At 43.4% G+C, this 71,279-nt stretch overlaps 2 protein-coding genes across 10 annotated transcripts; one reads left to right on the top strand and one right to left on the bottom strand.

Moving 5' to 3' along the window:
* Nucleotides 1-13,884: 13,884 nt before the first annotated feature.
* On the top strand, nt 13,885-50,757 carry CD244 (CD244 molecule). 3 transcript variants are annotated; one of them, XM_067039528.1, is made up of 9 exons: nt 13,885-14,185; nt 33,692-34,030; nt 34,120-34,395; nt 36,049-36,156; nt 36,600-36,667; nt 38,778-38,831; nt 40,931-40,996; nt 42,452-42,508; nt 49,689-50,757. In XM_067039528.1, exons 1-9 carry the CDS (start codon nt 14,125-14,127, stop codon nt 49,719-49,721), a joined length of 1,062 nt encoding a protein of 353 aa, XP_066895629.1. In that variant the 5' UTR covers nt 13,885-14,124; the 3' UTR covers nt 49,722-50,757. The 3 variants fall into 3 exon arrangements, with proteins under 3 accessions (XP_066895629.1, XP_066895628.1, XP_066895630.1); XM_067039527.1 differs by lacking the exon at nt 49,689-50,757 and adding an exon at nt 43,560-46,225; XM_067039529.1 differs by lacking the exon at nt 49,689-50,757 and adding an exon at nt 43,671-44,908.
* Nucleotides 46,550-65,908, bottom strand: LY9 (lymphocyte antigen 9). Of its 7 annotated transcripts, none has more exons than XM_059067001.2 (10): nt 65,772-65,908; nt 61,717-62,043; nt 57,445-57,720; nt 56,584-56,922; nt 55,109-55,378; nt 53,919-54,026; nt 52,872-52,925; nt 49,585-49,907; nt 49,144-49,215; nt 46,550-47,024 (listed from the first exon to the last, which is right to left on the bottom strand). In XM_059067001.2, exons 1-10 carry the CDS (start codon nt 65,893-65,895, stop codon nt 46,956-46,958), a joined length of 1,962 nt encoding a protein of 653 aa, XP_058922984.1. In that variant the 5' UTR covers nt 65,896-65,908; the 3' UTR covers nt 46,550-46,955. The 7 variants fall into 7 exon arrangements, with proteins under 7 accessions (XP_058922984.1, XP_066895624.1, XP_066895616.1 ...); XM_067039513.1 differs by having other exon boundaries at nt 46,886-47,024; nt 49,585-49,865; nt 65,772-65,897; XM_067039520.1 differs by having other exon boundaries at nt 46,886-47,024; nt 61,717-61,956; nt 65,772-65,832.
* Between the last annotated feature and the right edge of the window lie 5,371 nt (nt 65,909-71,279).

Genomic DNA, 71,279 nt, shown 5'->3' with positions numbered 1-71,279 from the left:
GTCTCCATATGGCTGAACAATTCACCCAGCAGCACATTAAGCCTTATCATAGGCAATTCTCTCCTTTCCTTTTCTGCAATCCTGTCCTGGCCTCAGCTGCTTTTTAATTGTAGGATGCCTTTGCCTTTCTTTATATGTTAGGCTTGCAACAGAGTTGGGCTTCTGGTTCCACTCTCTTGGCATTTTAGGGGAGGAATACTCCCTTCTTTGTACATTATTTCTGCTCCTTTAGCACTAAGAACAAACCACAACCCATCACAGTGGGACCATGAGACAAAACTGTATGTACAGAAGCCAATAACTCCCCTTTATTTAAATAACAAGTTAGAAGACATAATGGAAGAAAAGATCCCATTTATCAATACAATAACAATAAAAAATAAAATATTTGGGGATAAATTTAACTAGTAATGTGTGAGATCTAGATGACGAAACTATAAACACCAAGATATTTTGAGGAGGAAAATGGTTCAGTCCTGGAATAAGTAGGGTGAAGGTGCCAACAAAGCATACTGACAGATGTTACATGGAGCCAACCATGTAACGTGGAGCCATGTTAGACCATGTAACATGGTCTGACATGGAGCCAGACCATGTCATGGTCTCCACAGTTAAAATAGCCAAGTCTTCTGAAACTGTTTCCTTTGATGATAACCCACTCAAGTGCACCTAACAATGATGATGCCATGTGGGAATTTTAGGAATTCTTTATATGCTCTAGATACAGACTTTTATTAATCATGTGTGTTACAAATTCTTTTCCCATTCTGTGCCTTGACTTTTCACTTTATGGGTTTTTGATAAGCAGAGGTTCTTAATTGTAATGAATTGCAATTTACTGTTCCTGTTCCTTTTGTGTCTTATTTAATAAATTTTTCCTTCTTTGTCATGAAGATACCTGTGGGGTATCTTTCACATAAAAATCTACAGTTGAGCGGTAATTGATTTTTTTCTTTATTGAAAGGTAGGAGTTGCTCAATTTTCTTTTCCATTTTGATTTCAAATTGTCCCAGCACACCTGTGATTGATTTGCTGTTATTTTCCCCACTTCTCTGCACTTTCCCGAGGGGTGGTTTGGTGCCCACTTGCTTTCTCCACTTATTTTCTCTCCACATCTTCATGTCCTTAGAGTGTCCTATCCATGGAAATCCAGACTGGGAGTAAGGGAATTTCACAAAACTGGGTTCTCCTTTGGGCTGTCAGGAAAACCATTTAAAATGGGTAAGAAAAAGAGACTCCAGCAAAGGCCCAGAAATCATCTCTCCAGTTTGGGAGTCTGCAGTGTGCTGAAGGTTCTCTGCAGCTCAGAGACATCCACTCTGATGCAGGGTAGATCCTGCTGCCAAGAACATCTTAGCACAGCTCTGTTACCTCCACTCCATTGAACCACTAACTTGAAGGAATTATTGCTCCTAAGAAAGTGACTCATGGACACTGACCCCTCTCCTGGCTATGAAGAAAACAACAGAAAAGATTCTGGTCATTGCCATTGAAAAAAATATAGCCAAGGTGCAGAAAGTGTCCTAGTGATCACTTTGATTTCCCTTTCTCTTTTCTAGGCATGAAACCCCAAAGGGAAAGGGATGGGAGACTTAATGACCAACCAAGAACAGCCCCTGAATTTTCCTTCCAAGGGTGGAGGAGCTTTCTCTTACTCTCTCCCTTCTTCCATCAGCTGCTTGGAATACAGGTTTTCCTGCTAAGTTGGGATCCTGTGGTTGTCTTGCAGAGTCTCTGGGGATTGCTGCTGAGTCCTTTAGGTGGAAAACCCGAGTTGCCTCTGCCCACATACTTTGCCCAATTGAGACGAGGATCTTGGTTTTCTCAGGCTAAGCAGAGAATCACAGACTTAGAACTTGTCATAAAGTTCATTTACTTCAATGGGAAAAATATAATGTTACAAAATTTAAAAATTTGCTAAATAAAGATTAAAAAGCAAAAGTTTAACATTATTATTATTTACTATAAATATATAATATTATAAATATTTAGAGCGCATATTTGTAGAGCACATTTTACTAAATATAAAAGTCTAGGGCTTCCCTGGTGGCCCTTGTGGTTGAGAGTTCGCCTCCTGATGCAGGGGACACGGGTTCATGCCCCGGTCCAGGAAGATCCCACATGCCGCGGAGCGGCTAGGCCCGTGAGCCATGGCCGCTGAGCCTGCGCATCTGGAGCCTGTGCTCCGCAACGGGAGAGGCCACAGCAGTGAGAGGCCCGCGTACCGCAAAAAAAAAAAAAAAAAAAAGTCAAAAACATCAATAAAAAAGGAAAAATTTCAGGCTTTGACATTTCAGGAAGCTTTGAAGACTATAGTCTCCCAGATATTTAAAAACAAAACAAAACAAAACCTCAAAAACAGCTTCTGTGAGAAAGGTAGAAAATAATCTTTGGTCCAGAAATGGGTGGACTTCAGCATTTTACTTGAAGGATTTACTTGGAGGCCTACATGCATCTCCAACAGAACCCACACTAAGCCTGCAAAGCTCTTGTTTCTAAGGAACAATAAGTGAAGCAAATACAGTATGAGTTCTATGACAATTCAGGCAACGCATAAAAAACCAAACGTAATGTCCCTTCGTGCAAGATATCAAGGTCTCCACTTCATCTCAAACAGCTGATGCCAGGGGCAGAATCTGGCTTACCTTGATGCAAGAGGCCACTGATACAAGACAAAGTGTGTTTTCTAAATGACTGCACAGTAAGAAAAAAAAAATCCAGGATTTTCAAGGTGGGGAAAAGTTATGAGACTCCCTCCACATTGACGAAATATCTGAGGTAAGAGCAATCAAAACTAATCACTATCCCTTCTCGCAACCTCAGGGAGCTGTAGAAAAGGTCAACTTGCTGCTCAACAGAGAAGGAAAGAGAAAAAAAAAATACACACATATATATGAGAAGATTAGTCTCAACATAGATTTACACCCCATTCACTGGATCAAAACAAATGATAAAACCATCATACTTATTTCCACAATATGCTCAAAAGTATGTACAGGCAACCAGAAACTATAAGTCTACATAGAAGGTTTGAAGAAAAATAAATGAATTGCTAGAAATGTAAGATATAGTTTTAAAAATTCAATTAACATCTATTATTAATATCATTTTACATGAAAGATATCTTAACAACAACAAAATAGAAAGGACATAATCACAGAGCAAATATAGTTCTTTACCTTGAATACATCTAATTGCATGGAAAATCCACATTTTTGTTCTTATATTTTTTATGATGTATGCCAACCCCTGGAAACTGTCATGACCTGCCACAATCTTTAGAGGGCAATTTGTGAATCTCTGATTTAGTAAAAACTCCTCTCATGATCAAAACTTTTGACATCATTCATACCCCAGATCAATGAGTTCTCTGAGAAAATATATTTACCTCCCTTTCTCAGGGACAGAATCAACCACTTCTTCCTATGTATTTTCATAATTCTGAGGCAAGCTTTTATTATGTAACTGATAACATTGCATTCAAATATTTATTTGCCTCTTTTAGCAATGATTAAGAGAGATGGTGATTTCCCATGTTTGCTAAGCTAATATTTTCTATTTTGAGAACATCAAGGAAATGAATCACTCAAAGGGTTTGGATGAATTAAAGCAAGAAATGAGTTCTCAGATTTCTAGTGTTACAAATTTTTTAAAAAACAACAACAAAAAATTGCAGGAATAGACTATAACCAGGCCTAAAACCGGTGTCTGCCACCAGGATGTTGTGACTACAAAACAAGCTTTCAGTACTCCTGTACACTGTGATATCTTGTAAGATTGAAATGTTAGTGTACTTACTGGGGTAAAGCCAGGATGAGTTTTTAAGCAAGGAATGGATATGGTGACATTTTTTAAGAGGAATGTAGTTTTATTCAATTTGAAATTTTAATGCAATGTGTTCCTCAAGATATATGTTAAGATACACATTCAGATTTCATATTTTTGAAAAACACTAAAATATTTTATTGTACCCCAAATATTGGGATTTTGGAACTTAAGAGTGCTGTATTTCAGAATGTCAGCATATGCCAAACCTGTACTGCAATCACAAACTCCCCACCAGGCCCAGGTTTTCAGGCTGCTCGAGGTCTTACCCAGCAGTTACACACTTTTCTGGTAGAGGTCACTGAATGCACATTTGTCCTCATATTCTCAATAGTCCTTTGTTAGAAACAGTATTCAGCAGAGGATAAACCCATATGTTGATGATCAAAGAATGAACATCTGGAAGATTACTAAATCCAAATGTAATTAAAAATGTATTGTTTTACTCCCCCAAATTTTACTAATCAAATTTTAGAAGTTTGATATATCATGTAGAAACAATATTGCTCAGCTCCCTCAGCTACTAGGTTGGGTCTGTGTCACTAGTTACTATATTGCACATGACATACCACATAACAAATACATGTTCTTGACTGAGGTAGATGGAGACAAAGATTTTGGGAGTGGTATTTGTGTGTGTGTGTATATATATATATATATAGTGTCTGCATATGTGTCTGTGTGTGTGTGTGTGTGTCCTGATTGAAGACGATTTATCAAGGAAATTTTTCCATACTGTTTGCCTGTTGAAGACCCAGAATCAGTTATTCCTTTTACTCCTGCCTGCAAAACAGACTACCTTTTCTCCCTGAGGTCCTGTCCTTTGTAATATAGAACCAAGGCAGCTGACATGCAGTGCTCACATTGTTTCCCAGAGGTCTTCCCTTAAAGCTCCAGTGCAGTAGGTACATCACATACCTCCTGAGATACCACAGGCAACACATGTAACATTTTCCCTACAACAGAACACAGAACTCCATCTTTTGACCTCCAAGATTAGTTTCTTCATCAGCTATAAGCATGCCACCAAGCCAGGGCTACATAGTTGAGTTATTTCCTGAGGCTGGGAAAAGAACAATGTTGACTTGTGCCCTGCCTGGTAAAGGCTTCAGCCTGAAAATAATCTTTTCTGCTTACATTCCTTGGCTAGAACAAGTCCCATGGCCCTTTTTAACTTCACAGATAAGAGGTTCAGTCTTCCATGTGCCTCTAAAAAGAAGTGAATTTAATCAGAGTGAACAACACTAATGATTACCTGAAGGTTTTCCTGATGAAGTGACATTAGTAATCATTTCCTTATGGCTGTAAGAAACATCAGAGATGCATGGGAGACAGGTCAATCCTCTCTCTGTATCTCGTTCCCTCTCTCTCCTTCCTTTCCTCCACTCTTCCCTCCCCTTTTCCTTTTTTTCTTAATGACTTAGACACTTATAAACCACTACCCAACCCCCAAACTGGAATGTTATGAATAACCTATACCTACTTATGTGCTCCTCTACATTGCCATTGTCTGAATTTGTGCTTATCATTCTGTTGTGTAGACTTACTTGGGCCAAGATTGTGGCCTGAGCTCTACTTCCTCTCATAAGCACAACAAAATTAAAACAGAGTAACTATTGATGAGAAAGATTGGAATCTAGCAGAAAAGATCTTCTACAACTAAAGATATATGGAAGGAATCTCAAGGAGATATGTAGGAGGGGTGGAGTCTTGATATATCAAGACTCATACCCTTGGGTGGATGACCCATAAATGGGAACATGATTACAATTGCAGAAGCTCTTCCCGAAGAGTGAGTGCTCTGAGCCCCACATCAGGCTCTCCAGACTGGGGGTCCTGCACTGGGACGATGAGCTCCCAGAACGTTTGACTTTGAAGGTCGGCAGGACTTACTTTTGGGAGAGCCAGAGGGCTGTGGGAAACAGAGACTCCACTCTTAAAGGGGGCACACAAGATCTCACACACTCCAGGACCCAGGGCAGAAGCAGTAATTTGAAAGGAGCTTATAGCTCATAGCCACCTGCTTATCTTGGGAAGCCTCCTGGAGAGGTAGGAGGTAACTGGAGCCCACTCTGGTGACACAGACATTGGTAGCAGCCATTTTTGGAAACTTGTTCTACTACCTGGGCACTGTTGCTGGCAAGTACCATTTTGTAATCCTCTGTCTAGCTTATTAGCACTGGAACCTGCCCCACCCACCAATACTGTGATGCCTCAGGCCACACAACTAATTGGTGGGGACACAGTCTCACCCCCCAGTAGGCAGACTGCCTTAAAACTCCCTGAGCTGACACCTTCCTTGTGACATGGCCTGTCCACCAGAGGGTCCAGGACCCTGCCCCCCACACCAGGGCATAGGCAGAAACCCTAGGACCCCCAGAGCCCTGCAGCCAGAAATTCCAGGATCTGGCTCTGCCTGCCAGTGGGCTGGCAGGCCAAACGACCAGTAAGACAGAAATACAGCCCCACACATTAAAAAAAAAAAAAAGGAACAACAAAAAAATATGTTACAATGAAGGAACAAGGTAAAAACCTACAAGACCAAATAAATGAAGACAAAATAGGCAGCCTACCTGAAAAAGAATTCAGAGTAATGATAGTAAAGATGATCCAAAATCTCAGAAACAGAACAGAGAAAATACAACAAACGTTTAACAAGGATCTAGAAGAACTAAATAGCAAACAAACAGTGATGAACAGCACAATAACGGAAATTAAAAATACTCTAGACAATAGCAGAATAACTGAGGCAGAAGAAAGGATAAGTGACCTGGAAGATAAAATGATGGAAATAACTGCCATGGAGCAGAATAAAGAAAAAAGAATGAAAGAATTGAGGTCTCAAAGACCTCTGGGACAACATTAAATGCACCAACATTCGAATTATAGGAGTCCAGGAGAAGAACAGAAAGAGAAAGGGTCTGAGAAAATATTTGAAGAGATTAGAGTTGAAAACTTCCCTAACATGGGAAAGGAAATAGTCAGTCAAGTCCAGGAAACACAGAGTCCCATACAGTATAAACCCAAAGAGAAACACACCGAGACACATATTAATCAAACTTTCAAATATTAAATACAAAGGAAAAAATATTAAAAGCAGCAAGGGAAAGCAACAAATAACATACAAGGGAATCCCCATAAGGTTAACAACTGATCTTTCAGCAGAAACTCTGTGAGCCAGAAAGGAGTGGCAGGACATATTTAAAGTGATGAAAGGGAAAAACCTACAACCAAGATTACTCTACCCAGAAAATATCTCATTCAGATTTGACGGAGAAGTCAAAAGATTTACAGACAAGTGAAACTATGAGAATTCAGCACCCCCAAACCACCTTTACAACAAATGCTGAAGGAACTTCCTTAAGTGGGAAACACAATAGAAGAAAAAGACCCACAAAAACAAACTCAAATCAATTGAGAAAATGGTAATAGGAACATACAGATCGATTATCACCTTGAATGTAAAACGATTAAATGCTCCAACCAAAAGACACAAACTGGCTGAATGGATACAAAAACAAGACTCTTATATATGCTGTCTACAAGAGACCCACTTCTGACCTAGGGACACATACAGACAGAAAGTGAGGGGATAGAAAAAGATATTCCATGCAAATGGAAATCACAAGAAAGCTGGAGCAGCAATACTCATATCAGATAAAATAAACTTTAAAATAAAGACTGTTACAAGAGATAAGGAAGGACACTCCATAATGATCAAGAGATCAATCCAATAAGAAAACATAACAATTATAAATATTTATGCACCCAACATAGGAGCACCTCAATACATAAGGCAGATGCTAACAGCCATAAAAGGAGAAACCAACAGTAACACAATAATAGTGGGGACTTTAACACCCCACTTACACCAATAGACAGATCATCCAGAGAGAAAATAAATAAGGAAACACAGGCTTCAAATGACACAATAGACCAGATAGACTTAATTGGTATTTTTAGGACATTCCACCCAAAAGCAGAAGAATACACTTTCTTCTCAAGTGCTCATGGAACGTTCTCCAGAATAGATCACATCTTGAGTCACAAATCAAGCCTTGGAAAATTTAAGAAAACTGAAATCATATCAAATATCTTTTCTGACCACAAAGCTATGAAATTAGAAATCAATTACAGGAAAAAAAAACAGTAAAAAACACAAATACATGGAAGCTTAACAGTGCACTGCTAAATGACCAAGAGATCCCTGAAGAAATCAAAAAAGAAATAAAAAAGACCTAGAAACAAATGACAACAAAAACACGATGATCCAAAAACCTATGGGAAGCAGCAAAAGCAGTTCTAAGAGGGAAGTTCATAGCAATTCAAGCTCACCTCAAGAAACAAGAAAAATCTCCAAAAAAAACAATCTAACTTTACACCTAAAGCAACTAGTAAATGAAGAACAAAGAAAACCCAAAGTTAGTAGAAGGAAAGAAATCATAAAGATCAGAGCAGAGATAAATGAAATAGAAACAAAGAAAACAATAGCAAAGATCAATAAAACTAAAAGTTCATTCTTTGAGAAGATAAACAAAATTGATAAACCTTTAGCCAGACTCATCAAGAAAAAAAGGGAGAGGACTTAACTCAATAAAATTAGAAATGAAAAAGGAGAGATTACAATTGACCCTGCAGAAATACAAAAGATCATATGAGACTACTATAAGCAACTTTATGCCAATAAATTGGACAACCTGGAAGAAATGGACAAATTCTTGGAAAAGTATGACTTTCCAAGGTTGAACCAGGAAGAATTAGAAAATATAAACCTACCAATCACAAGTAGTGAAATTGAAACTGTAATTAAAAACCTTCCAACAAACATCCAGTTCCAGATGGTTTCACAGGTGAATTCTATCAAACATTTAGAGAAGAGTTAACACCTATCTTTCTCAAACTCTTCCAAAGAACTGTGGAGGGAGGAACACTTCCAAACTCATTCTACGAGGTTACCATCACCCTGATAGCAAAACCAGACAAAGATATCACAAAAAAAGAAAATTATAGACCAATATCCCTGATGAACATAGATGTAAAAATCCTCAATAAAATACTAGCAAACAGAATTTAACAACGCATTAAAAGGATCATATGCTATGATCAAGTGGGACTTATCCCAGAGATGCAAGGATTTTTCAGTATATGCAAAACAATAAAATTTGATACTCCATATTAACAAATTGAAGGATAAAAACCATATGAGCATCTCAGTAGATGCAGAAAAAGCTTTTGACAAAATTTAGCACCCATTTATGATAAAAACTCTCCAGAAAATGGGCATAGAGGAAACCTACCTCAACATGATAAAGGCCATATACGACAAACCCACAGCAAACATCATTCTCAATAGTGAAAAACTGAAAGCATTTCCTCTAAGATCAGGAACAAGACAAGGATGTCCACTCTCACACACTATTATTCAACATAGTTTGGGAAGTTTTAGCCATGGCAATCAGAGAAGAAAAAGAACTAAAAGGAATACAAATTGGAAAAGAAGAACTGTCACTGTTTGCAGGTGATATGAAACTATACATAGAGAATCCTAAAGATGCTAGGATTCTAGAAACAAATGAAACCAGAAAACTACTAGTACAAATCAATGAATTTGGTAAGGTTGCAGGATACAAAATTAATGCACAGAAATTAATTTGCATTAATTTTGCGTTCCTATACACTAGGAATGTAGTGCATTAATTTTGTGTTCCTATATACTAACAATGAAAGATCAGAAAGAGAAATTAAGGAAACAATCCCATTTGCCATTCTCAACAAAAAGAATAAAATACCTAGGAATAAACCTACCTAAGGAGACAAAAGACCTGCACTCAGAAAACTATAAAACACTGATGAAGGCAATCAAGGATAACATAAACAGATGGAGATAAATACCATGCTCCTGGATTGGAAGAATCAATATTGTGAAAAATGACCATACTACACAAAGCAATCTACAGATTCAATTCACTATGTATCAAATTACCAATGGCATTTTTCACAGAACTAGAACAAGAAATTTTACAATTTGTATGGAAACAGAAAAGACCCTGAATAGCCAAAGCAATCTTAAGAAAGAAAAATGGAACTGGAGGAATAAGTCTTCCTGACTTCAGACTATACAACAAGTCTACAGTAATCAAGACAATATGGTACTGGCACAAAAACAGAAATATAGATCAATGGAACAGGATAGAAAGCCAAGAGATAAACCTATGCATTTATGGTCAACTAATCTATCACAAAGGAGGCAAGGATATACAATGGAGAAAAGACAGTCTCTTCAAAGTGTTGCTGGGAAAACTGGACAGCTACATGTAAAAGAATGAAATTAGAACACTCCCTAACACCATACACAAAAATAAACTCAAAATGGATTAAAGACCTAAATGTAAGACTGGACACTATAAAACTCTTAGAGGAAAACATAGGAAGAACACTCTATGACATAAATCACAGCAAGATCTTTTTTGACCCACCTCCTAGAGTAATGGAAATAAAACCAGCAAAACCCAGATGGGACCTAATGAAACTTAAAAGCTTTTACACAGCAAAGGAAACCATAAACAAGATGAAAAGACAACCCTCAGAATGGGAGAAAATATTTGCAAATGAAGCAACTGACAAAGGATTAATATCCAAAATTTATATACAACTCAGGCAGCTCAATAACAAAAAAACAAACAACCCAATCCAAAAATGGGCAGAAGAACTAGATAGACATTTCTCCAAAGAAGATATACAGATTGCCAACAAACACATGAAGGAATGCTCAACATCATTAATCATAAGAGAAATGCAAATCAAAACTACAATGAGATATCATCTCACACCGGTCAGATTGGCCATCATCAAAAACTCTAGAAACAATAAATGCTGGAGAGGGTGTGGAGAAAAGGGAACACTCTTGCACTGCTGGTGGGAATGTAAATTGATACAGCCACTATGGAGAACAGTATGGAGGTTCCTTAAACTACAACTAGAACTACCATATCACCCCACAATCCCACTACTGGGCATATACCCTGAGAAAACCATAATTCAAAAAGAGTCATGTACCAAAATGTTTATTGCAGCTCTATTTACGATAGCCAGGACATGGAAGCAACCTAAATGTCCATCAACAGATGAATGGATAAAGAAGATGTGGCACATATATACAATGGAATATTACTCAGCCATAAAAAGAAATGAAACTGAGTTATTTGTAATGTGGTGGATAGACCTGGAGTCTGTCATACAGAGTGAAGTAAGTCAGAAGGAGAAAAACAAATACCGTATGCTAACACATATATATGGAATCTAAGAAAAAAAAATGTCATGAAGAGATTAGTGGTAGGACGGGAATAAAACACAGACCTACTAGAGCATGGACTTGAGGATATGGGGAGGGGGAAGGGTAAGCTGTGACAATGTGAGAGAGTGGCAGGGACATATACACACTACCAAATGTAAATTAGATAGCTAGTGGGAAGCTGCAGCATAGCACAGGGAGTTCACCTCTGTGCTTGGGGACCACCTAGAGGGGTGGGATAGGGAGGGTGGGAGGGAGGGTGACGCAAGAGGGAAGAGATATGGGAACATATGTATATGTATAACTGATTCACTTTGTTGTAAAGGAGAAACTAACACACTATTGTAAAACAGTTATACTCAAATAAAGATGTTAAAAAAAAAAATCCCAGAAGGACTCAGAGGCAAAAAATATACAAATCAATTTTCACTGCAAAGTAAAGGAGCTGTTACAGTGGAGGATTACTGGACTGAAGGTCAATATTATGACATTGTATGAGTGTGTTTCATGTTTGGTAATTGCAATCATTGTTGCTTTTGTTGTGGTCATCCAAAAAAAAAAAAAAAAGAAGAAGTGGGTGGATTTGGGGACTCTTCAGTGTTGTAGCTGGGATATACTAGAATGACCTTGACTCCTTGAAACATGCTGAAAGTGTGATTTGAGAAAAAGAAGGATGAGAGGGTGGGGTTGATGAAACATTAATTCTTGGATGGTCACTGACCATTAAATATCCAAGACTTACAAAGACCTGGGGAATATGCATGGGAAATGGGAATACAGGAGTTTCTGAGTTTATGTGGACTTTGTAGCATCTTGGGTCTTCATACTAAAGTGGCTGGATTACACAGAAGGGCTCTGTGTACAAGGATCCTGCAGGGCAAGATATAAACTCCATGAAGGCAGGGACCATGATGACTTAGTTTACCAGTGTAACTCAGAGGGAAGGGAAATGCTTTCTCTAGGGAACTCATTCATTCTGTTAGCACTCAACAATCTATAACCAACTATTAAGAGCCAGGCACTGGGCCAGGCTCTGGAAACACTAAACTAAGGAGAGAAAAGACTTCATGTAGAAGAGCTCAAGGTCAGGCAGGGCAGTGTGTAGAACAAATAGCAGTTATCATGGGGTAGAGTATGGTAAGGACCACAAGACACAAAGTGGTACATCTGCTTCCAGTTCAGTTTCCAGGGGATGGTAGGTCATCTATGTGACTGGTGGGAAGAGGATGGAGCTGGTTCTGGGGTCAGGAGCGGTGAACCAGATTCCTAATTCATGTTGTCCATTAGTTGCTTTGAACAGATGGACCTTGTCCTCCATCTTTAACGGGAGGAAATTTACTCTTCCTTATTTTATCATGCCTTGAGCACCACTTCTTAAGGTCAAGGGCATGGCCAGATCAACTCTGAGGAAATTTCCCAGGGCTGAGGGCTGACCCTTGGGAGGAGAAAAATGAGAGAAGAGCTGATAACCATTAGATTAGCTGGAAAAATCTGTGTTGGTCTATGTTTAAGAAAACAAACAAAACCTTACCGTTGTCCAGAGTTTTTACACGCATCCTCTCAGGTACAGGGTTTTTTTTTTTGTTTTTTTTTGTGGTAAGCGGGCTCTCACTGTTGTGGCCTCTCCCGTTGGGGAGCACAGGCTCCGGACGTGCAGGCTCAGCGGCCATGGCTCACGGGCCCAGCTGCTCAGTGGCATGTGGGATCCTCCCGGACCGGGGCACAAACCCACGTCCCCTGCATCGGCAGGCGGACTCTCAACCACTGCGCCACCAGGGAAGCCCTCAGGTACAGTTTTTAATTTGATTCTGAAACTACCTTGTGAGGGATGGGAGTCAAGTATTGTTGAGCCCACAGGCTCAGAAAGTAATTTGGTCAGGATCACACAGGTTGTGTGTTGCTGAACTGGAACTCAAGTCTACATCTTTGACTCCAAATCCAGTGCTCCACCCGGAATATTACTTTTGCCTTTTTTGGCAGGCAAGGCTTTCAGTCTGCCTCCCCTCAGCCCACCACAGACAGGGTGACTGGAAACGGATCAAAAGATGGAAAAGAAGAAAGACTGACCTGAAGTGAACTGAAAGTATTTTCTGCTAAGGGGAAAGCAGAAGAAAGCGAAAGCCATAGAACTCTGGGGTGTGGTCTCAAAGCAATTGCATTCTGGGGAAGGTGGGATGCCTCCACCTCTCCCTGGCAGGGTGAAGAGGATCAGATGCTACCTGGCCTTTCTGGTAGGTGGAATCAAAGTGCATGCTGGGGGGAAGCAAACATGGGTCTACATCCTGTCTGGGTGAGAGAAGCTGAGAGAAGGAATAAAGAACTATTATGGGAAAGTAGAAAAAGAAGAAGGGAGGGAATTTAGAAGTACAGATAGGAAACTAGGGCAAAAGCACATTGTTAAGAAAAAAATTTAATTCGCATATGCTTAAACTTTGGTATCAACTTGCAGAGATTCCCCAGGCCTGTTAGATTTTTCTAGTGCCCCCTAATTGTCTTCTTCAACATTTCACCCACTCATCTAGGGTTCCACTTCTCAGTCCACATCCTTCCCAAACCCTCTCCCCTCCACCTTCACAATGTCTGTTGGGATGGAACAGGCTCTGATGATGGCTGTTTTGTCCCCGTGTAGGTTTCTCCATATTGCCAGTAGGATGCAGAGAACTGGAAAATTTCTTGGGCATATGTCCTTTAAACAAAGCAGCTGGGCTGGGGCGGAGCTTGGGACAAGATTTTGAAGCTGGTTTTGTGAGTCACTGTGAGCTCTGAGCACCCGCCCACTTGGCAAGTTTAGCTTGCGGCAACTATCAGACCAGGTCCAGGGACTGGGGCTTCCTCAGTGGCCTTGTTAGCGTTCAGCTAATGAGGACAGACTCAAGTTGAGGAAACTGTGGCTGGAGCGAGGCAGTTTTGCTCCCCGTCAGCCTCCTGCTGATGGGTGGCTGCTGAGCCTGTGCAGGGCAGAGCATCTGGTGGGAGAGGACCCGGCCTGACCCCTCTGTCTTGTGGGAATGTTGGGGCAAGCGCTTACCCTCACACTCCTCCTGCTCATCAAGGGGCATTGGGGCCAAGGTAAGGAGGCTCAGCCTGGCAGGGGTGGGGCTGGCATGGACTAGGGGCCGTGGCCTTCAGGGAGATCAGAGCCCAGAGCCTCTGGGTTGCACAGCTTACATGGTGACCCGGAACTGTGATGCTGAGCAGTTCCCCACAGCTCTGGACAGGCTGGGTCAGAGAGCAAAGGCTGGCAGTGGGTTGGGAGGTCCCTGAGAAGTGCCTCTGGCCAAGCAATCCAGGCCACCTCAGGCAAGGTGAGTCTTTTCCACTGGCTTCAGTTTTCCTCTCTGTCTAGTGGGGAGAAAGTATCCTCCCTGCTGGCTGTAAGAAGGACAAAGGAAATATCCTCTAATTTGGTGCGATTACCAGCAGAGAGGAGAAGTGGCCATGAGCTTGGATTTCTCCAAGGAAGTAGGGGTACTGGAGCTCAGAGACTGACAGATTATTCTCTGAGGCAGGAAAGCTGAGCCCTGGCAAGGGGGAGGGGAGAGGGGAAGTGTGAGGACAAGGCCAGAACAGAGGCTTTACCAGATGGCCTGGTCCCTCATCCTGCAGCTCTTCCAGCAGCCCAGAGGCCATGGGAGCCTGAGAATTATTAGGGAAATGTTGTTTGGGGGCACGGTGTGGAGAAGGGAAGAGAAAGAGACAGTATAAGGAAGCTCCATAGCAAACTGATAACTGTCAGCTGGGCCCCGAGCGAACTAATGTATGTGTGTGTGGGAAGCAGGCTCCCCCTCTTTTTCCAACCCTAAGTCTAGGATGCTCTGAGACTTGGAGCCTGCATTTTAGATCAGCGACTCTTTGAGGGGCATCATGAGTGGGGGGTTCAGTGAGAGGAGGGCACATTTTTGTGCAAAGGGAAGAAACAGAGGCACAAGAAACTATTTGTGCAGGGCCTGTTAGAAGCCATCCCTGGGTACTCAGTTCAATTACAGAGCCCCTGAGCACTCTGGTATCCTTCAAGAAGACACATTCTAGGCTCTGGCTTTTGTAACAAGTACAGGCGGAGTAGGGCAGGGAGTAATAAGGAACAGGGAGCAGAGAGAGAAGTCTGGAGGCTGGGGTTCATGCGTGTGGGCTGGGGGGACCCAAAGATGCAGGATCCTAGGTAAGAGAGCTAGGTTGGAACCTGGGCTAAGTAGTCTTGAAAGCTGAGGTAGGACCCACATGCTTTGATGCCTGGCTTTGGGGGTGGGAGGGACAGAAGGTTGAGACTGACTCAGATCATAAGCCCAAGTGGCAGGAGGATAATGCTCCCTCCATCCCCATTCCCAGGGCTGTGGTGCTTTCTTTGGGTGTGGCTATGACAAGACCCATTGGTGGGAGGTAGGGCAGAGCCTGGTGAGTGATTCTTTGAGCACAGGGAGGGATGGGCTTTGGTCTTAAGGAACTTCTCTCTCTTCTTGCTATACCCTGTGTCTGTGGGGCCAGCCTGATGTAAGCTGACTGAAACTGCTCTGTTTATTTAGTTCAATTTTTAAACTTCTTAACTGAAAATAATTTTGAAGTTTCAGGGAAGTTGCAAGAATAGCACAAAGAATTTTTGTATTTCCTTCACATAGATTCACCAGTTGTTAACATTTCATCACATTTGCCTTATTTCTCTTTCTCTCCAAATATAGGTATGTGTGTACAGCTGTATAGTAATAATTATTTTTGTGGAATATTCAAGAGTAAGTTGCAGACATCATGCCCCTTTACTCTTAACTATTTTAGCACACATCTTCTAAGGACAAGGATGTTCCCATATCATATCATATCATATCAGCACAGTTATCACATTTAGTGTATTTAACATAGATACAATCAAACATACAGTCCATATTTAAATATTACCAACAGTCCCCCGAATGTGCTATATGACATCTTTTTTTCCCAACCAGAATCCAATCAGGATCATGTATTGCATTCAGTTGTTATGTCTTTTTTGTCATCTTCAATCTACAATTATTCCTTTCTTTGTCTTTTATGACTTTGACATTTGTGGAGTACAAGTCAGTTGTTTTCTGGAGGGTTGCACAATCTGAGTTTGTCTAATGTTTTGTCATAAGACTTAGGTCATGCACTTTTGGCAGGAATACCACGAAAGTGATGGCATGTCTTTTTCAGTGCATCCCATCAGGTGGTACAATGACAGTGAAACATTTGTTCTAAGACTTGGTTTACTGAAGAATGCAATATGCATCACATATGTGTAAGAGGCTCATATCACTCTTGAGCATTGCAAAAGTCTTCCAAAGGCTTCTTACTTCACACAGAGTAAAAGCCACACATTTTACAATGGCCCACGTGATCTGGCCTCCCTGACCACTGCCCCTTCCTCTCTGGTCTTCTCACTGCATTTCAGCCACGCTGGCCTGCTGGTCCTCACGCATGTTCCACTTGGGGATTTTGCACTGTCTTCTCCACTTAGGATGCTGCTTTGCCCTCATTTGTCATGAGGCTTGCTTCCTCATTCTGCTCAAATACCACTTCTGCAGTGTTATCTTTCCCACTAAAAATGTCAACCCCTACATCCTGTAACTTCTTATCTCCCTCTTTGTTTATTTTTCTCTGTAGTGCTCATTTCCATTTTACATACCATATGTTTACTTATTTGTCTTATTTTCTATCTCTTAGGCTCTTCTTTACCTCATTAGAATGTAAGATCCTTGAGGCCAGGGCTTTTGTTTGTTTTGTTCACTGCTGTACCTTCAGCATCTAGAACAGTATCTGGCACAAGTAGACCCTCAATATGTATTTACTGAATGAATAAGTACTTTAAATAATCCATGGAATAAAGTGAGTTTATCTGCCTACAAGAAAGCTTCATTGGGAAAACTGTTTTAGATTTTAAAGCATGTAAATACTAACTACCTCTGTGGCCTTGAGGAAGGCCTTTTTAGAACTTGTCTGAAACTTCTTGTTTCTCAATTTTTCATACATAACATGTTTCTCAATTTTTCATACATAACATGAAGTTAACAGTGGTGCCTGCTTCCTGGGGGATGTGTGAGGATTAGATGAGATATAGTGTATAAGGTGTTTAGAGAAATGTTGAGTTATAACAAGTCCTCCAAAATGAATGCTCATGTTATTCAGCTCTTTGGAGGCAGGGCATATATTTCACTTGGTTTTGTAGTCAGAGTAAAGAAGAGAGACTGGGCTTCCCTGGTGGCGCAGTGGTTGAGAATCCGCCTGCCGATGCAGGGGACACGGGTTCGTGCCCCGGTCCGGGAAGATCCCACATGCCGCGGAGCGGCTGGGCCCGTGAGCCATGGCCGCTGAGCTTGCGCGTCCGGAGCCTGTGCTCTGCAACAGGAGAGGCCACAACAGTTAGGCCCGCATACCACAAAAAAAAAAAAAAAAAAAGAAGAGAGACTATTTAGTAATCCTTTGTTGACTTTAATTAATTGAATAGAAAGTGAGTTAGAGAATCTTGAGATAAGATGATAAAGTTTTAATGTGTGACCCTTTTCTGAGGGTTTCTCATTATCATAACCAGGATCTTAGAGAGACTTCAACATTTTTAAGTTAAAGAAACAGGTATTCAAGACATTTAATCACATGAGTACATCGTAATGTAAAGTAGTCTGTTTTCACAATAGCATCTCCCTCTCTATCCCCATTCCTTCCCTGGATATGTTTTGAGTAGCTCTGCACCAGGTGCTGGACAAGATATTTAGGATTCAGTAGTGATTAAGTACACAGCCGCTTTGTTCATGGAGCCTACACCATTTATATCCATCGGTACATAATTACAGCTGTGATTAACGCCCAACCAAGTGCCCAACACAGTAAGTGCTCAAAACATGTTAGTTGAGTGAGTAAATGAATTGTTTTCAGGCATCTTAGAGGAAGATTGGGATAATTTTGGGGTCAGATGGTTTGGGGACCAGGGACCTTCAAATCACTGCCCATAAGAGTGGACTTGGGCCCTAAAGTTCATTTTGGACCCTAAATTCAGGTTTTAGCTATGCATTCTGAAGAAACTACAAAGGACACACCAGAGGCTATAAATGCCCAGGGGCCACAAGTTCTGGGGTGAGATGTGCTGGACAAAAAAAAAGGGGCAGGGACAGCATCTCACAGATTAGCTCTGAAGGCTGCAGGCTGTTCCCGTAGGTTTTGTTGAAACTTTCACTTCTCAGGAAGGAGTCACTGATCACAACTGCTCTGACTGGGATCCAGACAAGTTCTAAAAAGGCTGGATTTATTTTTGTTCATCTTTTCCTTATTGTACTCCCCTTCAGACAAAGTGTGAATAGTGAAGTATCTGTCCACAGGAGAGAGATCAGGACTCAGAGAACTCAGGGCTGCAGCACCACTGGAGGGAACCAGTTCTATAGAAATCCCTCCAGAGATAGCTGGGCCATTGTCTTCATGATATGTGTCAGAAAAGTGTGCAAAATTATAAAAGTACATCTCAATGAGTTATTGTTAAGTGGAAACACCTGTGTGTTTACCACATGTTCCTTCCTTTCCTTACCTCCACCCTCTTCCACAAATACAACCACTCTTCTGACTTGTAACATCATTGGTTAGTTTTGCCTGTATATAAATGGAATCATAAAGTATATACTCCTGTATTTGGCTTCTTTTGCTCAACATCTGATGAGATTTATCTCTGCTATCACTTGCAGCTGGTCGTTTTTATGGCTGCATTTCATTGTATGACTACATAATAGTTTATTAATCTATTCTACCATTGATGAAACTTTGGGTTGTTTCAAGGTTTTTTTCCCTATTATAATCACGCTGCTAAGAGCCTTTAGGCCGAGCTGCTCAGCATGCGGGATCTTAGTTCCCTGACCAGGGATGGAGCTTGAGCCCCCTGCAGTGGAAGCTCAGAATTTAAACCACTGGACCACCAGGGAAGTCCTCTATGAGCCTTTTAGTGCATGCACGTCTGTTGGGTGTATCTCTGGGGGTAGAATCACTGGGTATGTAGATATACCTCTAGCAGTTGCTGCCAAACTGTTTTCCAAAGCGGTTGAACCAAGCAGTTCGTGAGAGTTCCAAGTTGTTTCAGGGCCACCAGCTTTGTGTTCTGAGGACCTGCAAATGGGAAATGAAAGTGCAGGGGTGTGGAGCCTGAAAGATGAAAGTCAAAGCCAAGAGAACCATGTCTGTTCTGGCTTCCCTGGTATACTGCACGAAATTCCTACACGAGAGTCATTTCTGGGAGCTGAATTTAATTAATTAATCAACTGAACACTTCATTAAACCCTCACTATGTTCCAAGAACTATGCAAGATTTTGTGGAGGAAACAAAGATGAAACACACATTGGTTCCATCCTTAAGAATCTTTCAGACAGTTAGAGGAAAATAGACCTGTACAATATCAACTCTAAGGGAAGACAGAAAATGCTAAATGCTAAGTGTCTCTGACAGGCAAGATACATTTAGAGCACAAAGGGTGCAAAGAAGATGGAGATTCCTTCTAGGTAGGGACTGGGGAAGTGGCCTTGAAGGATAAATAAGAGTTCAGGAGATAGGGGTAAGGTAGAAGGACAAGCTAAGCAGAGGGAACAGCCTAAACAGAAGTAGGGAAAACAGGTTTGAACGAGGAGACATGAGAAGCAAATGCACTTGTTATCTTGGAGAAAAACAGTATTATAAATGAGATGATTCAGTTAACTGATGCAAAGAGTGGGACATAGGCTAGGTAAGTTGACAGAGGTAAGGGGTTGCATTGTCTGAGAGATGAAATCAGTATGGTCAGGAGGAAGCCCCCCAGGGTGGGGCTAGGTGAAGAAGAAGAGAGGTGATGAATTGGGCGGTGGACCTGGAGGGGATTTTATCTACTTTATAATTTTGCCTTGACTAGGGCCGGTCCTGTCCCAGCACTTTTGGGATCTCACTGAGCTTTATCCACCCAGACCCCATCAGGAACCCCTTCTGTTGCCTTCACTCCAAGCCTGGTGGCATCACCTTGAGCTGAGAAAACCTCAACATCCTTTGTTGGCTAGGGGAAATTAAACTTTTTTGAAAGTTCTCTTTTCTCTCCCTGCCCCCTCTCCCAGGCTCTCAGGCCTCAACTTCCTTCCCATTTCACCCTTCCTCCGACCAGCAGGTCAAGGTCAGAGGAAGCTGAGCTGACAGTGGACACTGCGGGACTTTGGAGGCTGCAGCTCCTGCACCCAACTCTGGGGCTGAGTGGGACTCACTGCTGGGTCAGATAGTCTCCTTGACTGTCCTCTGTGCTGGCTTCCCTTTTCTTCCTGAGGAGGTGATGGAGTTAATCACTTGACCTCTGCCCTCCCTCTGCAGAGTTGTTTCACCCCATTCTTTCCTAACCACCGGAAGAGAGGCCTCAAAGCTTCTGAGTGGTAACAACAGAGGTAACAGCAGCCCTGGGGCCTGTTCTGACCACCGGAATCTGCTGTGGCCTCTCCGCTCTGAACAATCCACCACTTGTCGGGGCCTCCTCCACCTCTCACTAAGCATGTGAGAACTTGTGTTGAAGTTATCTTTTCATACTGCCATTTCTTGTCTCTCCATTTGGCATATGTGCCCCTCTGGGACAGGGACAGAGGTCTTTCTGCCTCAGTCACAATACCCAGTACATAGTACCTTGCCCACTTATCTTCTGCTGTACCCTCCCACTCCAACCTCACCTGACCACCATCCCTGTCTAGCCCTGCCTCACCCTGAATATCTTCCTTTTCCCCACACTGAGCTGTTGAGGGCTGCAGAAGAAAATTCAACAACAAAGAGCAACTACAGATTGAGAGCCTTCAATTTCAGCTGGGTCCTCAGTGTCCTGGGAATCCTTGTTTCTGATCCATAGCTTTCCCCTTTCTCCAAAGGGGTGATTCCAAACCTTCACCATCTCTTCAAGATCCTGTTCCATCATCATAGCTTTTATCAGCCTACAGTCTGCTTCTCCAAGTAAATGGAGACCCCAATAGGGATTCTGCCGGCCTCACCAACAATCCCTCAACATCAACTGACCTCATCTGTGCCCCTAAATGACCACATTCACCTCTGCTCTGCGTTAGGGAGCTTTCCTCCTTTCCTTGGTCTGTCCTTCCCCGTGTGCTCTGGACATCACGGCTTCATCTGGTAGGTCATCCAGGACCTGCCCAGTCCATGATATCTCTGATCTTTCTTCAACTGCTCCTTTTCTGTTGGCTCTCCACTCTTAGTTCATTATCCTCCCATTTAAAAATCTATGTTGGAATACCATCCAGATTTTCCCTACTGTGTCTTTCTTTCCCATGTGTCTCTTTTACTACTCATACAGAACACTTTACTTCTGATACCTCTGGTCTCCAAATGTGTGTGTGGTTCTTTCCCCACACCAAGCAACTCTCTGTGACACCAGCTGGGTGTCTTACAATTTGACTCAATTCTGACACCATCTGCCCGGAGACAGTGTTAGATTTCACAGGTTAAGGGCTCGTTCCCACAAGCTCACCTTCCTCTGCCATTTCAGACACTTGTCTCAAGCCCAGATTGTAGATCAGAGGTTCCAGTGATCCCCTCCCTCTTCTGATTCAATTCATTTGTTGGAGTGGCTCACAGAACAGTGGGAAACACTTACTTACATTTACCAGTTTATTAAAGCATATGATAAAGGATATAGATGAACAGCCAGATGAAGAGATAAATAGGGCAAGGTCTGGAAGGGAGCTTCTGTTCCCTTGGAGTTGGGGTTCACCAAACTGGTAGCTCCCCTAAACTCGTGCTATTGGGATTTTATAGGGGCTTCCTCATGTAGATGTGATCAGTTATTAACTATTAACTCCATTTCCAGCCTCTATCCCTCCTCCGAAGGATGGGGAATGGGGCTGAAATTTCCAAGCTTTTTTTTTTTTGTTGCGGTACGCGGGCCTCTCACTGTTGTGGCCCCTCCCTTCGCGGAGCACAGGCTCCAGACGCGCAGGCTCAGTGGCCATGGCTCACGGGCCCAGCCGCTCCGCAGCATGTGGGATCTTCCCGGACCGGGGCACGAACTCGTGTCCCCTGCATCGGCAGGCGGACTCTCAACCACTGCGCCACCAGGGAAGCCCTTCCAAGCTTTTAATCATGGCTTTTTTGTGATCAGCCCCTCCCACCCGGGAGTTCATCCAGAGTCATCTTAATAGAATAAAAGATGTTCCTGGTGCTCTCATTACTGAGGAATTTACAAAGGTTTTAGGAGCCCCATGTCAGGGATGGGGGTCAAAGACTAAATACTAAAGCAAGAGATGCTTTTCTTTCTTTCTTTTTTTTCTTTTTTTTTTTGTTATTCTCCTTTTTTTTTTTACAAACCTTTGTGTCGAGGGCTGACTTTCAATAGATCGCAGCGAGGGAGCTGCTCTGCTACGTACGAAACCCTGACCCAGAAGCAGGTCCTCTACGAATGGTTTAGCACCAGGTTCCCCACGAACGTGCGGTGCGTGACGGGCGAGGGGGCGGCCGCCTTTCCGGTCGCACCCCGTGTCCCAGGACGAAGGGCTCTCCGCACCGGACCCCAGTCCCGACGCGCGGCGGGGCCGCGCCCCAGGGGACGCGTGCGGCGGCCCGCCGGCGCGGATGGCGGGGGACCGGCTATCCGAGGCCAACCGAGGCTCCCGCGGCGCTGCCGTATTGTTCCGCCTGGGCGGGATTCTGACTTAGAGACGTTCAGTCATAATCTCACAGATAAGAGATGCTTTTATCACTGAGAAATTATAAGGATTTCAGGAACTCTGAGCCAGGAACTGGGGGGAGAGAATAATATATATATTTCCATTATCTCACAAAAACCAAACCAACAAACCAAAATAACACCTGGTGTTCTTCCTGTGGTACCTTCTTTCCTAGCTCCTTTTTAGTTGGAGACAAACCCTTCTTAAGTGTATAAACTAATACAATGTACATGAAAATGTAATAGAATAGTATAACTAAAAAATGACTACAATGGCAGTATAGCATCAGGAGTGTAGATCACACATTTGATTCCTTAATAATTTAATAGTTTAGTTAATAATCATTCCCTGTATACTCTATATTCAGTTTTCTTAAAATTAATTAATTAATTAATGGCTGTGTTTGGTCTTCTTTGCTGCTCGCGGGCTTTCTCTAGTTGCGGTGAGTTGTGGCTACTCTTCATTGCGGTGCGTGGGGTTCTCATTGTGGTGGCTTCTCTTGTTGCAGAGCATGGGCTCTAGGTGCGTAGGCTTCAGTAGTTGCGGCACGCGGGCTCAGTAGTCGTGGCGTGCAGGCTCTAGAGTACAGGCTCAGTAGTTGTGGTGCACGGGCTTAGTTGCTCTGCGGCATGTTGGATCTTCCCGGACCAGGGCTCGAATCCGTGTCCCCTGCATTGGCAGGCGGATTCTTAACCAGTATGCCACCAGGGAAGTACTATATTCAGTTTTGTCATGATGAAGGAGAACCAGAATGAGGGCTCTATGTTTTGATCTGATGGTAGTTATCCAGGAGTTTACTTTATAATTATTCATTATATTATGCATTTATATTTTAGGCACCCTTTAATATTTGTGCTACCTCTCAATTTTATAAAAGGTAAAAATAAAATAAAACCATCACAACTCCCTAAAAATTAAACTCATGTTCTATCACCTCACTCTCCAGACCTGCTGGAGAGACCTTTATTACCATCCTTAGCAGACCCATAAGCCAGAAGTATGGGTGTCTGTAACAATGCTGCTGTTCTGTCTGTGATGCCCTCTTCCATACTCCTTTCTCAATCTGCCTGGCAGGCCTGGGTGCCCCAGGCAGCGCCTAGGTCACCTCCTCTGGGAAGCCACTCCTAATGCCCCAGAGAAGAGTAGTGCATGCTTTCCTTATGCTTGTGTCACACCTTGGGCATACCCCCATAAAACATTTCACATCAAGTCTTAGTTGACTGTTTTAGGTCTATCTTCCTCTATAAGCACAGTAAAACAGAGATTGTAACTTTTCCTTTACATCTTTGCCCAGTGCCCTTAATAATCCCATTCTCCAAGATAGGAGTGATATTACAAATATCTACTTATAGATATGATATGAGCAACAGCAATCATAACAGATGCCAACTCTGAGCAACCTGGAAAGCTTTATTTGGTGTATTGGATGAACTTCTTCCCTGCCTTTGGGCCAGTAAGATGCACCCGTGCATGCACCAGTAACCTTGGCTGTTCACTGCTCCCATATTATACTTATATGCTTCTGCTTTGGTCCTGTTCTCTTCTTATGATTTGGCTTTCATTCCTTATTTAAAGTCCTGCCCAGCATTATAGATTTTGGTTTTGTGGCAAGCATTTCTGGCACCCATGCTGGAGTCCTTAAACTTGGCATTTCTTGTTGGTCTTGAAGTTGGCTCCTGTGGGATACTCAAGATCAATCTGTAGTCTCAGTCCTTTTGCTGCCTTAGGTGGGGTGGAGTTTTAGATACCCATTACTTAGCCCAGTGCCTGGCCCATGAAATATGTATCCATTGGTGTGGCTCCCTCTCTGCTGGGCCTTACACTTGACCCTTCATATGACTGACACTGCTATTGCCAGTTAACCAGTCTTGGGAGTTCCATATCTTCCTTTAGCACTTGCTTGTTATGTATGGGGGGCATTTCTATCTTTCTGTGTACCATTCTATTTGCAACTCTCCCCAACTCTCCTTGCCTGGGTTAATCTCTTGAGTGTAATTTGGTTGTTTTATCATCTCCCATTTATATAGTCTGTGAAGGTGATGTCCTGTTTCTAGGAAATTAAGACTTATGATATGTATGTATTTATTTGCAAATGTTGCCAACCACTAAGACCATCTTGCTTAGTTCTTCTATCTCTAATATTCTGCCTAAGGGCTGCACCTTCTGCTTGATTCCCTGTCCCCAGAGGAGCTGTGAAGTTGCAGTTTCCCCTACCCAGAATGTTTTCTCTGTAGCTCTTCGCCTGGCTGGATCCTTCATATCTTTCATTTCTTAGCTCAGATGTCACCTCCTCAGAGAGGTCTTTTCTGGCCATGAATCTACCAGTCACTCTGTTATATCACCTTTTAAAACTACCTTCATGGCACTTATGCTTCTCTGAAAGGATCTTGTTTCATTTTTCACTTATTTATGGTGCGTACCCCAACTGGAGTGTAAGCTTCATGAGAGCAGGGACCTTGTCTCTCTTGCTCACCCCTCTAGTCCAATGCCCTTGAGCAGTGGTTCTCAAGTGGGGACAATTTTGCCCCCCAGGGGACATTTGGAAATTTCTAAAAGCTTTTTTGTTTGTCATGAATGGGGCAGGGGTGCTGGCAGCTAGCGGGTAGAGGTCAGGGATGATGTTACACATCTTCACAATGCACAGGACAGCTCCTTCTTCCTCTGCAACAGGGAATTAACAGGCCCCAAATATCAAGTGTTGAGATTAAGATATCCTCCCTAGAGCAATACCTGACACACAGAGAGTATTCAATAAATAATTGTGGAATGTAGGAGTGAATAGTCTTCTCATTGCCTCAAAGGGGCTCACTGATTCTTATAGATGTACCTGGAATCTAGGTTTAGGACATCTTTGTCAATCTGTAAATTTGCCCAACCTATTTTCTAGTCTATTTTACCTGTGAGAATTCTGATCCACTGATTTCTGGTTGTCATTTGAGTAAGTATCAGGAAGAATTTTCTAATATTTTGCCAAAAGCTGAGTCCAGAAATCTCCTGTTTTTCCACTCTTGCTGTGGTAATGTTTCCACAGTGGCAACATCTTACTTTGCTCTTATCAAAGTACATTTTACTTAGTTTAATGATCAGAACAGCTTTCTGAGAGGTAGTAATTACTCCTTTTTTACATTTTGTATTTTTATCAAGATATAACTTACAGTAATGTACAAAAAGTTTAAGTGAATAGCTTGATGAACTTTTATATATGTATGTACTTGTAACCACCACCCATCTCAAGATGTAAAACATTTCTAGCACCCCAATAGTCTTCTTTGTGTCCCCTCCTACTTGATAATCTCCTCAGAGTTAACCAATATTCTAACCTCTTACCATAGATTTGTTTTATTCGGATTTTGAATTTCGTATAAGTAGAATCATTCACTATATACTTTTTGGTGTCTGGCTCCTTTATTAATAACCATGTCGATAAGATCCATCCACATTTTTGCTTGTAGAAGTAGTCTATTCTTCTTTTTTTAAAAAAATTATTTATTTATTTTTGGCTGCGTTGGGTCTTCGTTGCTGCGTGCGGGCTTTCTCTAGTTTGACGAGTGGGGGCTGCTCTTCATTGTGGTGCATGGGCTTCTCATTGTGGTGGCTTCTGTTGTGGAGCACCGACTCTAGGTGTGCAGGCTTCAGTAGTTGTGGCATGTGGGCTCTAGAGCGCAGACTCCATAGTTGTGGCACATGGGCTTAGTTACTCTGTGGCATGTGGGATCTTCCCAGACCACAGATCAAACCCATGTCCCCTGCATTGGCAGGCAGATTCTTAACCACTGTGCTATCAGGGAAGTCCCAGTTTATTCTTTTTCATTACCGTGTAACATTCCATTATATGAATATAACATGATTTATTTATTCATCTAATGATGACTGATATTTGGGTTGTTTCCCAATTTGAATTATTATGAATAAAGCCAATATGAATGTTCTTGTATATATTTTCTTGAGTATATACAAATTCTCCTGTGTCATAGGGCATATGTAACTTTAGTTTTAAAAGATATTGTCAGTTTTCCAAAGTGGCTGTACCAATTTACACTCCCATTAGCAATGAATCAGAGTCTCAGTTGTGCCTCATCCCTGTCAACACTTGGAATTTTCAGTCTTTTAAATTTTAGCCATTTTGGTAGGGTTATAGTAGAGTCTCATTGTTTTCTGATATCCAACAATGTGGGGGACCTTTTTGCTGCTTGTTGGTTAACTGGGTATCATTTATTTGCCAAGTGCCTGTCCTAGTCTTCTGCCTTTTTTTTTGCGGGGGGGAGAGTTGTCAGTTTATTTCTTACTGATTTTTAGGAATTCTTTATAGACAGGCATACCTCGTTTTATTGAGCCTCACTTTATTGCACTTTTCAGGTACTGAGTTTTTTACAAATTGAAGGTTTGTGGCAACCCTGTGTCACACAAGTCTATTAGCTCCATTTTTTTTCAACAGCAATTGCTCACTTTGTGTCTCTTTGTCACATTTTGGTAATTCTCTCAATATTTCAAACTTTTTCATTATTATTATATTTGTTATGATGATCTGTGATCAGTGATCTTTGATGTCACTATTGCAATTGTTTTGGGGTGCCACAAACTGCACCCATATAAGATGGTGAACTTAATCAATTGTTAAAATGACAACAAAAGATTCAGAATATTACATAAACTTAGTTGATGAAGCAGCAGCAGGGCTTGAAAGGATTGACTCCAATTTTGAAAGAAGTTCTACTGTGGTTAAAATGCTATCAAACATCATTGCCTGCTACAGAGAAATCATTTGTTAAAGGAAGAGTCAATCCATGTGGCAGAGGAGGCTCAAGTAAAGGGCAGAGCCTGACTTTCCTTCTCCAACCCACTACTCTCCATCTGGGCAGAGACTACTCCAATGTACATGGTGTGAGGGTGTGCTCTAACTTCATTGATTTGCATGTAGTTGTCCAACTTTCCCAGCCCCACTTGCTGAATAGACTGTCTTTTTCCTATTTTATATTCTTGCTTCCTTTGTTGATGATTAATTGACTGTAGGTGTGTGGGTTTATTTCTGGGCTCTCTATTCTGTTCCATTGATCCATATGTCTGTTTTTGTGCCAATACCACACTGTTTTGAATATTGTAGCTTTGTAGTATTATCTGAAGTGTGGGAGGGTTATGCCTCATGCTTTGTTCTTTTTCCTCTGTATTGCTTTGGCAATTCTGGGTCTTTTATGATTCCATGCAAAATTTAGGATTATTTGTTCTAGTCCTGTGAAAAATGTCATAGGTATTTTGATATGGATTGCATTAAATCTGTTGATTGTTTTGAGTAGTATTGCCATTTTAATAATATTAATTCCTCCAATCCAAGAGTATGGGATATCTTTCCATTTCTTTGAATCATCTTTAATTTCCTTTATTAATGTATTATAGTTCTCAGCATATAGGTCTTTCACCTCCTTGGTCAAGTTTAATCCTAAGTATTTTATATTTTTTTTGCTGTGATTTTAAAAAGGTATGGTTTTGTTACATTCCCTTTTTGATATTTCATTATTAATGTAAAGAAATGTAACTGATTTCTGTATGTTAATCCTGTATCCTGCTACCTTGCTGAATTCATCTATCAGTTCTAGTTGTTTTTGTGTGGAGTCTTTAGGGCTTTCTATATGTAGTATTATGTCATCTGCATATAATGACAATTTTACCTCATCCCTTCCAATTTGGGTAACTTTTATTTCTTTTTCTTGTCTGATTGCTGTGGCTAGGATTTCCAATGCTATGTTGAATAGAAGTGGTGAGGGTGGGCATCCTTTTCCTGTTCCAGATTTTAACAGGAAGGATTTCAGCTTTTCACCATTGAGTATTATATTGGTTGTGGGTTTGTCATAAATGGCTTTAATTATGTTGAGATATGTTCCCTCTATACCCACTTTCATAAGAGCTTTTTAAAAATCGTCAATGGATGTTGAATTTTGTCAAATGCTTTACCTGTGTCTGTTGAGATAATCATGTGGTTTTGTCTTTCTCTTATGAATGTGGTGTATCACATTGATTGATTTATGTATGTTGAACCATCTTTGTGACCCTGGAATGAAATCAGCTTGACCATGGTGTATGATTCCTTTTATGTAATGTTGGACTCAGTTTGTTAATATTTTGTTAAGGATTTTTGCATCTATGTTCATTAAAGATATTCACCTGTAATTTTCTTTTTTTGTGGTGTCTTTGTCTGGTTTCAGTGTCAGGATGATGATGGCTTCATAGAATGAATTTGGGAGTGTTCCCTCCTCTTAAATTTTTTTGGAATAGTTTGAGAAGGATAGGTATAAGTTCTTCTTGGTATGTTTGGTAGAATTCCTCAGTGAAGCTGTTCAGTTCTGGATTTTTGTTTGCAGAGAGTTTTGTTTCATTTTAAAATTACAGATTCTATTTCACTTCTAGTGATCAGTCTGTTTAAATTATCTGTTTCTTCTTGACTCAGTTTTGGCAGGCTGTATGTTTCTAGAAACTTGTTCATTTCTTCCAGGTTGTCCAATTTGTTTGCATATAACTATTAGTATTCTCATTTTTTTTTTTTGTATTTTTATGGTATCTGTGGTTAAAATTTCCCTCTTTCTTTTCTTATTTTGTTTATTTGGGTCCTCTCTCTTTTCTTCTTGGAGACCTTGGCTAGAGGTTTGTTGATTTTGTTTACCTTTTCAAAAAATTAGCTCTTGAACTTATTGATCTTTTCTATTATTTTTTTGATCTCTATTTTATTTATTTCCTCTGTGATTTTCATTATTTTCTTCCTTATGTTGACTTCGGGTTTTGTTTGTTCTTCTATAATTCTTTTAGGTGGTAGTTTAGGTTGTTTGTTTAAGATTTTTCTTGTTTTTTGAGGCAGGCCTGTATTGCTATGAACTTCTCTCTTAGAATTGCTTTTGCTGCATCTCATAGATTTTGTAAGGTTGTGCTTTCATTTTTGTTTGTCTTCAGGTATTTTCTGATTTCTTCTTTGATTTCACTTTTGACCCAGTGCTTTTTTAAGAGCATGTTGTTTAGTCTCCATATGTTTGTTCTTTTTCCCGTTTTTCTTTCTGTGGTTGATTTCTAGTTTCATATTGTTGTGGTCAGAAAAGTTCTCAGCTGAGTTCATTTTTCAGTTTTTTTTTTTTTTTTTTTTTTTTTTTTTTGCGGTACGCGGGCCTCTCACTGCTGTGGCCTCTCCCGTTGCGGGGCACAGGCTCCGGACGCGCAGGCTCAGCGGCCACGGCTCACGGGCCCAGCCGCTCCGCGGCACGTGGGATCCTCCCGGACCGGGGCACGAACCCGTGTCCCCTGCATCGGCAGGCGGACTCTCAACCACTGCGCCACCAGGGAAGCCCCATTTTTCAGTTATTTTATATTTTATTCCTACAATTTTCATTTGGTTCTCAAAAAATTCATTGTTTCAGGTAACTATTGCTGAATAATGAAGCACCTCCAAACTTAGTAGTTTAAAACAACAACCACTTATTTAGTCAATGATTCTGCTAGTTGGCAATTTGGGTGGGGCTTAGCTGGGTCATTATTTTCATTTCAGCTTGCACCATTTATACATATATGGTCAGCTGCCAGATTGACTGGGGACAGCTGATCTAAGAAGGCCTCAGCTTGCTGCATGTGATCTCTCATCCTCCAGGAGGCTATCTGAGACTTGTTTATATGTCAGCTAGACAACATGCCAAGAGAATATGTAGAGGCACATTCCAAGAGGTATGTGCAAGGCCTCTTCAGATCTAGGCTTAGAACTGGCACAATGTCATTTTTACTGCATTCTGTTCAGAAAGCCAGCCCAGTTACAAGAGATGGGAAAGTGAACGCTATCTCTTGATGATGGAAGGAGCTGCAAAGTCACATTTCAGGGAGCATGGCCATTTTGCTTTCTATCACACTAGTTCTCTGCTGTAATTCTCAAACATATTTTATTTCCTTGAACATGTTAAACAAAATTACTTTAAAGTTTATGGCTGATAACACCATTATCTAGATGTTCCTTGGATTTACTTCTATTTTTTCTTTTGGTTTTGGGGCATGTTTCCTCTTCTTATACCTGTTTATTTTTTTTATTTCATTTTGGACACTGTTGTAAGAAAAATTTTAGAAATAGTTTAATGTGCTGGTTTTTGTTATTTTCCTCCAGGAATAATTTATATTTGCCTCTAGTCAGATTAGAAATACTAGAGATATTAGATAATGTTAATCCAATTCAGGGTTGAAATTATTCAAAACTGGGCTTCAATCTCTGTGAGAGCTGGCCTATTTCTTTTCTTTTCTTTTTTATTAACTTTTTGGCTGTGTTGGGTCTTTGTTGCTGTACATGGGTTTTTTCTAATTAAGGAGAGCTGGGGGCTACTCTTCATTGGGGTGCATGGGCTTCTCATTGCAGTGGCTTCTCTCGTTGTGGAGCATGGGCTCTAGGAGCATGGGCTCTAGGTGCACAGGCTTCAGTAGTTGTGGCACACAGGCTCACTAGTTGTGGTTTGTGGGCTCTAGAGTGCAGGCTCAGTAGTTATGGCACATAGGCTTAGTTGCTCCATGACATGTGGGATCTTCATGGACCAGGGATCGAACCAGTGTCCCCTGCATTGGCAGGCAGATTCTTTTTTTTTTTTTTTTTTTTTAAATAATGAATGAATTTATTTTTGGTTGCGTTGGGTCTTTGTTGCTGCACGTGGGCTTTCTCTAGTTGTGGTGAGCGGGGGCTACTCTTTGTTGCGGAGTGCGGGCTTCTCATTGTGATGGCTTCTCTTGTTGCAGAACATGGGCTCTAGGGTGAGCAGGCTTTAGTAGTTGTGGCATGCAGGGTCAGTAGTTGTGGCACGTGGGCTCTAGAGCGCAGGCTCAGTAGTTGTGGCGCACAGGCTTAGTTGCTCTGCAGCATGTGGGATCTTCCAGGACGAGGGCTTGAACCTGTGTCCCCTGCATTGGCAGGCAGATTCTTAACCACTGTGCCACCAGGGAAGTCCCTGGCCTATTTCTTGTTCACCCTTACTCTTAGTGCGTAGAACTTTATGGTACCAACCCCAAATCTTCTGGATTTTAGGTATACCCACTTCCTATCAAGAGGTTCCTGAACTCCATGTTCTCTTAGTTCCTTGAGTTTATTGTAAACTCTGCTTAGCTTCTCAGCATTTCAGCTACTTTTTATGGACTCAGGAGATGTCTCCAGGGAGGAGCAGTCAAAAATTCTGCTTTCACTTCTCTGAGTTTCCTTCTTCCAGATCTTGGCCCTATAACTTTATACTGCTTTATTAGCTCTCTGATGCCATTAACAACATGCTTTTATATTTTGCCCGTTTTTTCTCTTTATTCTCAGTGGGAGCATTGGTTAGCATGTCTTAATCTGGTCTTCCATGATCAGAATTAAAGTTCTTTAGATGATTATGTATCTCAACCTTTAAGTGTATGTATGGAATGAAAGCATGTTCTATCTCCAGATCACAAATTCTCTGGAGTCAGGAACCATAACTTATACATGAAGAGTGGGGACTAATTACAGTGGGGACTCAGTAAGGAGTGGATAATTGGTTATGACAGTTCATGTCCTTTTTGTAGGTTTAGTAGTTATTTTTCTGTTCACCTTTGTTCTCAACATCTTCAGGCAGTGCTAGGACCTCAAGAGACAAAGCCACAGAGATGTATATCACCGTCTCTGCTTTTGGCTTGGTAATAAGCAGAGCTGGTCCAAATCATGGGAATATGAATAGGAACCTCATGTGTTTTACTCTTAGGAGTGTCAAATCAGAGGAACATATTATATTAACCAGGTAGTAATTACGAGTCCTTTAACTATTTACTTAGTCTCTTGAGAAAATGCTGACATGAAGGTATGGTTAGGGGTGAGTGTATTTATAATGCATGTGGACATCTAAAGATCTCTCTCCATTGCTCTCTTCTCAATGTCCTCCATTGTAACAGATCTGTTTGTATAACTATCTCCTTTTTCTGTCCTCTCCTCAAAATTCTCCCTGACCCTTTTCAACCCACCCAGACAGACCTTTTTATTTCCAGCATCCACTGGGCCATGCCACATAGCTTCCCTGCCAAAAATGGCCACAGGGATTTCCCCTTGTTTTCATTGATTGCACTGGGGTACTCTAGGGTAGGCAATGACAAGCAGCTCTATGTCACATTCTCACAGTCTTTAGCCCCCATCTTGGTCCTTAGAGAGGGATGTGCTAGGATACGCCTTGCTAATATAGTTTTATTTTTCTCTATGTTTTCTATGGAGCGATCCTGTGGATACTTTCTAGTAACTAAAAAATTGGCAAACACTAATGAATAAAGACCACAATCCTATGTGCAAAGTGCTACAAGAAAGGATTATGAATCTAGTTCTATGAGGACGGAGGATGGAGGAGGGAGCCGTTAGTTCAACTTGGAGGGTTAGTCTTATTAGGTCCCTGGCCATTAAGAATTTCCAGTAGTCACTGATGGCCACTGTTAGTTGCCTCAGCACTGCAGGGAAGGAGTGGCATCATACATGATATTTATAACATTGTGGTTAAGAATTTGTCCTCTAAAGCCAAATTGTCTGCATTTTAAGCTCATCTTCCTCACTGTGTAACTTGGGCCAATTACTTTAAAGTTCTTTCTAACTCAGTTTCCTAACCTGTAAAATGGGGATAAGACTCTTTTACGGTCATTGTAAAGTGAAATAGTAAAAATATGTAAAGTGTTTAAAACCTGTCTGTCCCATAATAAGAACTCAGGAGATTTTAGCTATTATTACTGGTTTGTGGGCCCTTCAGACTCAGGCACAGAGCATGGAGGGAGGGGAGGGAGATAAGGGAGTTACACTTTCAGGTTCTCTTAGACTTTGGGCTCCTCATATGCATTTCCATCTCTTGGTTTAAGGGAGGTCACATCCAACAACCCACAATGCTCAGGCTTGAAACTCTTCTTTCCACCTCCAGCCTGGGTTCTCTTTCTTATAATCCCTAGGTTCTGCTGATCATGTGGTTGGAATCTCGGGAGAGTCTGTCTGGTTACGGCCCCCCAGCATACAGATAAGGACATACTCTGTTATATGGAAGATGCAGCCGTACTCAAATTCAAGCTGTTATTTGATACACTCTTGGAAGAATGTTTCCAGCCAGAGTGATGTAGGGAAGAGTTCGAATTGGACTTTAAATCATTTCAACAATAGACTGAGCTTTATAAGCGAAAACTTAACTCTTCTCATCATGGCAGTTCAGCAGCAGGACAGTGGCCTCTACCTCCTGGAGGTCACTGAAGACACTGGGAAGGTTTGGAGACATAAGTTCCAGGTTTCTATATTTGGTGAGTTCTCAGGACAGCTCATGCTGCACCTCTGACTCCTGCAGGGCTTGTATTTCCAGCACCTTTCTGATCAGAATCTCTGCTTCCAGATCGTGTTGAGAAGCCCCAGCTGGTGGAGAGGTGGAAGGTCCTGGACAGTGGGATGTGCCAAGTGACTCTGTCCTGCTCAGTCTCCAGAGGTGGTGATGTGAGCTATGCTTGGTATAAAGGGACTGAGCTGATTCAGACACCCAGGAACCTCACCAAACTGGAGGAGCAGATTGATGTCAGTGGTTTGCACACATACACCTGCAATGTCAGCAACCCTGTCAGCTGGGCAAACCACACCCTCCAACTCACACAGGGCTGTCTGAATGCCCACCTGAGTAAGTGGAGCACTTTACACTGTAACAGGGGCTGAAGGTGTGGGACCCCACAGCCAGGCTCCTGTACAAAGGAGACTTGGCTCTGAGATCCCTTGGCTGCCTCCCCCAGGGCTTTGCAGTCCTTCCCCAGGGAGGTCCTGGCCTCTAGGCACAGTTTCCATAAATTCAGGGCTATCTTTGTCTGGGAAGAATTTTATCCCAATAAGGAATCTCCTTCTGGGAGATGCGCATTTCTCCTTCATGTAGGGAATCCTTAGTTGTTTGGTGAGTTGCAGTCCTGCCATGATGCTGATCATTATTTTCTTTCTCTGAGAGATTGATGGAGATCTACTTTCTCCTCCTAAGTGATAACTCCCCCAAACCATATAGTTCCCCAAGAGGTAACTATGCTGTACACAGCACTCTGGGTCATAGGGTCATCAGGATGATCTTGGGGGTAGCTAGAAGAGTTCTTTGTTTTTTTTTGCTTATGCTCATCCTAAGAGTTACCCTGAGTTAAGTTTACACCACTATTGATTAGATAAACAAAGAATTACTGAGCCATCAGCATGGGCATGACAGGAAAAAATAACCCACAGTTCCCATACCTAAGGAACTTATAATCAAATGGGACAACAAACTAAGCATTCATGGGCAAAAAAGAAACAAACAAGATGAAGTAATGTGGAGTGACAAGGACACTGGAGTTTGGTCCATGCCAGCCATGGCTTCATCATTCACTAGCTCTGTGAACTCAGGCTGATGCATTACCTCTCTGGGCCTCACTTTTTCTTTTGGGTAAAATGGGAATGATAATAATAAGTACCCCACAGGATTGTTGTTAAGGTTAAATGAGATAATGTTTGTAAAGAGCCTAGTCAGCTGGCATCTGGAACTTTAATTCATTTCCCTTCTCCCCATGTTGGCTGGGTTATATAAGAAGCTACACATGTGACACAAATGTTAAAGTTTGAATGAAGAAGAGCAGTGAAAGCAAGGATAGCAAAAGGTGGGCTTCCGTGGTGGCGCAGTGGTTGAGAGTCTGCCTGCCGATGCAGGGGACACGGGTTCGTGCCCTGGTCCAGGAAGATCCCACATGCCGCGGAGCGGCTGGGCCCGTGAGCCATGGCCGCTGAGCCTGCGTGTCCGGAGCCTGTGCTCCTCAACGGGAGAGGCCCGTGTACTGGAAAAAAAAAAAAAAGAAGAATAGCAGGTAAAATGGAAGACTTGCCTGGCACATAGTAGGTGTGTAACAAATGTTTGTTGAGTTAAAAACAAAAGAGTGAATGGATTAACATTTGCTGTGCCAGATGTTTTACATATATTAGACTCCATAATTAACCCCCATGTGTAGATAACATTATCTCCTTTCTGTAAGTGACAAAACAGAGGCTCAGAGAGTTTAATTGAGGAAGTTGCCCAAGGGCACAGAGGTTATAGAATTAGAATCGGAGCCTGGCCTCTGAGATACTAGTACCCAGGCTCTTAACATCACTCAGGGGAGGTCACTCAATTGAGAAGAGAGATGACTTTGATGGTGAATTCACAGGGTGCAAGGAAACCAGCCATTTGAGAGAGGAGTGTGGGTTTTGAGGCAGTCCCTGCAGCAGACAGGTGGGAAGGGAGAACAGAGAGGGCTTAGCACTCAGGCCTGGTGCCTTCCATATCCCTCAGATTTCATCTTTCTGTCCACTTTGGTGAGCATCGTGATTCTCCTAACAGCATTGTTCCTGGGCACCCTCACCTGCTTCTATGTGCGGAGGTGGAAGAGGAAGCAGTCACGTAAGTGGGGGGTTCCTAGGAGGTGTGTTGCCTGACTTGACATCCCCCGTGGCATGTACCTGGGAGCACAGTACCTGCTTTTCCTTGGGGGCATTGAGGTGTGTGTGTGTGTGCTTAGGGGAGGGGAAGCAGTGGCTGCTGGGCCCTCTCTCCCAGTTCACGCCTTCTGGAGTGGCTGCTGGATGTTTACAGTCTGATCCCTAATGTGCAGATTTATCTGCACTCTGCCTGGCCTGACGGAATCGGTATGTCAGGGCAGGTTGCTGCCACTGTGCATTTCGGGTATCCTAGGAAGAGCACTAATCTGCCTCCTTTCTAGAACTTTTCTCAAGGTCTTGGTCATCTGGGTTGGAGGGAGGCCTGCCAGAAGCAGAAGTCTGGACAGGATGCCCTCTGGAGGTCTCTGCAGCTCTTTTCTTAGCTTCTTTGCTTTCCTCTCACAGAGACCAGACCAGAGGAATTTCTGACGATCTATGAAGATGTCAACAACGTGCAAACCAGGAAAAATCAAGTATGGCACCCTAGGGGCTGCGGTTTCTCTCAACTAGTCTGGGAGGTGCTCTTGGGAGGATGACCATCCAGAGCAGGGGACAGAGAGGACCAGACAATTGTCCTCAGTCTTCCCCATCTATCTTTTCTCCATCAGCCTCCTAGCTCTGGCCATGGAGGAAAAGTGGAAAACAAGGGGGCCGGGGTGCAGAAAAAATGAAGGAGGCAGAAGAGGCATCTTGGTGCACCTGTTGGGGAGGGATGGCCCCCTGGTGTCCTCATTTCTGTCCTATCTTACCAGCCAGGCTCAGCCCCAGACGAGTCCAACCTTCTTGTATTTTGTGTCTGACCACAGATTCTCGTGTCCCTGCAAGTCCGAGTTTACTTTTGCGGGTCCCTTGATCGTTGCCCAGGCTGGGAAGGAGGCCAGCCTGAGCAGCCAAAGCACAGCAGTTTCACAGCTGGCTCAGTGGTCTGTGCTCACACTGCTTTGGGAGGAAGAGGCCTGAGTCTGGCTGAGGTGCTAGAGAGAGTAACCAGGTTAGCACAAAGGTTAGTTCCTCTGCGAACCTCTCTGGACAGTCAGTCTCTGCAGGCAGTGGCCAAGTCTGCCTGTCATCCAGGGGTGTCGAAGAGGAGGAAACTGCAGGGGGCCGCAGGGCAGGATGTGTGACAGGCCTCGGGGAAAGGCAGTGCCCAGCTGAACTGCCAGGTGGGAAGGGTGAAGGGCATGGGCAAGAAGGGCCCTCTTCCTACCCCCATTCCTGGTGCTTCACCTGCGGGGGCGAGGCAGGAAGTCACAGCAGTGGGACTCTTCCTTGTCACAGGTGTGAGGCCCTGTGAGTCCTCATAGAACAGAGAAGCAGCTTCCCGAAGGTGTGGGCTCAGTGGGAATTAGGAATCAGTGTGGCTCCCCTGGCCTGTTTCCTTGCCCCACCCATGGAATATTGGGGCATGAAAAACCAAAGGAGACTTTGTTTCTCCCATCATTACTGGATGCTGGTACAAATTCCTGAGAGCAAGTGCATCTTCCTACAGCCACGGATGCCCAAATGCTCCGTAAAAATAGCCTTTCTTCCCCAACAAAATGAAGGTGACTTTAGATTAAGTAAACGGAGGAGAAGACAAAGGAAAATAACTACTCAGAGTAAAAGAGACCTCTTGGGGATTCAGGTCTGTTACTCTGCATCTGACTCAGGGCTTCCTCCCTCCGTGGCCACATTTCTCCATGGCCTGTCCCTACTGTCCCCAAGGTTCTGCTTGAAGGCCTAAATCTCAAGCTTCACATGGTCTCACTTTGGGCCCCAGCTTTGACCTTTCTGGAGACACTTCACTCAGGTCTGGGCAGAAGAGAAAAGCACAAACTCCTGTTTCTTGCCAGATGCCAGCGACTCCAGCCTCCACGGACGGCTGATGTTTCTCTGCTCCTCTTAGCGTCTTCCTGCTTCTGGGGAGTTCAGCTTCTTCCTTGTCTAATGGACTCTAGTGGTCTCTATGGGCTCTCCCCCAGAGCCCAGCCTGGCAGTCTGTGTTCAGGGTCAGCAGCATGAAATGCCTCCAGCCCCAGTCTCCCGTGGGACAGGACTGAAGAGAGAAGCAGGAAGGGTGTGTGCTCCCTGCCTTTGGCCTTGCTCCAGGGCTCCACCCAGCACCACCGCTGCTCAGAGGCTGGCTCGAGGCCAAAGGCAAGCTGGCCACAAAATCTGGATCTAGAGAGGGGGCTTTAGAACATTTAGAGTCCCTGAATTTGTGTCCTTATAGGTAAGGCTCAGATTAGAGCCCCACCCAAAGCTCTGCCCATTATCAGTAGTTATGTGGCAAATTTAGTCAGAAAGTCAACAAAAGCAAGTTTCTAAGTTACCAAAGTAAAGCAAGTGACAGAAGACCCTTTGAGCAGGGTCACTCGATGCAATTCGTTCACACTTGGGAGGTTCCTCGCTTCTGACACTAACTGCTGCACGGTGAGTCACTCCTACTGTCTCTCCCTCTACTGAGATGCTCAACGAACTCCTCCTTCCCAGGTTCCTGGGAGCGCCTCTTCTTATGCTGTTTCTCCCCCACTTGATCCAAATTCCAACAGACACAGATGTCTGCTAACGTTACCACATGTCCTTTTACTATCTCTTGTGCAGAAGCAGAATTGCCCTGGAGAAGGGAGCACCATCTACTCCATGATCCAGTCCCAGGTACCACTCTGGTTTCTCGAATCCATTCTGTACCTGTCCATGGGGGTTCCTAATGCCCCCTAGACACTCACAACCCTGAATGGCAGAGTAAGACCTTGGTGCTCCTGGAGTCTGGAAAACAGCTTGGCCTCAGCTGCATTACGTTGTTTGTAAAGATGAGTGTGATTCTGGAATGTCTCGACAGCTGAACAGAGCTGGAAAGTCTGATGCAGACATTCTTTTTTCTTCGATGCCTGGTAGCAAGTGTGGTCCAGATAAAGTCAGTGGGAGGAGGAAACTTGTCAGGGGACTCAACTTCTGTTTTCCCTCCCTGTTGCTTCCAATACTTGGGGGCCTTGTATTTTTTATTCCTGCCCTTGATTATACATGTTTTCAGGAGAGAATGCATCTGTGTTGTTCTCTTTTATCTAATTACGACTTAACAATAGCATTTATTAAGCACTTAACATGTCTATTTTCTTATTGAATGTCACAAAACAACCTCATGAAGTAGGTCTAATAAAAACCCCATTTCAAGGACTTCCCTGGTGGCGTAGTGGTTACAAGTCTGCCTGCCAATGCAGGGGACACGGGTTCGAGCCCTGGTCCAGGAAGATCCCACATGCTGTGGAGCAACTAAGCCCGTGTGCCACAACTACTGAACCTGCGCTCTAGAGCCCACGAGCCACAACTACTGAGCCTGCATGCCACAACTACTGAAGCCAGTGTGCCGAGAACCCATGCTCCACAACAAGAGAAGCCACTGCAATGAGAAGTCCGTGCACCACAATGAAGAGTAGCTTCCGCTCGCCACAACTAGAGAAAGGCCGTGCGCAGCAACGAAGACCCAATAAAGCCAAAAATAAATAAATTAAAAAAAAACCCATTTCGTGGGTGAGGAAACAAACTCAGAGGTTAACTAACGTGCTCAAGGCCACATAGCTGTGTTGCAGCAAAGCTGAGCCAAATTGTTTCCGAGCCTTCACTCCATCTCTATCTACTTCATCTCTAACATTCTGGGATTGTGGAAATTCACCCGTAAACTGGAGAAGGAGCCTGTAATATTGACTGCTAAAATGACTGTATTGATAACCCAGACTGCTGAGGTATCTCTCGCAAAGGAAACACTGCCCACTGGTGGCCAGTAATGATAATGTCTGATAAAAATGACATTACCTATTTATTTTTTAAAGAATTAAGACTTGAAGCAGCAACCTCTTCTGCTTGGTGGCTAGGCTGCAGGGCAAAGAAAACTCTTGGGGAATGGTTATAAGCTTCAGAGGAAGGTCAAGAAAAGAGGGAAGAGGAGGGAAGGGGAAGAGGAGAAGGGAAGGCTATGGAGGGGGGAGGAAGAGAGGAGAGAAATGGAAGAGAGGGAGGAAAGGAGGAAGGAAGGTGTCCCCGACCCCTCAGAGCCACTCTGGAATTCCCAAGCTGGGTGTTACCTACTTCTACTCCCCTTAAGATAACGTGATTCACTGATAATGGGTCAAAGTGAAAGAGAGATGTAAGGGCCATTGATATCTGGCAGTTTTCTGGCTTTAGTCACATTGAATTCCAACAAGAGGAATTTAATTAAATGCAAGGAAGAAATCCTCTTAGACTGAGATGATGGTCAGAATGAGATTTCTCCTCTGGAGCATCTTAAAAAGAGGAGGGTTACCTGCCTTTGAGGACACCTGGCTCAGGTCCAGAGAGGGAAGGCATGATGTCAAAGGGAGGCACTGACGTGTTGAGGAAGGAACCTTGGAGAGTCTGAGGTTTAGATCCCGCTTCTACTGTGAGCACACTTTCTGACTTGGGCTATTTACCCTTTGGGAGTCTCATCTGTAGTATGGGGCAAATTATGATTATTCCTATTTTGTAGGAGTGTTATAAGGGTTAGGGGAGAATGCATATACAGAGTAAGCACTCAAAAAATAGCAGCTATCTTTAATAACAGAGCAGGACCAGCTTTCAGGTTGTCTGACCTCCCAACTAGTCCAGGATTCTTTTCACTAAGACTTAAACCTGCTGTCTGGGCAAGGCTGAAGGAGAGGAATAGAAGAGATAGATGCCTGCCTCCCTAGGGTTTTGTTGGATCTCTGCTTCTGAAATGGTTTTATTTCTCTTTTCTTTAGTCTCCTGCTTCCACATCACAAGATAATGCAAATACATTGTATTCATTAGTACAGTCTCCCTGGAAGGTAAGTCTCTTCCCCAGGGTGCTCTTTATGCAGATATGTATTTTGCCTGTGCATATGCAGGCATGTGTTTGCAGAGGGTGTGTGTGTGTGTGTGTGTGTGTGTGTGTGTGTGTGTGTGTGTACTTCTGAGTGAATTGTCTTCCACTGTGTGTATCTGAGTAGCTTGTGTTAAATGACTGTGTTTAAATGTTAATGGGTCAACTAGAAATGCCTTTCTGGTTCCGTGTGGAGAAAAAGAACAGCTCTGAGATTAGGAGAAGAGTGGATTCTGTAGGAGTTTCTGTGGGAGGCAGAGGACTATCAAAGACAGAAAGGAGGTGCTTTGTGCAGAAGGACCACAGAGTCTTCATTAGACCAACTGAGGCTATGGTGGGAGATACTGGAGTCATTTCCAAGGCAGGGGCATATAACCTGGAACTGGAGGAATAGACTGGACCTAGAGAGAAACAGTGTTGACTTTCAGAGAATCAGACAAAGGTTCTGGCCAGTCACCTGCTGGTGGAGGTCTCCAGACCGAGGCAACCCATCACGGTCTCCTTGAATACTGCTCCAAGCTGAGCTCACAGCTGTTACATGTGCCTGGGACCACAAAGTGGGACATCCTAGTGCCTGTGGTCATATTTCCACCTTGCAGGGTCGGGGGGTGGGAAGAATGTTAATTCTAAGGCTGGAGTCATAGTATGAAGCTGAAACGTTACCATGGTAGTATGGGAAGTTTGGAATCTGTCAAACTGTGGGAGTGTTGAGTTCATGTGTTTGTGTCAAATGGGGGAGAGGTTTGGGAAGATTTTTAGACTTTTCACTCACCTTCCTTCTAATAAGTCATTAAATCAACTTAGATTCTACCATGAGAGGTATTTATATTTAAATTATACACTAGAGTTTATGGACATATAGATGGTCACAGGCACCATGATTACATGCTTTTGTATTAGGTTATGAAGGCTCTGTATACCACTGAAAGTGCTTCTGAGTTCCTGCATTGCCTCCAGTGTTTCACCATGTTCAGGGTATGTGCTAGGATTGGTACTTATGTATGTGCCAGAATTGTTTACACTAAGGTGTGTATGTATGCTATGTGCTGAAAAGATACACAGTTTGAGGCGGTATTTGTATTAGGTTTGTCTGAACGGTGTGCGTGTGTGTGTGTGTGTGTGTGTGTGTGTGTGTGTGTGTGTGTGCTGGGAATGTGTGGATTTTAGGGGTATGTGGGTGTGGGATACTAAACTCTATTGGTTCAGAAATGTCATATCATAGGCAAGTATGTACTGTGCCTTCTTTGGAAACCGTAAACACCATTGTTTACTCCCGGGGTAGGAAATTCTATTCACTTCTGGCTGGGAATACTTCAGGGACTTTCTGGGCCCTGAGTCTCCTTTGGGACCTCTCACATCAGTTAGGAGTGGGACATTTCTTAACTTGAAGTTAAGCAGTCTTTACCCTCTGAATTTCCAGTCTGGATCCAAGAAGACGAACCTCAACACTTCCTTCAACAAAACTATCTATGAAGAGGTAAGGAACTCTTCTGAATGGGTTTAGTGCTCATAGCATAGCCCTGAAGTCATACACGTGTGAAAAGTCATCCATAGCGTCTCAGGGTTGTAGGGATTTTAGGGATCTTCTAGTCCAAATCTTCATTTTAGAGATGAAGAAACTGAGATTCAAGGAGAGTGATGGTCTAACCCCAGATCATATCATATTTTGGAGTTTGACTCCTGTTGGGGAGATAGAGTTTTAAATTAGGGCTATCCCCAGACTGGTTTCCCAGCTGTGTGCCACACACTGGACATCTCACCTTTCCACAGGTATGTGTGTGTTGGGGAACGGGGAGCAGAGAAGGGAGGATAAATGAATTTAAATGATTTTCCCATTAGTAAGTAATTGGGAATCATTCCAGGACATAGGTGGTCTTCAGCTGCTGCTGGGATGGACACTGCACAAAAGAGACCAACAAGCCCGGTGGCCGAATTGATTCCCATCAGGCCATTTAGGGAATGGAAAGTAGGGACTCAACGTTTATTGGAGGTTTATTTATACTAGCTTGCCAGTGACTTCATGTGAACTATCTTATTTAAGCCTCACAGAATACTATGAGGTAGTATAATTATACTTCCCATTTATACCCAGAGAATTTAAGGCATGGAGAGCACCCCACCCATCAGCCTCATTTAACACCTGAACTTCCACCTGTGGCCTGATAAAGATGTTGCCCCTGGTCACAAGGGAGAGGGTAGATGGGTGCCTGCTGGAATTTCTGGCACTTGAGCTGCGGCCCTATATTAAAGCCAGCTGGACAGGCCAGGGTTGTAAAGGATACCATGTGGGCCAAGGCAATCTAGGTGGGTCATGAAGAGGGGTGGTGTGGTTAAAAAGCTCTAGAAATGGAGCCAGAAGCACAGGATTCAGGCCCCTCCTTTACTTCTTACTAGTAGTTGACCCTGAATTATTTGCCTTACCCATCTGAGCATCCTTTTCTTATGAATTGGGGTAATAATTCATAGCCCACGGGGTTGTTATAGGATCTCTTAGTGGGAGGGTCTGAAGTTCTCCTTTTCTTCTGCAGGTGGGAAAGAGAGCATCCAAAGCTGAGAAACCTGCTCGACTGAGCCGCAGGGAGCTGGAGAACTTCTGTATGTATTCCTAGTTGCCGCAGCTGTTCTCACCTTTCTTACAGTCCAGCTTCTGTCACAGTGGATGACACCACATGACTCTCTGCAGAGCGGTTCCTAGTCTGGAGAGGATATGAGAGTTTGTGCATGGTCTATATTTTGTTTTGAAAATGATTGCTAACAGCCATTATAGGAGCAAGGCTGTTAAATACTGTCTCAACTCACAGACTGGAGAAGAATGAGTAGAGATATTGGGTAGTTTCCAAAAAATGACTCAGCAATCCAAGTACTGGTAATCTTTCAAGTGCTATGTAAATGTACGCTGGTGTTATTATTAGCGTTAAGATTCCCTTCCTCTGGTTTTGTAATCTATGACTTGTCTTCCCTGCTCCCTAATCAGGGATGACCACATTTTTAGACCCTTCCCCTGCCCAGGCCCATCTTCCAAAGAGGAAGGAAAGATAATGGGGATATAGAGGAAAAGAAACAGCCCCCTCAGTGAGGGTGGAATAACTAGCTGTAAGCCAGCTGGCAGGTTCTCCAAGGGGGCCATGCCTGGGCTTTGGTCACAAAAGGGTGTAGGCAGGAGCGAGGGTAGATCGTGCAAAGCAGGCCCATCTCTGACTGAAAAAATCACCCAGAGCCCATGCCATCCTGATAACCTGGCAGTGGGACCAGCTTTGTCTACAGAACAAGGTTTGACTTACAAAAACACATTATTTTTTTTTTGCGGTACGCGGGCCTCTCACTGTTGTGGCCTCTCCTGTTGCGGAGCACAGGCTCCGGACGCGCAGGCTCAGTGGCCATGGATCACGGGCCCAGCCGCTCCATGGCACGTGGGATCCTCCTGGACTGGGGCACGAACCCTTGTCCAGGTGGACTCTCAACCACTGCGCCACTGGGGAAGCCCCCCAAACACATTATTAGACATCTATTTTGACCTCTTCACAGTTAGAAACAATATTGTATTTAAGTTCTGAGTCCTGATGTCCCCCATGGCACATGCTGGAGGGAGGGTTCAGACAGCTGAGCAACTGGGAACCAGGCACCTTGCTGGGCTCCCCTGAGTCTTCAGGCCAGACCCTTCCACAGGGCTGTAGGGAGCAGGGTGAGACTCTGGCCGAGCCCAGGAAAGGGCTGGAAGAGGGCCTGCTCAGGGACCCCCAACAGGTGACATTGCATGGAGCCTTGTTCTTCAATTGCCCCACTCTGTATTTAAGGTATGATTTAATATAGAACTGTGTTGTTATTTAGAGGCAGTCTAAATTTCTTTCCTGAATTAAATGTCTGGGTCTCCTCCCTATTCTGTACTTTTCTTCTCTATAGCAGCCAAAGGGCACTCGTGGGCCATCAATAGACACGTCTGTTCAACTCCTGCTGGAGAGGAGTCTGGCTTCCTGGTAAGCTGCCAGTGTCTCCCAGCCTGTGTTCACACTGGAACCACGGATTCTAGGGTGACCAGATCCCAGGGCCACTTAGTCTTGGGGGATAGCCACTTACGCATGTCCTGCCTGACCCCTCTCCCCTGCAGGTGTGTGGTCGGCCAGGCTAGCTTCTTCCTGGAGACAAGTGTGGACAGACCACATCCCGGAGAAAGCGTCAAGGGTAAAACTTGGAAAATATATGCAAAAGGAAGGTGGCGAGGAGCCGAGGCACCTATTAGGAGCTGAGCTGCTCAGTCAAGGAGTTTGGTGAGAAAAGGGAGTGGGAAATGATAGGGGTCACAGCAGTTCGGATGAACACCAGAGATGTGGACCGTTGCCTGCTGCTGCTGGCCTTTCACATGTCCTGAGTTGCATAGCTCTTGAACTGGCCAGATTTGTTTAAGGAGCAGAAGATGTCCTATGGGCCCAAGATCTTTTGAGATGCTCTATTCTGGAGTGTAATAATGTACATCATTATCATCTTACATGTCTTTGTTGAGCTTCTGTGATAAAGCCTTACAAAGATAATTATCCATGCAATGACCAGCCAATGAGCAAAGCAGTAATTAAGCTCCTGCTGTGTAGGAAGCATTGCCTGGCTCCCTGGGAGTACTCACTTCAGGACACAGAAGTCATACTGACTCCATGGACCATGTGCAGGGGCGCATGACAGCAGAAGCACGGTATTCAAAAACATAAACGGGCTGCAAAGCACGTGTAACGCAAGTGGACACGAGAGTATCATGAATGTAAATCAAGGGCAGTGTAACTTACAGGCAGGGGGACAGGGCTGAGGCCACAGTTTGGGGGAGAAGAGAGACATTATGGCTGTTATGCATCCAGACCTGACACTAAGGAGGGAAATTCTTTTGGGTAAATACAGGAGGCTTGTACAGAAGAGGCATTTTAAGCACTTAAAAAATATATCAAAAGAGTAGTACACACAAATGGTTTAAAAAATATCTGGCAGTACAAAAAGTATGCATTAAAAAAATCCCCAAGCAGGGTTTCCCTGGTGGCTCAGTGGTTGAGAGTCCGCCTGCCAATGCAGGGGACGCGGGTTCGTGCCCCAGTCCGGGAAGATCCCGCATGCTGCGGAGCGGATGGGCCCGTGAGCCATGGCCGCTGAGCCTGCGCGTCCGGAGCCTGTGCTCCGCAACGGGAGAGGCCACAACAGTGAGAGGCCCGCGTACCGCAAAAAAAAAAAAAAAAAAAAAAAAAAATTCCCCAAGCCAATCCAGTTCCCTCCACAGAGGCAGCCACTGATAAGATTTTTGTATTTCCTTCCAGAACTTTTCTTTATCTATATAAACATACAGTTATTTTTTTATCCAACTGGTAGCATATGATACACACTGTCCAAGAGTTTGTTCTTTCCATTAACAATGTATCTTAGAGCTCATTCTATATTAGCACATATTAGTCTTTACTTTCCTTTCTTTACAGAAGTGGCAGGTTTTGCCATTGCATGGGTATACTTTCATGTGCTTAAACAGATTGCTACTAAATGGACACTTAGGTTATTTGTAGCCTTTTATTTTAAAAGATACTACTGTGGTCATGATTTCACCTAGATCTTTGTGTCTGTAAGTGAGAATATCTGTTGGATTTATCTTAGCAGCTGTTTAGAGGAACATGTGAAGGTCCAGGTCCCCTTCAACACCATGACAAGCCTTGGCAGAGTTTTGAGGCGTGCATGTGAGCTGAGAGGCAGAAACAGTATGAGCATGCAAGGAGACAAACGGAGCCCAGAAGTTGCCTGATCTATTAGTGGGTTTGGGAAGTCATGGGGGTGAGACAAGGGAGGAGGCACAAATCCAGGCATTGCTGAGACACTGAAGGAAATTCTGAAGTGCTTCTACCTGCAGGAGCCCCAGGCCCTATGAGGTCCAGCACTCCAACCTCATGGAGGGAGGCAGCTGCTTTTCAGGGGACATTTTCATAGGTAGGTATTTCAGGAGACTCGAGATCATTCTGTTGCGGTGCTGGTACCACCTGTGAGCCAAAAGACACACAATAATATGGTTAATAGAGCAATTATCCAAGCTGATGACAAGCATTTACGGAGAATCTCCTAATGGTGAGGGCCATGCGCTAGGCTCTTTGGAAGGGAGATATAAGACAGTTTAGTGCAGCAAATTGAGGGCGTTCAAAAATGACAGTAAAAGGTTTTGCTCTCATGAAGCTACAGTCTAATGATCCCAGTCTCTACCCTAGCAAGAGAAACAATACAGACATTTATATAAAGATAATTCAGGTGATAGAGGCTAAGTTCCAAAGTAATAGTCCAAACCATTAGACCTTCATATTCCAAGGGTTCTGAGGATCCCTTGTCTGAGAGTGTTCAGGAAAAGCTCTAAAGAGAAGATGAGACTTGAGTTGATGCAGAAAGGAGGTTAGGTACCATCAATAGCTTGGAAATAGCACCAACTTTCTTTGAGATATCATGCAGAGACAAGTGTCAGAAAATAACTAAAGTAGGTTTGAGGATTTCCTGATCAAGTGGGAAATAATGGCCTTAGGAGACCCAGAACCAGAATTCCTGGTCCTGAAAATTCTGAGGGCAAGGAATAAATTCTTTCTAGAGTTTGGCTGAGGCAATGCACTGATTTCCACTTATTTTGTGGGTGAGGGTGGTTTTAGGGGTCTTGAGTTCCTGGAGTGGTGTGGGAGTCATGCAGGACTGACCAGACAAGGTGGGGGGGCTCACATGACCATTCTGAAACTCAGAGCAGGGACTGCTGTCCATGACTTTAAGATTGACCAGTATTGACCCAAACACAAAGGGCCAGGCCCAAGCAGCTTTAGTGAACGTAGTGAACATAGTGAATGGTACAGATTTGGCCTTGAGGCCAAAGATAAAGTTCCTAGTTGGCTAGGCATTAGGCCATGTTCTAGAAATCAGGACATGAGGCAGATGATGGTTGAACCAAACTGTGTATTTGCACAAGTGTTTACTGAGCAAATTCTATCCATCTTTTAAGGCTTTATCCAAATTATTTTTTTCATGAAGCCTTTCCTGGCTACCTCCATGCAGTGCTGTCTACCATTTCCAATGTCTGAAAAACCCTTGGGAACTGCACACATAATAAGTAGTCATGTAGAGTATTTTCTCTCCCCTTTCAGGTGACTAAATCAATCCAACTCTCCTACATCAAAGATAGATAACAAGTCTTCAAGTCAAAAGTGGTGCCTTAAACATATTTGAATCCCCATAGCATGCAGCCCAGTTCTGGGCAAACAAAAGGTATTCAATAAATATCTACTGATTGATTCATCAATCACAGAGAAGTAGCATAATTGAAAAACTTTTAGAGTTAAAAAAAAATCTTGTTCGAACATATTACAAGGAGGAAATTCTGGGGGATACTTGAAAGCAAAAGTATGAATGGACCCAATATTTCCAGGAAAGTGAAAGTGGAGTGAACAGCCAGATTCAGATCAAGGTTAATTGTTTAAGACTTTTCAGGATTATTTAAAAACTCCTTGTGGTTTTTAATATTGAAATTCCAACCACTATCTGTGTGAACTTAGGCAAATTTAATTTCCTGAATCTCAGCTTCTCTGGCTATGAAGTTTGGATGACAGCACACTTGTAGAGTTGTTTTAAGGATCAGATGAGAATATGTTTGCTAATGTTTTGTAATCTGTAAAACTTTATATAAACTTATTATTAATGGGAAATTCTATGCTTAAGGTATGTTTTAACACTCGAATGAAACCAATGTGCTGTAGTTAATAGCACATATTTCAAAAAATCTTGGCATTAGACTGTTGTCTAATTTCCAATTGTTTTGGGAAGTTGCCATTTTGATGGATTAGAGATAGATTTAGAAACATACATGGACCATACAGTGTTTGGGTTTAAGGACTCTTATTCTGGTAATGTTAAGATTAATCAATATAAGATATCATTAAATTAATTAGAAATGTTCAGCTTTTGGCCACACAGATGTAAATCAGGAATATATGTTTCAGTATCTCTATGCACCATGGAGTGTGTCAGGGGGGCACACAGTGAGTGGAACTTGAGCTCCTCTGCTTTCAGTTAAAATGATCTGGGCAATATTTCCTCACTTTATGGTCCTTAGGATACAGAGAAAATTGTTCTCACCTTCTGAGATTTCTGTATAGAGCAGTAGATTGTGGATGACCTCTCTTCCTTCTGAGGAACTGGGGTCTGTCCCTGTAACAGACCAACACCAGGATATCCATAATCACCAGACGAGAGCTTTCCAGAGATTTGCCCCTGACTCTTGAGGAAAAGGGGCACCCCACCAGGTTCTGATTACATATAGAGGGTGGGAACTGCCTTAGTGCAGTGGAAACAGTGCCTCTGGTTTCCCCACACCTCCCTTATTTACGGCCCAAGAATGGGAGCGAAGTTCCTTCATTTCAAGAGACCCCCAAGGTTGGTAAACATTGATAGAATCATAATTCTCTGCCCTTGCACTGCTGGTCCTGTCCCCCAGTTTGGAGAGATTAGTCTTTCAGGTTACTGGATGGTCCTAGAAGGGGGAGGGGGAGGGAAGGTGTACTAATCAAAAGAGCTCACCGGAAAGTCAAGGAACACCTGTGTATACACAGTTTCCCCTTCAATCGCAAGTGCCGGTGTCGTGTCATCTGGAGTGACGAGATCATACTCTGCTTGCCCCTCAGAGTCCGAGTCATGTCCAGCATCCTCCTGAGTGACCAAATCACACATCTGGTCTCTTCCATTGACGGGTTGGTGCATCTCTGTCCTCTCCTCATCCTCCTCAGTTGTTCCGTTGCTGTCAGAGCTGCTGTTGGAGACGTGCCTGGCAGCCTTAGGGAAAGTGTTGAGCTTCCCATACCCTTGGGAGAGCATGGAGTATACTGTGTGGTCAGCAGTGGGTTCTGGAACACATTGTGCAGGGTGGGTAAAACGTGTGCCAGCCCCCTTCTCTCTTTTGCTTTGTGCAAGGATCCAAGCTGCTCTGACTCCTACCCCAGACAAGGCCTAGAGAACTGGAGGAGAAGGTGTTTTCCTGTCTTCCCTCACAGGACTCCATTCCATTACCCCTTCCTTCTTCCTTTCAAGCATTCACTTATTCATTCATTTGATAAGCATTCATCGAGTGTGATATGTGATGGACTTAGGAGCTCTCAGTGAGCAGGATCAGCCCCGTTGAATAAACCATCCTAACTGCCATGACAGGGGCTCTGGGGAAACACCAAGGTGAATTAGACCTAGTCTTGAAAGAGTACACTGTCTACCTGGTGGTCAGATCTATACATAAATCAACTAATGTAAGGCCAACTGTGACAAGTGTCATAGGAAAAGTATGAGGAAAGTGCAGAAGTGAGAGGAGATGGTCTCTGGTTAGGAAGCAGAGAAGGACTTGTGAAGTGGCAGAATTAAGGTAGGCCTTGACATAGGGGCAGGACTTTGATGAATGACAGTGTATTCTTGGTGGAGAGAACAGCATGATTAAAGGCAGGCATGAAACTTGAGGCACCCTCTCTTTTGGGAAAGGATGATACTTAAAATATTTAACAACCACAATGGTTTGGGCATAGGAAAATCAGAATGGGTGCCTGCTACGAACAACTGGGTGGATGTCTACTGCCTTTGGGACATATCAAGCAACCCATTTGATCTAAGTGTAGAATAATAATGACTCACATTTATTAAGTGCCTACTATGTGTCAGTCACTGTTCTAAATGTTTTTCATGAATAAATTCTTTTAACCTGCATAAAACCCCATGAAGCCTAGACAATAACTATTCTTATTTATGTTTCACAGTTGAGGAAACTGGAGCACATAAAGGTTGAATATTTGCCCAAGTAAATGGGAGGGCCAGGATCTGAATGCAGGTACTCTGGTCCCTGGTGCTCTTAACTGCTACTCAATACTGCCCCCTATGCGCTTTGTGTAGGAAAAAAGTAGACAAAAGGTGGCCTGGCCCAATACTGAGCGATAATCATAGTTATCACCTATTGAGTGCACACTGTGGGTGCTGCCCCATGCAGTCTTCACAGCAACTGAGAGGTTGGTGCCTTCACTTGCAAAGTAAGGGAACTAAGGCTTAGAGATGGAATTGCCCAAGATTACTAAAAAGGAGGAGAGCTAGGATAGAAACACAAGATTATCTGACCTCAGGACTCATACACATGACCATTAGATTATCTTGCCTTTTGAGTAACAGACAAAGCCATGAGGAGCCATTGATGGTTTTAGAGCAGTCAGAATTAAGCTTTGCAAAGGGGGAGCAGAAGGAATAGAAAGGAAAAGTTCCGGAGAGGGAATGGCCAGTTAGGAAAATATTACAATATTTCAGGGAAGAAGTTACAAGGAATGGGAATGTCTGTTAATAAGGACTTGTTAAATAAATTAAGGTACATCTGTAGAATGGAATAAATGGGAGTCAGTCTTAATCTACGTATGCTAATATTGCTAGGATCTACTGTTAAGTTAAAAAAGCAGATTCAGAAAAATGTTATAGATGGCTCCCATATGTGTAATCAGAGGAAGAATATATGGCTTGTAGATGCATTAAAATGCTCTGAAAAGATTTAAACATACATATATCTTAACAGTGGAGGTCTCTTCAGGGAGAGCTGGAGATTGGGATTTAGAGGGAGATTATTTTTAATTTATACCATGTGAATATGTGACTTTTCAATTAAAAAAAGAACCTGTTTAATAAAACAAAAAATTGATGACAGCATGAACTCAGGCAGTGGCAGAGTCGCCAAAGAGGAAACTCTGGAGAGATAATAGAGAAATAAAAGAAGCAGACCCTGGGCACTGAGGAGAGGTGCTGGGGGAGGGAGGAGGGTTAGGGATGACATTGGTGTCCCCAAAACTTTTTTATTCCCCCTTCTGTGCCCAGGGTGCTAAGGAAGGAGGGTTCAGGCTAGGGGAGACCAGGGTCTGTTCTGCCAGCGCTAAGCAGGAAGCTGGTCGGAATCTCCAAAGTCTAGGCTCATTTCCATTTCATGCCCCCTTTTTCTTGGTTACACTTTCCCATCAGAAAAGGCTGCAATGTTGGATTTCTGAGGCCCTGGCTCCCCCACACCTTCCCTCCTCCTATTCCATCTCCTTGGGGCATCCCCTCCATGAGAGGTGATATAGGGTTTTTTTAAAGCAGCGTTTGACTGAGTGGCCAGAGTTTGGGGATTCCTTAGAACTCCAGAGCTTCAGAGTTCAAGGTGGTAATTTAGGACACTGAGATTTGGGACTGGGAGAATAAGATGCAGGCATCTCAGCTCTCTACCCCAACACTCATCAGAACAGCTCCACTTTTACATGTATTGTGATTTGGGGGTGTTGCATAATATTTTGTTTGAAGAAAGCATTCCTTAGTTTTTTCAAAAATTGGAAAACCACTGCCTAAACAGTCTTATGAGTTTTAATTTCAACTAACTTTTAATTTTGCTTCTGTCACAGATTTACTATTTCATTTGGTCTTTGTTTTTCCATTCTTGGAGTGGAGACAGTAAATTCATCCTCATCATGGGGCACATTGCAGTGATGGCAGTCAATGCCTGAGGAATCCTAGAGACCCCGGAGGAAGGACTAGTTCTCCTAGCTCTGGTTACTGTCTTTCAGGAGTTCAGCCTGGTTGTGGCTTTTGTTCTCCAAACCACCTTCCTTTAGCACGTTGCTTCTCAGACTTTAACAGGCATATGATTCACCTACAGATCTTGTTAAAATGCAGATCCTTGTTCAGTATTCTGGGGTGGTGCCCAAGAGTTGCGTTTCTAACAAGCCCTTGGGTGTACCCACATTGCTGGTCACACATTGAGTAGCCACACTCTGGAGCTTCCACCTGGCCTGGGAACCCCATAGCCTGTGCCACTGGTGATATATTACCTGGTGTGTCAGCTGTAGCCTCAACTTGACTGGAACAGAAGGCTGGGGCTGAACCTGAGAAATCAAGTTAGAGAAGGGTTATCATTAGGGCTGTGAGGGGAGAGAGTCTCTGATTCTGTGAGAGTCAAAGGAGAGGGAGAGAGATTTCTGAGGACATAGGGAAAAGGCTTTAGGTAGGAGAGTGAACCCTGAAGTGAGTACAAGCCCATGGGAAAGGATGGCCAGAGTCTAGGGTCATCTTCAGCTGAGGAGAATTCTCTGGAGTTTCCTGCCATCTCTCTGGAAGGGAGAGCTCTAACCCCTCTGTGGTAGCCACTCATCGGGTTGGTTTGCTCGCTCACAGTAATTCTTCCAGAGACCCTATATATTCTAACCAATCTGTTTTTTCTGGGAACTACTCCACTCCCACTTCAATACTGACATTCCAGAAGGAGCTACCAACCACAAACACTCATTCCATTGCCCACAGTGATTAGTCCAAGCAATAGTCACATGACCGAAAGCAGAGCCAATCAGAGAGATTTCTGAGGTTCTTCAAATTGGAGTTGAAGGGGAAACATCTTTTTCCCCTTCTTGGTGTCAGAACTACTAGTATGTGTGAGTCTGGAGCTACCAGTTGCTGTGTTTTGGTACATTCCAGCCCCACCCCTGCCCCTCAGCTGTCTGTATTAAGAGAGTTAAGCTGGCTTATAGGGAAAAATAGGGATGAGACATGGAGAGCTCTGGTGGCTTTTGAGTCTCTGGTGACATTTGTCTCTGGGCCAGCTCTTCTCTTCCTTGCCCATAGACTGATTATGTGAGTCTCCAAATAATAAACCACTCCCCTTGCACCTCTCCCCACCCTTTCTTGTCTAAGCTAGTTTGAGTTGGGTTTCAATTATTTGCAACTAAAGAGTCCCAGCTGACACTCCTCCCCTATAATTCTGGGAAGAAATGAGGTCTTGGGAGAGAAGGGTTAGGAGGGAATTATGAGAGGACAAAGAAGTCTCCAGAGGTCCTAGGGAAATGGCCTAGTATGGGCAGATATCATTGATCTCAGAAACTCACATCGTCCATTTTTCTTCCAAAAGCACCAACCAGAGATCCCAAAGCACAGAAGGGTGAAAAGAACCATCAGGGAGAGCCCAGACCAAAGTGCTGTCCTTCTCTCAGGTCCTGTGAAGAGGAACTGAGTGATATCAATATAAATAACAACAAGGGCGTTGGGGCAAGCACTGGACAAAACATAAAGGCCATCCTACCTGCCTCTTAAAATCCCATACTATTGCAGGAAATATTCCTTTTCATTCATTCTACAGCTATTTATTGAGCAGTCATATTCCAGGCAAGAAATTATAGCAGTAAGGCAGACACCGTCCCTGGGTAGAGAGGTTTATTGCTTGCCCAGTGTCACAGAGTTTTAAGTACCTGAGCTGGGATTTGAATGCAGGCTGTCAGATCCTAAAACACCCTTATCCATCACACTACACTGCCCCTCTCTATAAATGGCATAAGGAGAGTTCTAGACAGTGAATCCAGATTACTATTGATCGGGGCTGTAAAACCATTTGCCAGACACAGCCTGACCCAGCATTTTCACATTCTGGGTAGACCTTTTTTTTTTTCTACTTCTCTCTAGGGAAGAGCAGAGCACAGAACTCAGAGCCTCAATCCTGCTTCTGCTGTGTGACCTTGGTTAGCATGACTGAGGAATTAAAATGCCTATTTAATTTTAATTAATTAAAATTTAAATTAAAAATCAGCTACTCTATTCCTTATTGAAAAACTGATAAGCCTATTTGGAACAACTCAGATATAAATATATTTTTTCCACTGCAAATTTTATGAAATCTGAATACAGATCAACTATTGCCCATGAGAATTTAGCATCTGAATTAAGATGTGCTGTAAGTGTAAAGTACATACTGGATTTCAAAGAGTTAGTACAAACTGAAATGCAAATTATGTCATGAATAATTCTTTGTATTGACTACATGTTGAATCGATATTTTGGATATATTGGGTTAAATAAAATATATGATTAAAATTAATTTTACCTGTTTCTTTTTGCTTTTTCTAATATGACTATTAAAAATTTAAATTACCTATGTGGCTTCCATTATATTTCTATTGGAATGTGCTGCTCTAAAGACTCTCACTCACACTCCCTAACTGCACTTTATAAAGAACCACTCAGAATGAAAACTCTTGGGTCCATGGACTCAAGGCTCTGAGGTCTGGCTGAACAGGAGAGCAACCTGGACAGAGGTCCCTAGAAAGAAACTGCTGGGAGCTGTTGCTGACAGGATTGCTGGCTCTGCACGTGAAGCTGGGGTGTTTTTCTCCACTTCTCCAGGAGACGCTGAGGTGAGCTCCCCCTTGGGACACGACAGCTCCTTTCGGTAGGGGGCTCCATCTGTATGTCACGTTGTGTTCAATATCCTCCACTGAGCATGTCAGGCTGACCCTGCAGACGCCGTCCTCTGTGAGCCCGAGGCTCCCGGTGACTTTTGGCTTCTTCAGCCTCCCTATTTGAGGAGAAAGGCGGACCAGATGTGGAGTCAGGCCTGCACCATGGTCAGTTACCATTCAAAATATATTCATGAAGTTGTGGGTTGACACTGCCTTAGGGCTGGGAAGGTGCCTCCAGGAGTGCACCTGGACTTTTCTTTGATAGCTCTAAAATCTCAGACTCATCAGTTTACTCATCTTTGGTCCTTGGAAATAGAGGAGTTAATGAAAAGTGAAAAAAGATATCACATCATTCTATACAGTATACTGTGAAGCACAAGCAAACCAATCAACACAAATAAGCACAACACTTCCAAGGGCCCTGAGGCCCTTCAAGGCTTACATTTTGAGGTCTCCTCATCTAATTTGTTTACTTACATAAGATAAGGAATATGTGGAGGTGAGCACAGCTCTGTCACAGAGTAAGCACTTAATAAATGTTAACAATTTTAAAAGCAATGTAAGACTGGCACTCTTTGTTCCCAATTTCTTATTCTTTTTACTTGATCTTCTTCCTGGTTCTTTAACATTTGAGTCACAGTAGGCAATAGATGTGAACTAGCTGAATTGCATATTTTAACAGGACCATGGACAGTGACTCTTTTCTCAGGTACTGAGACACCAACATGCCCAGACACCATGTCTGAACGGTACAGGTGAAGGAACTGGCAAATATAAATTATACAAACTGCCCAGCTAAGCTCCTGTGAAGCACAGGGCTGAGGAGGAAGACTCTGAGTTCTTTCCCTCACACTCAAGGAAGCCAAGTAACCTTCCAAGCTCCAAACTCCAAGCTTCCAAGCCTTCCAAGCTTCCAAGCTCCTTGTGACCTCCAAGGGTCACAGGACAATAAAGGCTTTCTCCTCAATCTTCTATGATTTTACCCAGCCAGCTCTGCCTTCATGCAAAATGATAATGTTCTATAAAAATACAGGTTGGAGAGTTCCTTGTCCCACCCAGTAATCAATGCAGGAGGACAGGGCAAGTACAAGAAGTTGGTTGATTGAGGCTTAATTGGAATCCTAGAAGAAGGGGGCCTGGGCTAGGGGAATTTGCCCAGCTGCTGATTGTATTGTCCTCCTGTGAACTTACTGGTGTGAACTGAGTAGCTGTCCTGTGGGTCTGAGGCATTTTGTAGGAGGAGGGAGGTGGGATAGGCAACAAAGAGGAGAAACCTTGCAGGGAATGAATCTAATGATGGGTGATCTACTCAGAAACTCACGGTAGATGCTCAGGTTGATATGTTTTGTGCTGGCAACTCTGGCGTTTGAGCACACATAGGCATGGTAGGGGCCGGCGTCCTCCATCTTCAACTGGCCAATCTTTAGGGAGTAGTCCTGGCTGGAGACCCATGCTGTGTTCTGATTTGGATCCTTGAACTTAATGAGTTGATTGGCTGTTGCTTCTTCTCCCCACTCTTTGCTGATAATAGAGGTGTTAAACATCCAGACGACGTTGTCTATGTGCTGACTGTCTGGGAGCGCCAGGGACAGGGTGATGGACTCCCCCAGGATCCCCGCCACTGCCTCGCCCATTGGTCCTCCTCTGGAAGCTCCTAGATCTGTAGCCAGAGGTGAGACATTGCAGTTTTAGCCACTGGTCTCGATCTCTTGACCCTCAGCCTGCCTGAAGGGGACCATAGCCCGATACACCCTCCTGCCCAGGCCCCCTTCCCCCTTTCTCTGATAAGGCATCCCTGCTGCTTTCCCACGACCACTTGTCATGCACAGGTATGCACCTGGCTCTGCCTATGGCATACCCAGGCCTTTTCTGCCCTCTCTGCCCTTCTAAGGACACCCTAGGAGACACCTCTACCCAAGCAAAGAGCAATCTGGATTTCTGCATCCATACTCTCTTTCTCTCTCTTGTGTTATAGACCCTGGGAATTTCACAGTACCCTGGGAGTTCCCAAGTCCCCTACCAGTCTCTCTCAGGCTCCTGAGAGTAGAGAAAAAGGGATTTTCGGGCCTGTTCTCTTACCTCCCTACCTCATCTGTGTCCTGCCAGAATCCTGGGGTTTAGACTCTATAGCTGCTTAGACTGTTTCTGGAATCCCCTGGAGGGCCTCAGTGGAGCCAGTTACCTGTACAGAACTGCCAGGCATGGACAGGGCTGGAGCTGCTCTGGCTGACTGGGTTCTTGGCTCTGCAGATGTATGGCAGGTCTGGGTCACAGGGCAACCAAGAGATGGTGAGACTAGGCCCCCGCCAGGATTCAGAAGCATGGGGATCCCTCGAAGTCCAGTAGTACTGAACATCTTCCCCTGCCCCCTTCACGGAGCATACAAGGGTGATATTACAGGAGGTGTTCTCAGACATGTTCACAGACTTCATGGTGACTCGGGGCTCCTGCAGCTGTTCTGCAGGAACAAGGGCAATAGGAAGACTACTCAGACTGCTTCCCCAGCAGGAAAGGGCTAAGTGAAAATGATGGTGTTGGTTGAGGAGCTGGGGGCTGAAGGAAGAGGCCAGCATTATCTGTTCCAGTGGGAAGTCTTTTTTTTCCTCTTTGTATCCCATGTAAGCTAGGTTGATTGACTTTCCTCAATGCTTCTGTAGTATCCTCTACACCTGTTATCACCAAGACTCAACATGACAATAGTCTGATTATTCTCTCTCTCCCCCACCAGTTAGTGAATTCCTTGAGGACAGAGCCAGTGTCTGTGTCTGAACATCTAACATCTGCCTGGTCCATGAAAGACACTCATGAATGTTTGGTAAATAAATGGATGAATGAGCCAGCCTCAAACACTGGGGATTTGGAAGCTCTGCCTCTATAATTTGAGTTGCCCTTGCCTTTTGGTCTAGATTTGGGACCCACTGTGCTTCCAGACTTTCTTCCTGGTCCTCTCCTTTCCTTTTGTTCCATCTCCTCTGTTCACAGCCTGTGTGTGTGTGTGTGTGTGTGTGTGTGTGTGTGTGTGTGTGTGTAAGTTCATTTTCTTTTTCTTTTTTGAATAGGCAATACGTACATAAAATTGAAATTGCAAAGATACCAAAAGGTACACATGCACACACACAAAAAAACAAGCTTTCTTGCCCCAGCCACCTAGTTCCTCTCCCCAGGAATTATTGTTCTTTGAGGCAATTACTGTTATGAGATTCTTGTTGATCTTTCCAGAGATATTCTAGTTGTAGACACATATATATAATAGCATGCTGTACATATTGTCCTGAAGCTTTTAAAAATTTTAATAATATATCTTGGAAATTGTTGTATGTTAGTACATATTAAGTTGATTCATTCTATTTCTGTTAACTGCATAGAATTCCATTTCCTTAATATATCCAGAGCACCCTAAAAAATCAATCAGAAAGGTCAAACAATCCAATAGAAACATGGTGTTATAGGCTAAATTCTGTCCCCACAAAGTTCATATGTTGAAATGCTAACCCCAAGTACCTCAGAGTGTGATTGAATTTGGATATAAGACTGTATTTGGAAATAGAGGTAATTATTTTAAAATAGGGTCATTAGGATGGTCCCTAATCCAACATGTCTGGTGTTCTTATAAGAAGAGGAGATTAGGACAGAGACAACACAGAGAGACAACCATATGAGGACATAGGGAAAGAAGGTGGCCATACGCAAGCCAGGGAAAGAGGCCTCAGAAGAAACAAAACCTGCTGACCTCATGACCAGCCCCAGATTTGTGAGAAAATAATCTCTGTTGTTTAAGTTACTCAGTCTGTGCTATTTTGTAACCCTAGCAAACCAACAAAGATTTTGGCACCAGAACTGTGGTTCTGCTATAATGAATATCCAAAAATATTGAAGTGGCTTTGGAACTGGTTAACGGATAGAGGCTGGAAGAGTTTTAAGGTGCATGTTAGAAAAAGCCTAGATTGTCTTCAAGAGACAGTTCATAGAAATATGGATGTTAAAGGTGATTCTGGTAAGAGCTCAGAAAGAAAAGAAGAGAGCTGTAGAGAAAATTTATATTATCTCAGAGGTAGACATATTATTGTCACTATAACATTGGTAGAAAGATAAACATTAAACGTGTGGCTGGTAAGGTAATAGTTGAAAATGAAGAGCCTGTTATTGGAGGAAAGGTAATACTTATAAAGTGGCAAAGAACTTAGACAAATTATGTTCTAGTGTTTTGTAGAAAGTAGAACATTTAAGTGATGAACTGGGTATTTAGTTAAGGAGATCTCCAAGCAAAGTGTTGAGGGCACTGCCTGTTTTCTCCTTTTGCTTGTAGTAAAATGTGAGAGAAGAAAGATAAATTGAGGAAGGAATTGTTAAGCAAGAAAAAACCAGAATTTAAAGATTTGGAATATTCTCAGCCTATCTATATAGCAAAAAATGAGAATTTGTGTCTAGAGAGAACACTGAGAGTATGGATAGACAATGGTGTAATTCAAGGATCCAGTCAACCATTTCAGTAGAAATTCTGCCAACTTGGACTGAAGGGACACAGATGGGACAAAATGAAGGAATGCTGTCAGATGTGGGGGATTTTACAGGATAAGCCAATAGAGATGTCCAGCTGAGACCATGCTTTATCCTTCAAGAAAAGGGAAGAATCACCCCAAGGATAGTTCAGAGGTTGACAGGTTTGCCACTGGCACCACAGGCCTAAAGGTCATAGGCCCAGGGGCCTTGGTGGTGTGGTTTCCTCCTTGGTTCCAGGGGGCAGGGCTGCTGGCCAGGGGCCTAGGGCCCAGGAGGTGTGGCTGTCACCCCAGTGGACCAGGAAGATAAATCATAGAGCCAAAGGGGATTATTCTCGGACCTAAGAAGATGTGGAGACTTCCCTAGTAGCGCAATTGTTAAGAATCCTCCTGCCAATGCAGGGGACACGGGTTTGAGCCCTGGTCCGGGAAGATCCCACATGCCGTGGAGCAACTAAGCCCATGCGCCACAACTACTGAGCCCGCGAGCCTAGAGCCCATGCTCTGCAACAAGAGAAGTCACCGCAATGAGAAGCCTGCGTACGGCAACAAAAAGTGGCCCCTGCTCGCTGCAACTAGAGAAAGCCCGCACGCAGCAACAAAAAACCCAATGCAGCCAAAAATAAATATATAAATAAAATTTATTTTTTAAAAAAGAAAATACATCATCATCAAAAAAAGGAATATATATATATACAATGGAATATTACTCTGCCATAAAAAAGAATGAAACAATGCCATTTACAGCAAAATGGATGGACCTAGAGATTGTCATACTGAGTGAAGTGAGTCAGACAGAGAAAGACAAATATCATATAACATCACTCATATGTGGAATCTAAAAAAAGGGTACAAATGAACTTATCTACAAAGTAGAAATAGAGTTACAGATGCAGAAAATAAACTTATGGTTACCAGGTTGTAAGGTGGGGGGATAAATTGGATTGACATATACACACTACTATATATAAAATAGATAACTACCCCAACAAAAAAATTAAACAAAAATCTAATAGAATTTGCCCTAATAGGTTTTAGACTTGTTTGGGACCTGTGACCCATTTCTTCTTTCAGATTTCTCCCTTTTGGAATGCAAATGTCTATGTTGTACCTGTCCCATCATGAAAGCAGGTAACTTGTCTGGTTTCAAAGGTTCACAACTGGAGAGGAATTTTGCCTAGGATGACTTATACCTCAGGTCTCACTTATACATGATTTAGATGATATCTAGATAAGATTTTGGACTTGATGTTGGAATGGGTTAAGACTTTGGGAGCTGTTGAGATGGGGTGAATGTATTTTGTGAGAAAGACATGAGTTCTGGGGGGCCAGAGGGCAGAGTGTTATGGGCTGAATCACAATTCATATGTTGAATTAATAATCCCTATTACCTCAGAATGTGACTGTATCTGGAGATAGAGATTTTAAAGAGATAATTAAGTTAAAATGGGGTTGTAAAGTGGACCTTAATCCAGTATGACTGGTGTCCTTGTAAAAAGAGGAGACTAAGACACAGACAACACAGATAGAGGGACGACCATGTGAGGACACATCAAGAAGGTGGCCATGTGCAAGCCAAGGCATGAGTCTCAGAAGAAATCAAACTTGCTGACACCTTGACCTTGGACTTCTACCCTGTAGAACTGTGAGAAAATAAATTGTTGTTGTTTAAGCCACCCAGTCTGATATTTTGTTATGGCAGCTCTAGCAAGCTAATACAGATGGATAAAGGATATTAACAGAGAGTGAGAATCCAAATCGCAGAAAACAGAATCCAAATAGCTCTTAAACACATTTTGGCTGTTCTTCACTCTTGAAATTTGTATTTATGGAATTGGGTGAAAATGACTAATGTGATAGTTCTCTTTGTCCTAGAGAGATTAATTCCTGGAGAGGAAAAAACCCTGCTTTTAAAAATAAAAGGTCAAAACCCACAGATGCTCTCTGGAACTCACCATAGATAGACAGGGTGAATTTCTCACTTGTGGTGACTTCAGAATTCTTTTGGTTTATCTGGGCTTTGTAGGATCCTGCATCTTTCAGAGTCAGCTTGTTGATAGACAAGGAGTTGTTCTGGGTGACGTTTATTCGCCCCTGGTAGCTTTTGTCTATAAAGATAATCTTTCCTCTTGCATCTGCTAAAGCCAAAGCTACTTGGGGACCACTCCAGACGATGTGCTCAATCTCTGTGTCTACTGAAATGTTCAGGGAGAGAATCACTGAACCCCCTAGAATCCCTTTCACCACTGTTGGGGCTGAGTCCTTTTCAGAGGCTCCTAGCCCTGCAGAGACAAAAGAGGGACTTGGAGGAGGAGCTGGAGTCCTCAAGCCAGAGTTCATTTGTTTGTTCGTTTATTCATGCATGCATGCATTCATTCACTCAATAAACACATACTGGTAATAAATGCCAGATGTTGAGAAATGAAATGATATTTTGGCTGTCCTCCCTCTAGGTCCATTGCTTAGCAAGTGGACCTCATTCATTCATTCATTCACTTCCCAAACATTCTCTCCCAGGAATGTAGCTACAATAATCAGTAAAACAGACTTTATAGGTTTCTATTCCTACAGGGAAATTAGCATTGTGACTTTTGATGAATTTCTGAATTTCTCTGAGAATCAGTCTACTCATCTGTAAGACAGAAATGTTCACACCTGTACCATCTTCCTCCAGGAATGTGGTAGAGATGAAATAAAATCAGGTTGCTGTAAATCATAAAGAGCTAATGAAGTAAAAAATGGAGCATCTTTAAAAAAACAAGATGGATTGATGAATGGCTAAAAGGGTGGATAGATGAATAGGTGTGTGATAAAGGAAGTAAAGTAAAACACCAGTGATAGAACTGAGTTGGGAGGTATCTGAGTGTTCACTGCAAAATTCTTTCAAGTTTTCTGTATGTTTGAGAATTTTCGTAATAAAATATTGGGAATAAAAGGAGCATCTCTCACCTCTATTATCACCTTACCTTTCGCTCATTGTCCACGGATCTCAGCCTGACTTTGGCTTGGCCAGGGAAATCTGGTCTGTGGTTGGCAACAAGGTTTGGGGTTGGGAATAGGTAGGTAGCATTGATTCAACACCTGATTTCCTCATCTCAGGAAAGACTCAGATCTCTGATAACCATTGTTACCAAGGGTTCCAGAGGCCTGACATTTGGCCACGGCAACTTATTTCCTTGTAGAGGTCCTGTGAGTATCCGCTGGGTGACCCCAGCCTGGATTCCCAGAATCCAGGGCTTCTGAGGCTCTAGAGATTGCTCTGTAAACACTAGTCCAACTCAGATGGGTTCAAGACCCAGACTACACCAGGAATTCTGGGTGGAAAAATATGTAGAAAATGTGAGAGAGAGAGGAGTTTCCTAAGTACAGCCTGGAGGGATGGGAAAAGGTTGAAGTGTGTTCTGAAAGCCTAAAGGTTACAGGTTCCGTAGACACAGAGAAGAGATTGGTGCAGGCCAAGGGGGTCTCTGCCCAGACCCCCCCAACAGCAGAACACTTGGACCTTGTGGTGTGGTAGCTAGGGAGGACACAGGACTAGGAACCCTGGACATGAAAGGGTCAGTTCAGGTAGACTCTGGGGGCAGATTCAGAAGACAGAAGCTTAGCTGATGTGATGTTGGTTTGAGATTGCCTAAAAGAGAGCTCTTCTCATCCAGAAGACACTGCTTATGATTGCTATGTGTGTATTAGACACTTTGTAGAAATCACTTCATTTAATCCTCAAAATTATCGGATAAGTAGCCCTGTTTTTCTGATAAGGAACTGAAATTTAGAGAGTTTAAGCCACTTGCCTGAGATCACAGGTTTGGTCAGTTGCAGAGCCCAGATTCTATGTACTTGATGCCCCAGAGTATAGAGGCCAAGAGCACTGACCACCCCATCCTGGAAGCCCAGAGGTGCTGGGTCTTGGCTGGGCTCATATGAACATGTTTTGACATCATCTTTCCTCACATCAACGATAAACAAAGCCTCTAATACTGTCAGTGGGAGGAGCAGGATGTGGTCCTGATCATATTGTAGCAGAGTGCTACATAGCTCCCTGCAGAGTGACAGGAGTCCCATGCATAAGCCATCTTATTTTTGAACTACATCTTTTGACAAATAAAGGGGGGTTCAAAGATTGTGGTAACTGAATTTGACTTGCCCATCCTTTAATAGTGTCTGAGAATAATGTACTTAACAGTGATTATCGTAATAACAAACATAGCTTCCACCAACTACGTGCCAAGCACTGTACACATACCATCTCTTTCTATAAAACAGTCTTGCATAATACATCTTATTATTTGTATTCCACACTTAAGAAATAGAGACTCATATACCTAAGAAATGGAGCAAGGACTTAATTTCAAATATTCCTGGTACTAAAGCTGGGGGCCGGGGTGGGTGTCAAAACTTTTCACCCTACTGCCTCCTAAGTTCCTGAAACAACTCCTTGGAAACACAAAAGCATCAAGGAAACTCCCTTCTAGACCCAAACAGTGAGGTTTGAGGTACCCCTGATTGGTGGAGCCAGACAGAGGGAGATGTCTCTTTGCCCTGAACTGTTTGAAATTCCCTGCATTGACCTTCTGAACCTTGGAGGTCATTGGATGTGGCTAATTCCAGGTTTATCCAACATAACCAAGAAGCACCTCAAGAGTTGGCTGTGGATATAAACAGCCCTGCTGCCACCTGTGTTTTTATAGTGAGCCAAGATGAAATAGAAAGTGAAGAGAGGGGTCTTCACTTGTGGCACAGTGGTTAAGAATCCACCTGCCAATGCAGGGGACACGGGTTTGATCCCCGGTCTGGGAAGATCCCACATGCCAAAGAGCAGCTAAGCCCTTGCGCCACAACTACTGAAACCCACGTGCCCTAGAGCCCGTGCTCTGCAGCACGAGAAGCCACAGCAATGAGAAGCCCGTGCACAGCAACGAAGACCCAACGCAGGCAAAAAAAGGTGAAGGGAGGTCAAACTAAAATTTAGCCTTGAGGGGCTTCCCTGGTGGCGCAGTGGTTGAGAATCCGCCTGCCGATGCAGAGGACACGGGTTCGTGCCCCGGTCCGGGAAGATCCCACATGCCGCGGAGCGGCTGGGCCTGTGAGCCATGGCCGCTGAGCCTGCGCGTCCGGAGCCTGTGCTCCGCAACGGGAGAGGCCACAACAGTGAGAGGCCCGCTTACCGCAAAAAAAAAAAAAAAAGAAAAAAGAAAAAAATTTAGCCTTGAGGTCTAGGCTCCCTCTACCCCCATACATGAATCTAAGACTTTTCTAGAGTTTTCCTCACTGCCCATCTCCACATCCATCCTGTCAGGTCCTTAGTGCTACCTGCATTATCCTCCCTGAATCCCTGGTGAGGAAGCAGGATTCCAGACGGACAGTAACTGCCACAGTCCCAGGTGGTTGAGATCCTCCCTGGGGTACTGGGTTAGCTCGGCCCACTGGAGAGGGGTGACCCAGGCCATGCTCTTGAGAAATGTTTCTCAGAAACTAGCAGGACTTGGGCCTTGAGGGGGAGGTAGGATGGTGGGGAGAAAGGATATTCACATAGAAGCCACCTAGCCGAGGGCAACCAGATTATCTCCAGATCCCCAATGAAGCCTCCATACATGTGATAAACAAGGCAAGATGTAGAAAGAAGCTCCAGCAGTTCTATCCCTCCCTAGGAAATTGACAGGTGGCTTATCCTCAGGACAAGTTCCCTGTATCTCTCTGTGTGTTTTACCCACGGTGTATAGGGAACAAACTCATCAGCCAGTATTTCTTAGCAGGAAAATGTGAGGGTGAGAGGAATAGAGTCTGAGCCCAGAGTTATTTGTGACCGGGGCTAGAATGTCATCTATTCATGGTGTGTAACTATGCGTACTCACACACACACATACAGAGCTCAGAGTAAGGTGGAACTTGCAGAATAATTACCAAAAGGAGAAGAGTTTCCTGCTTTTAACAATTAGAATCCCCAGCAGAAATGTGACCAGCCTCAGAGGAATACCAGTAGCAAGCAGCGGTGGCCATAGTGTGGACTTACCCATGAGCAGGAAGAGGAGAGGGGTCCATAGAAAGGGAGAGAATATGTGTGGCTGCCTCTTTGGTGGCTCATTGGAGAAAGTTTGTAGAGCCCAGCCATCTGTTTGTCTCCTTGGGCTCGCCATGATGATCTACTTTCAGAAAACATGCTGAAGGAGGAAACACTTACCACAGCTTCCGCAATTGCATGTGAGTGTGTGTGTGTGTGTGTGTGTGTGTGTGTGTGTGTGTGTGTGTGTGTGTGTGTGTCCCAGGGAGGGTTGTTTATACTCAGCACCACGGACTCCTCTCACATGCTCAGGCTGGGGTAGAGGTCCCAAGTCGATTAATAACCTTCATGGGATTTGCAAACCAATAGCGGGTATCACTTGCTTCAGCCTCAGGAGACTTAGTTCTAAACTTGGCTCTGAAGATGCCACTTAAAGGTCTCTACCTCCTGGGATTCATGCCCTAGTATAATCACCTCTTCTTGAGTGTGGGATAGATTTTGTGACTTGCTTCCAGTGAGCAGAATGCGGCAGAAGGGATGGGGTGTGGCTTCCATCTTGGGCTCTCTTTCTCCACCCACATCCCTCCTTGAGCTCATGCGAGGAGCCAGGTATTATGCTGTGAACTGCAGGGCCCCAAGATAAGGAAGGCCTCCAGCCAGCATCCGGCATGGAACTAATGTCTCTGGCCAATGGCCGATGAGAACCTGAGGCCTGCCAAGAGCCACAGGAATGAAATTGGAAGTGGATCCTCCCTTAGGAGGCCCTTGAGATGACTGCAGCCCTGGCTGACACCTTGACTGTAGCTTAGTGAGGGATCCTGAGCCAGAGGCACCCAGCTAAGCTGTGCCTGGATTCTTGATCCACAGAAGCTGTGAGATGATAAATGTTTATTGTTTTAAGCTGCTAAGTGTTGCAAGTTTGTTACACAGCAATGGATAACTAATACAATGGTCTAATAAATTCCCCGTTTTGCTTAAGCCAGTTTGTGTTGGCTTGCTGTCAATGCAACTGAAAGACTTTGAATTAATCCTGAAAAAGCACCAGGAAAACTGTGCTAAGGATGGATGTTGCAGGTGACAGTTGTAGAACTGGCTGAGTTGAGAAAGTAAGTTTGTTGGGGGGTGGGTAGCATAATTCCCTTTATTTGCCTTGGGAAGCTAAATTCTTCTTTTAATTGATAGTGTAATAGCTGGTTAAGCTGTAGCTTGTTGTATCTTGAGATTTATATGTTTACTTAGGCTATAACATTAGAGGACTTAGAAAACTTCAGGATGGTGGAGTGTGTGGTTTTAGCTAACATTCAGTGAGTGCTTCTCGGGTGCTAGGACCTCTTCTAAACTTGACACATATTAACTCATTAGTCCTCACAACAGCTTTATGAGATAGGTATTTTTTTAATCATCCCCACTCTATAAATGAGAAAACTGAGGTATAAGGAGAGTAAGTAGCTTTCTCTGAGTTTTGTAGTTACTGAGAATTTGAGCCCAGGAAGTCTGGGAGGAAGGAGGGAGAGAGGGGGACAATTAGGATAACAGGCCTCTGCCCATGGAGAGCTTCTTCAGAGGCTGGTCATGAGCTGATGTTGTACAGTCCTGAGAGGGAAGGCCTCCTTAAATTTGTGCTTTAGACACCTCTCTCACCTCACTCTAGTACTGGCCCTGTGGTTAGAATATGGTTGCCTAGAGAGAACTGCAGGACATGGGGCCAGGAATGGTTGCCACAGCTCAGAAAAAGGGTCTTACAACCTAGGAGCTATGGACTAAATGTTTGTGTCTCCCCAACATTCACATGTTGAAGTCTAATCCCAAATGCAATGGTTTTAGGAAGTGGAACATTTGGGAGATGATGAGGTCTTGAGGGTGGAGCCCTCAAGAATGGGATTAGTGTCCTTATACAAGAGACCCCAGAGAGCTCCCTCATCCCTTGTGCCATGTGAAGACACAGTGAGAAGATGACTGTCTATGAACCAGGAAGCAGGCTCTCACCAGACACCAGACCTGCTGGTGCCTTGATCCTTGACTTTCCAGCCTCCAGAACTGAATTTCTTGTTTATAAGGCACACAGCCTATGGTATTTTTGTTATAGTGGCCTAAATGGACTAAGACATAAGACTACAGGCAGTGATGGTCCAGCAAGTGTTTTTAAGCAGAGGCATGGCATGACTCAAGGACTCGAAGAAAGATTACTCCAGCAGCAGAGTGGAAGGTGGATGGAAGGAGTGAGACTGAGATATGAGAAGACAGGTCACTAGGGAGCCCAGGTAGGAGCATGAGAGCAGGGACAGCCTGGATGGGAAGAGAGAACAAAGGTGGGAGAGGGTTCAAAAATATTGTTAATAATAAAAATAATCACTAACATCTGTTGAGTAATTGCTGTGGGTATGGCTTTGTGCTTGGAGTTTTACATACGTTTTCTCTCTCTCTCTTTTTTTTTTTTTTTTTGCATTACGCCGGCCTCTCACTGTTGTGGCCTCTCCCGTTGGGGAGCACAGGCTCCGGATGCGCAGGATCAGCGGCCATGGATCACGGGCCCAGCTGCTCCGCGGCATGTGGGATCTTCCCGGACCGGGGCACAAACCCGTGTTCCCTGCATTGGCAGGCGGAATCTCAACAACTGCGCCACCAGGGAAGCCCCTCGTTTTCTCTTTTAATCCTCAAATCAACCCTATTTGGTTGGTACTCCTATTATCCCCTTTTAGAGATGAGGAAACTGAGGCTTAGTGAGGGAAATGTCATTGGAAGGACCTTCTTTGAAGTTGTGAACATAGGTAGATGCAGTCTTGTGATAGAATCCAAATGAAGTATCATTTAAGTATAATAAAAATCTAAAATAATGCAAGTTTTGATATAATGCAGTTGGCAAATGGGGTCTTGTACTCACCTAGTCCCTGTCTTGGGTTAATATTCTCATTGGGGCATGGATGCAAAGGCACCTAGTGCTGGGAAGCAGAGTGGAGGCAGGTTGGTCCCAGCATCTCCAGTTCCTCAATATCCTTGTACCAGGCCAGCAAAGGGTGCAAATGACTAGAAAGTCTGGAAGCCCTGCTACTGTCCTGGAAATCCAGCCAGTCATAGGCTCTTATTTATTGGGCGTTGCCTTCAGGTAACATCAAACTCCAGCCTGGGCTGCAATTTGGATCCTGCAGCCATAGTCCCAAATTTAGTTGCATAGATTCACCATGAGCCCCAAACCAGTCCTTCAATAACTTTGCAATTAAGATGACCCTGCATTTTACACAACTGCATTTTTTTGGACTTTACTTTTAGTGTTATGTGGGGTTCTAATATGTACTATTCCTAAAGATTGGAAGAATATGAAAAGAGTATAGAATTTTGGCAAGTTCAAAGCTCTTTACACCTAAATGGAAAGAGAGTTAAATATCTTAAGAGCAAAAAGAAATGCAAAGGAAAAATCAAGTTCTGTAGCTGCAGGAAGGGGAAAAATTAGGTAATATCACAGTGTGCAAATTGAATCTAGGGCACAAGGGCATGAGACCAGCTTTTTAGAGGGCATCAACAAAGTAAATAAAAGGACCATCAGCTAAAGTCTCAGTGATATCTGGTCATTAAGCAACTGTCTTTGGTTGAGAAGGTGGCCCAGGGAACAGTTGGGATTGAGATGATTGTTTCCTTTGTAGTTATGAATCTTTCAATCCTGGAAAGATAAGGAATTCAGAATAGACATGTTCAAGATATCAGTTAATACTTTTTGTTTAAACATATGTATTGTTTAAGAAATTCAGCTTATTAAAGTAATAGTTAACTTTGTGGTTCTGATTTGAACTGTGTTAATTGAGTAATTGATTTATAGTTTGATTTTAGTTGGAAATCTTAAGTATATATGAAGTATTGAACATTTTAAAACAACTTAAGAATTACCATATTTAAAAATTTATTTATTAGATTTATAAGCTTTCTTTAAGTATTTGGGGAGGCTTATTTGTTGATTAAAATACTTTAAAAGGAAATTAAATATATGACATTCAATAGTGAGGTTTGAAGTCCTTAAGGGAATCACTTTATACATTTGTAAAATGAGTCAAATATTATTAATAACCCCTAAAAAGGGTTATTAAAAGTTTCCTGACTTATAAATGGAACAGTATGTTTGTAAGCTGAACTGGCCTTAAGGCTGACAGGTTTTTAATTTGTCTCTGTTTTTTTTTAGTAAATTGAATATGAATTATTTTTTTTTAAGTATTTGTTTATTTGGCTGAGCCAGGGCTTAGTTGCAGCACACAGCATCTTCATTGCCGCATGCGGGATCTTTAGTTGCAGCACGGGGGATCTAGTTCCCTGATCAGGAATCGAACCCAGGCCCCCTGCACTGGGAGAGCGAACTCTTAACCGCTGGACCACCAGGGAAGTCCCTGAATATGGATTCTTAAAGCAGTATAACCTATGAATGATTTTTTTAAGCCCTAAAACCACCTTCAGGGAAATAAATGATAGTGGGGGAGTCTTATTGACTGGAAGGTAGTTTGCTAAGGTCACAGGGCTAGCAAGCAGCCAGAGGCAAGTTTCAGATCAAAAAGCTTCACACACACCCCACTGCACCCAATCCCTCCTGAGGCTAAATCATTCACATAACTTTATTTTTGTATTGATGTGACTTTCCCACTGGCCTTTGAGCAACATGCTTGCAGAAACTTCTTTTCATCTTTGAATCCTCAGTCTCAGCACAGTGCCTTTGCAGCTCCCAGCAGGAGCTCATATGTGTGTTGAATAATTGAGTGAGGAGAACCCAGTAAGAATAGCATCCCGGAGCACCCTCAAGAGAAGGTTTCAAGCAAGGAGTGTTCCAATGTCAAATTCCACCAAGCGGTCATATAAGATAAGGACCAAAGGGTCTATAGGATGTGATTGATGGGAGACCATTGGTGACGTTCTTAAAAGCAACATAGATTCTCTTCAAGTCTTGTTGGGGCACCTAGCCTCCACACACTGAAGGCCAGGGAGATACTTATCAAAGTCCAAGAAGTAAGGGAGCCTTACTTTTGACTAGATTGTGACTAGTGACAGGAGACACTAGTCACAATCACATTCTCATGGAGATGTCAGAGGAGTCTGCATAGTCTAGCAAAGCCATCAGGACTCCTTGGTGTGGAGAGGTGGGGAGGGGAGCTCCATACCTACCCCAGCTGTCCCCTCTCTCTCCATCCACCCATGCACCAGGACTTTTCACACAACTCCCTCAACCGTACCACTAACAGGGCAAGATAGTAAAATGATATCTGGTGGTCCTTTGTGGTTGGAGGTAGAGGCGGTCCCAAAAGTCTTGTCCCCTGGATCCTTCCAGCCTTGTTTCTGCGCTAAAGAAGCTATAGCCAAGCCTGTGCCTTTCACATTTTTGTCTTTGGGCCATTCTGGGCTCGTTCTTCTCTGCCTGTCGACTCCGTGTCTGCTCATCTTACCAAGCATGTAGGAACTAAGCCCTTACTATATGCTGATACTGAGCTAGTCACTGGGAACTGAAAGGTGAAGAAAGTAGGCCTTGCCCTCAAAGGGCTGAGAGACTAC

This window comes from Kogia breviceps, chromosome 1 (genome assembly GCF_026419965.1).
Source record: "Kogia breviceps isolate mKogBre1 chromosome 1, mKogBre1 haplotype 1, whole genome shotgun sequence".
NCBI classification, from domain to species: Eukaryota; Metazoa; Chordata; class Mammalia; order Artiodactyla; family Physeteridae; genus Kogia; species Kogia breviceps.
This window is presented reverse-complemented; position numbering and strand designations above follow the sequence as displayed.

Coding starts and splice junctions, on each gene's coding strand:
- CD244 (XM_067039527.1), top strand. CDS start 14,125: ATGTTGGGGCAAGCGCTTACCCTCACACTCCTCCTGCTCATCAAGGGG. Junction 38,832..40,930: donor ACTCCATGATCCAGTCCCAG/GTACCACTCTGG, acceptor TCTTTTCTTTAG/TCTCCTGCTTCCACATCACA. Junction 40,997..42,451: donor TAGTACAGTCTCCCTGGAAG/GTAAGTCTCTTC, acceptor CTGAATTTCCAG/TCTGGATCCAAGAAGACGAA.
- LY9 (XM_059067001.2), bottom strand. CDS start 65,895: ATGGCGAGCCCAAGGAGACAAACAGATGGCTGGGCTCTACAAACTTTC. Junction 62,044..65,771: donor TCTCCTCTTCCTGCTCATGG/GTAAGTCCACAC, acceptor TTGTCTCTGCAG/GGCTAGGAGCCTCTGAAAAG. Junction 57,721..61,716: donor ATTCACCCTGTCTATCTATG/GTGAGTTCCAGA, acceptor TTGTTCCTGCAG/AACAGCTGCAGGAGCCCCGA.